This window comes from Dysidea avara, chromosome 2, assembly GCF_963678975.1.
Source record: "Dysidea avara chromosome 2, odDysAvar1.4, whole genome shotgun sequence".
Classification (NCBI taxonomy): Eukaryota; Metazoa; Porifera; class Demospongiae; order Dictyoceratida; family Dysideidae; genus Dysidea; species Dysidea avara.
This window is the reverse complement of record NC_089273.1, coordinates 5,830,272-5,902,360: the sequence shown is the minus strand read 5'-3', so window position 1 is coordinate 5,902,360 and position 72,089 is coordinate 5,830,272. Positions and strand designations below refer to the sequence as shown.

General features: G+C 37.3%; 3 protein-coding genes and 1 long non-coding RNA gene across 9 annotated transcripts in view; 2 read left to right on the top strand and 2 right to left on the bottom strand.

Moving 5' to 3' along the window:
- Positions 1 to 3,324, top strand: part of LOC136247730 (uncharacterized) — a 10,943-nt gene extending 7,619 nt beyond the window's left edge. Inside the window, exons 5-6 of the mRNA XM_066039556.1 lie at positions 1 to 2,191; positions 3,091 to 3,324. The exon at positions 1 to 2,191 is cut by the window's left edge and continues 4,443 nt beyond it. Coding sequence (XP_065895628.1) covers positions 1 to 2,191; positions 3,091 to 3,163 — 2,264 coding nt within the window. The 3' untranslated portion in view covers positions 3,164 to 3,324. The remainder of the gene's footprint in view (positions 2,192 to 3,090) is intronic.
- Positions 3,325 to 28,732: 25,408 nt separating this feature from the next.
- On the bottom strand, positions 28,733 to 30,645 carry LOC136242741 (uncharacterized). Of its 3 annotated transcripts, none has more exons than XR_010694637.1 (9): positions 30,078 to 30,645; positions 29,850 to 30,027; positions 29,740 to 29,800; positions 29,504 to 29,688; positions 29,313 to 29,443; positions 29,170 to 29,262; positions 29,031 to 29,118; positions 28,909 to 28,977; positions 28,733 to 28,857 (listed from the first exon to the last, which is right to left on the bottom strand). It is a non-coding gene; the product is annotated as an uncharacterized lncRNA (long non-coding RNA). The 3 variants fall into 3 exon arrangements; XR_010694636.1 differs by having other exon boundaries at positions 29,744 to 29,800; XR_010694633.1 differs by having other exon boundaries at positions 29,504 to 29,612; positions 29,744 to 29,800.
- Positions 30,646 to 32,790: 2,145 nt separating this feature from the next.
- LOC136246495 (uncharacterized) lies at positions 32,791 to 70,028 on the bottom strand. Of its 4 annotated transcripts, XM_066037977.1 has the most exons (14): positions 69,950 to 70,028; positions 68,081 to 68,131; positions 60,157 to 60,237; positions 59,742 to 59,771; positions 59,566 to 59,604; positions 58,763 to 58,903; positions 57,319 to 57,411; positions 49,048 to 49,134; positions 48,114 to 48,144; positions 47,644 to 47,756; positions 43,992 to 44,079; positions 40,627 to 40,674; positions 39,995 to 40,113; positions 32,791 to 33,357 (listed from the first exon to the last, which is right to left on the bottom strand). In XM_066037977.1, exons 3-14 carry the CDS (start codon positions 60,220 to 60,222, stop codon positions 32,890 to 32,892), a joined length of 1,323 nt encoding a protein of 440 aa, XP_065894049.1. In that variant the 5' UTR covers positions 60,223 to 60,237; positions 68,081 to 68,131; positions 69,950 to 70,028; the 3' UTR covers positions 32,791 to 32,889. The 4 variants fall into 4 exon arrangements, with proteins under 4 accessions (XP_065894049.1, XP_065894046.1, XP_065894047.1 ...); XM_066037974.1 differs by lacking the exons at positions 68,081 to 68,131; positions 69,950 to 70,028 and adding an exon at positions 63,551 to 63,668; XM_066037975.1 differs by lacking the exons at positions 68,081 to 68,131; positions 69,950 to 70,028 and adding an exon at positions 63,551 to 63,668 and having other exon boundaries at positions 47,644 to 47,753.
- On the top strand, positions 64,070 to 65,727 carry LOC136247728 (fibrinogen C domain-containing protein 1-B-like). Its single transcript, XM_066039555.1, has 2 exons — positions 64,070 to 64,098; positions 64,947 to 65,727. The coding sequence occupies exons 1-2, from the start codon at positions 64,070 to 64,072 to the stop codon at positions 65,725 to 65,727; spliced, it is 810 nt and encodes a 269-aa protein (XP_065895627.1).
- Positions 70,029 to 72,089: the final 2,061 nt, after the last annotated feature.

Sequence of the window (72,089 nt, the reverse complement as noted above, 5' to 3'; positions counted from 1 at the left end):
CTCTAACATTTTCTGAAAAATTAATGTTTATCAGTAACACAGCCAGGGGTAATGGAGGTGCCATACATCTCAGCAACAATTACACTGCAATATTTAGCAATGATTCAAATATTAGTTTCTTTTATAATACTGCTAATCGATATGGTGGGGCCATATATAGTGAACTATTACAAAGTGATGAAAATAAATTAATATTTAACACAGAAAAAATTGATTTTAACAGCAGCAATGCCTTAACAGGAGCTGATGTGTACATTGATATACCAACATCATGTAATGAGACCTGTTTGAACAACAGCATCGTTGGCATTAACAAAAGATCATTATTAAACAGCTCATTAAATGATCACATCACTACTCCCCCCAGTAAACTAGAGTTTTATGGTATCACATGTGTTGATAACCACACCAACACAAGCTGCTATATCTATATGATGAAGAATATAATGGTTGGTCATGAAATCATAATTGATGCTTGTGTAAAAGATTTTTATGATCGGCCTGCTGATGCTACACAATTTGTAGTTAGTGGAAATAATCACAATCATAGTATTAATGGATCACAAGTGCTGGTATCTTGTACAACATTTCAGGGAATCAGTGTAATAGGAAAGAGAATTTCTAATGCAACTAATTTTTCAATTAACATTACTTCAAATCATGGCAGTAAATCTAATTTACAAACAATATCTGTTGAACTAATAACTGAACTATCACCATGTCACCCTGGTTTCCACTATGATAATACTACACAAGCATGTGTATGCTACAGTGATAGTGATATTGTGTCTTGTTCTGGTAGTACATCATCTATCAAAAGAGGTTACTGGTTTGGTGAAGTTGATGATAAAGCTACAGTGGCAAGCTGCCCAAATAGTTACTGTAATTTCTCTTGTTGTGAAACAGCTAATGGATTTTTTAAACTTTCACCAGACAGAGTAAATCAGTGCACTTCACAGCGATCTGGTACAGCTTGTGGTAATTGTAAGGAAGGCTATACTCTTTCATTTGATTCTATAAAATGCGTAAGTGTTGACACATGTACAACGGAACAAACAGTACTTGTGGTAACATTATCAATCCTTTACTGGGTGGTGATAGTTATATTAGTGTTCATTGTGACATACTATCACATTGGGATTGGTTATTTGTATGCTATTACATACTATTACAGTATGGTGGATATTTTGCTGAGTGAACGCTTGTACTCATCACAAGGATTATTTACATTTGTTAGCATTATGTCCAGTATTGCAAAAGTGACACCACAATTTTTGGGACAGCTCTGTTTAGTAACTAATATGAGTGGAATTGACCAACAGTTTATTCATTATGCTCATCCACTAGCTGTTGCTATTATCATAGTAGTAATCTGCCTATCAGCAAGAATATCATACAAGTTTTCATCATTTGTGAGTAGAGGAATTATCCACGTTATCTCTTTTCTTCTACTGCTGTCCTATACTTCTGTGGCAACAACTTCGTTACTGCTATTGAGATCACTGACATTTGACAATGTGGAAAAGATTTACACTTACCTATCACCTGACATAGAGTATTTTCATGGTCGTCATCTACCATACATTATCATAGCAATGGTATGTTCACTGATCATTGTGATGGGTCTTCCCCTTCTACTGCTGCTAGAACCATTCCTTAACCACAAGATAAACTTTACTAGGATAAAACCATTTTTGGATCAGTTTCAAGGATGCTACAAAGACAAGTATCGTAGTTTTGCAGCTTATTACATGACATGTCGACTGGTGATTATTCTGATAATTATTGCTAATCCATCCAACAATAACACCACCCAGTATTCATTGATCATTGCTAACTCCACACTAGCCTTGATACATTTGATACTAAAGCCATATGGATCAAATATTCTTAATTTGTTTGATGGCTTTGTGTTGCAGCTGATGATTGTGGTTTCAATGGTACCACTTATTGACAGCTATGATCCTGATTTATTGCTATCATTTATGTTTGTATTAGTTATACTACCCTTAATACCATTTCTGCTAATGGAAATTTACCTTTACAAAAGGACAATTAAGAAAATCACTAAATATTTTGTACCATCTAAACCTGACACTACCAATGTCAACAATGAGATACCAATGAGAGAAGAGTTTGTTGATAGTGTTATTGATGATAGCAGAAGGGTGAATGCTACTATATGTGAAATGTAAGTATACCACATTATGTGCAAGATGTAATATACTTGATACTTTGTACACAGTACAGTAGTCGTCAGATAAAACCATGGTTAACTATAAGTGTATCATTACACAGTCAACCCAAGTGTAGGCTGTGATTGTAAACTCTTTTACATCTGCAATTTTCTCAAGAAATTAATAGTTACCCTTTTAGCTCTGACTGTTCTGCTATAAAGATTTCTTGTTTCCTCTCACTGTACCATCCCTGAGAAACTAACTATAATTTTCCAGTAAAACTTGCAGCAGATAGAACAAAATGCTGACATAATAGGTGCAACTTTTGTAAAGTGGATATAGGGGGTCATATACTTTGCACATAAAATATTGAGATGCTATATATAATAGAATGGCCACACATGATAATAATACGTCAGCAAAATTTAGTGTTCTGTTATGTTGAGAAAAAGTATAGAGTGAGATACACTAATAGAACAGTCTCAAATCGTAACTATGTAGTTTGGTAAATAGATAAATTAATGTTCAGCAAAATATCACTCATATGACATAAGAGATGGAAAATAAAACCTGCTGGAAGGAAAACTGCATAGGTGGGAAAAATCTAAATACTAAAACCAACATGAGCATCAAATTACCAATAGGTAAAATTACACTGCACTGTAACCTTTCATGTACTTATAATTTTGCTACTAAACTTTGATAATAATTTTGATGGTTATGCTGCAAGCCTACATAATAGTACAACTATCAGACAATGTTCTCAGAACCTCAGGAAACCCCATCAATATTTTAGTGTATTTTAGTGTATTACTAGTACTGTTTCTGAATATTGTTGCTATACCCATCACGTTTTATAATGTGGTTGTTGTCATGGCACGTGTTATGCTCTCTTTGCTCTTACATTTAACAGAGAATCAGATACCAATAATTACACTCACTATCGTGAATCCTTCATGGAAGTGATGGATGAGATTGAAGATTGACTGTATGCTATGAGATGTGAACAATGACAAGTGTAGATTGTATGTATATAGTGTGTCACACATACAAGTATCCCCCTATTGTATATTGTGGAACTTTCAGTTTTAGATGAAATAGCTGTAGTGCATAATAGTATTATACACATCTGGATGTTTTGCTTAATGCTATCATAATGTATAAATTTTACATATGACACATTATTATAAGTAATGTTGTTAGAATTAAACTTTGTATTGTTAAGCAGGAATATGTATACAGGAACTGAAATATACAATCATGAGCAAATTTATCCTATTCATCTAACTTATCATGTTAGGAAAGAATTATTGCAGCTATAGTAACTACAATGTAGTTTTGTTGTGTGACAAAATACCAAACTTCAGCCCATCTATTTCTGAGCAACAGCATGACCATCTAGAGTATAAAAAGCTGCCTCTACAATTTCCCACCATTTTGGGTAGGTATTTTTCTATTTGTGTTGCTGGATAACGAGTCCTCACAAGGGGTGGGTGGCACAGAAAATGTACTGAGAAATAGTATGCAGCTGCAGTCTTTCACAGAGTAATTTTCTATACTACGAAAGACCCTATAAGAATATGTATGGGATTCTGAGACAAGCTACAGTAATATAATTGCAAGCTACTTCATAGGACATTAATAAAGAAGAAAACACTGAGAAATAATTTTTGTAAATGATGGGATTATTCCAAAAGAATATTTCACAATGTATTTCACTTTACAAACAGTGATAGCTAACAATAAAATTAGTATACTTTATAGAATTTGTCGTGTGCGGTAAAACACTGTGAAGAATTGCATAAATATAGTATGTGCATGTGTTTAGTTGCAGCCTTGTGTATAGTGTAGTTTTCAATATGCTGAGGAAGACATCACAGTTCTTTGTTTGTGGTTCCAGAGATGAGCTGAGATAAACTGACACTTTAGCGAGTTGTATACGTAATTGTTGCCTGTGTGAGTACAAGTAGTTGAAAATTTTCACAGTGAATGCAGAAAGTCATCCCTACATAACTTTGGTCAATCATTTTTGCATGTACTATTGCTATTGTGTGTTATATGTAGTTCATTATGAAAATTCTTGATGATTATATTGCTATAAGGATCGGCTAACAAAAGAATTGACAGTTGGTCATAAGTGCTGATGGAGACCCATAACGATATTATAATGGAATTTACATTGACTTATATTAGTGAATGCTATACCTGCCATTGATTGGAAACAGACGACGGTTGTAAGACTACAGGTGAGGTAATAATACCTCAGTTATGGTTGTCAAATTTTACAATTTCAGGCTATAATGCTTAAGAATCCACTTCCTCTGGTAAGCAAGTATGTCAGTTTACATACTGTGTATGCATGGTGTGTTATTGTAGTAAAAACAGATGTTCGATATGATGTGCAATCCTGGATTCAAGTGAAGAACACTTCAATCTGCAGTATATAGATGATTTGAAGTTACTAAAATGTGCAGATGTTCCATAAAATTAAAGATTCAAACAATAGCCTCCATCAATTTATACTCAAATGAAAATTATTACCACTAGAATAAGGAATCTAGAATGATGAAAAGGTTTCAGCAAAATCAACTGTCTATACTTTGTGAGTTAATATAAACCGCTGGTGATAATTGTATTCCAGAGAACCTACATGCTATATAAAGCAATAATACCATACCTGTTTCACTGCCCATACAAAAGTCTCAATAGTAGCAGTGAAATTTATCCCGTATTTCACTGGTAGCAGTGAAAAAGTTGTAATTGCAATTTCATTGGCTAGAATTTATGTTAAAAATTAGTGTTGACACATGTTTAGTACATAGTGACAAATTGCGTACATAGCAACGCTAATGCACAGCATGCGTATATGCAGCGAGTATGGTATTAACTGGGAATAGCATGGGTAGCAGTGAAATTTGGGATAAATACCACTCTTGTTGTATTGGAAATGGTAAATTTCATTCGGCTTCGCCTCGTGAAATTTATCCCCATTTCCAATACAACACTCGTGGTATTTATCCCACATTTCACTGCTACCCATGCTATTACTAGTATGAATACCACAAGTGAGACTGTATTGCTGATGATTATATTGTAAGCCTTATTTATGATGCACACTGCTTAAAGGTTCTTAGTTTACTAATTTGTTAAGATGCCTTACTGTAGTTATACTGATAGTAAAGTGTCAGTAAACTTAAGTATATGGAACATAATTATTTTACTAAGTTTTAAACTCTCAGTAAAACATCAGTGAATGCGGGTTTACTGAAAAACTACTAAAATAACAAACAATTAACTGTTCCATATACTGGGGATATACCACTGTAGTAAACTAAGATACTTCAAGCAGTGGCAGATACATAAAATTAATAACATATGATATATGCATATGATATATGCTGAAAATATACAATGAACAAATTTCTTCAGCATATGATATCTAATCAAAAACAGCCAAGCTGTAAAAAAAGGTGCGGCCCCCAAAAAGGCCATGGTGAAAAAAGATGTGAAATCCAAGGTGGTGGCCAAGAAATGGCTGTGATGGTAGGTTAATGGTTACATTTTAATAACAACAATTCAGGTGAATTTGGTGCTAAGACAAAGCGGCACAAAATTCACCTGAATTGTCGTTATTAAAATGTAACCATTAACCTACCATCACAGCCATTTCTTGGCCGCCACCTTGGATTTCACATCTTTTTTCACCATGGCCTTTTTGGGGGCCGCACCTTTTTTTACAGCTTGGCTGTTTTTGATTAGATATCACTTCTTTTTGTATTTGTATACTGCAAAGCCGGCCTATGGCTGGCTTTGGGGCTTTTTTAACCATGTGTTTTTTTCTTTAACACAGGAAGAAGAAAAGAACTTAAAGAAGAATTTTAGTACTTCAATTATTTTTGATCTTATTAGTGATTATACAAATTATATACATATATTTATTACATGCCCATTATTCCCCACAGGATTTTTTTGCAGCTGATCTCTCTACTGGGTGACTTGAAATGTAGCTGAACTATATACAGGATGGTTTCTTTGTAGCTGAACTCTCTACAAGGTAACCTCTTCTAGCTGATCTCTCTACAGGGTATTTTGTTTCTAGCTGAACTCTCTACAGGTGATTTGTTTGCAGCTAAACTCTCTACATGGTGGTGTCTTTGTAGCCGAACTCTCTGCATGATGGTTTCTTTGTAGCTGAACTCTCTATAAGGTGACTCCGTCTAGCTGAACTCTCTACAGGGTGATTTTTTGTAGCTGAATTCTCTGCAGGGTGATTTGTTTGCAGCTGAACTCTCTACATGATGGTTTCTTTGTAACTGAACTCTCTACAAGGTGACTTCTTCTAGCTGATCTTTCTACAGGGTGAATTGTTGTAGCTGAACTATCTACAAGGTAACTTCTTCTAGCTGATCTTTATACAAGGTGATTTGTTTGTAGTTGAATTCTGTACAGGTGGTTTCTTTGTAGCTGAACTCTGTACATGATGGTTTCTTTGTAGCTAAACTCTTTACAAGGTGACTTCTTCTAGCTGAACTCTCTACGGGGTAATTTCTTTGTAGCTGAACTCTCTATATGATGGTTTCTTTGTAACTGAACTCTCTACAAGGTAACTTCTTCTAGCTGATCTTTCTACTGGGTGATTTGTTTGCAGCTGAACTCTCTACATGGTGGTTTCTTTGTTGCTGAACTCTCTACAAGGTGAATTCTTCTACCTGATCTCTCTACAGGGTGATTTGTTTGTAACTGAACTCTGTACAAGTGCGCTTTTGTGGGTGATCTCACTGCAGGTTGATTTGTTTGTAGCTGAACTCACTAAAGGGTGATTTTGCTTGTAGCTGAACTCCTTGCATTGTATCTAGTTTCTAGCTGATCTCTCTACAGGGTGATTTGTTTGTAGCTGATCTCTCTACAAGTTGATTTGTGTGTAGCTGATCTCTCTGCAGGTTGATTAATTTGCAGCCGATCTCTCTACAAGGTAATTTGTTTGTAGCTGAACTGTCTATAAAGTGATTTATTTGTAGCTGATCTCTCTGCAGGTTGATTTGTTTTAGCTGAACTCTCTACAGGGTGATATACTTGTAGCTGAACTCCTTACATTGTGTCTAGTTTCTAGCTGATCTCTCTACAGGGTGATTTGTTTGTAGCTGATCTCTCTACAAGTTGATTTGTCTGTAGCTGATCTTTCAACTGGTTGATTTGTTTGTAGCCGATCTCTCTACAGGGTAATTTGTTTGTAGCTGAACTCTGTACAAGGTGCTTTTTTGTAGGTGATCTCACTGCAGGTTGATTTGTTTGTAGCTGAACTTACTAAAGGGTGATTTGCTTGTAACTGAACTCCTTACATTGTGCCCAGTTTCTAGCTGATCTCTCTACAGAGTGATTTGTTTGTAGCTGAACTCTCTATAAGGTGATTTGTTTGCAGCTGAATTCTCTACATGGTGGTTTCTTTGTTGCTGAACTCTCTATAGGGTGTTTTGCTTGTAGCTGAACTCTCTGCAGGGTGATTTGTTTCTAGCTTATCTCTCTACAGGTTGATTTGTGTGTAACTGATCTCTCTACAAGCTGATTTGTTTGTAGCTGAATTCTCTGCAAAGTGTTTTGTTTGTAGCTGACTTCTCTTCAGGGTGATTGTTTATAGTTGATCTCTCTACAGGGTGATTTTTTTGTAGCTGACCTCTCTTCAGGGTGATAGCTGATCTCTCTACAGGGTGATCTTTGTAGCTGACCTCTCTTCAGGGTGATTTGTTTCTAGCTGATTGCTCTGCAGGTTGATTTGCTTGTAGATGAACTCTCTACAGGGTAACTTGCTTGTAGCTGAACTCCTTACTTTGTGTCTAGTTTGTAGCTGATCTCTCTACAGGGTGATTTGTTTGTAGCTGATCTCTATACAAGTTGATTGTGTGTAGCTGATCTCTCTGCAGGGTGATTTGTTTGTAGCCGATCTCTCTACAAGGTAATTTGTTTGTAGCTGAACTATGATTTGTATGTAGCTAATCTCTCTGCAGATTGATTTGTTTTAGCTGAACTCTGATTTGTCTTTAGCTTATCTCTGTACAGGTTGATTTGTGTGTAACTGATCTCTCTACAAGCTGATTTGTTTGTAGCTGATCACTCTGCAGGTTGATTTGTTTCTAGATGATCTCTCTACAGGTTGATTTGTTTGTTGTTGATCGCTCTAAAGTTTAATTTGTTTGTAGCTGAACTCTCTGCAAAATGTTTTGTTTGTAGTTGATCTCTCTACAAGGTGATTTTTTGTAGCTGACCTCTCTTCAGGGTGATTTGTTTCTAGCTGATATCTCTACAGGGTGATTTTTTATAGCTGACCTCTCTTCAGGGTGATTTGTTTCTAGCTAATCGCTCTACAGGTTGGTTTGTTTGTAGCTGAACTCTCTACACGGTGATTTGCTTGTAGATGAACTCTTTACATTGTGTCTAGTTTCTAGCTGATCTCTCTACAGGGTGATTTGTTTGTAGCTGATCTCTCTACAAGTTGAATTGTGTGTAGCTGATCTCTCTGCAGGTTGATTTGTTTGTAGCCGATCTCTCTACAAGGTAATTTATTTGTAGCTGAACTGTCTAAAAGGTGATTTGTTTGTAGCTGATCTCTCTGCAGGTTGATTTGTTTTAGCTGAACTCTCTACAGGGTGATTTATTTGTAGCTGAACTCCTTACATTGTGTCTAGTTTCTAGCTGATCTCTCTACAGGGTGATTTGTTTGTAATTGATCTCTCTACAAGTTGATTTGTGTGTAGCTGATCTCTCTGCAGGTTGATTTGTTTGTAGCCGAACTCTCTACAGGCTGATTTGTTTGTAGCCGATCTCTCTACAGGATAATTTGTTTGTAGCTGAACTCTCTACAAGTTGATTTGTGTGTAGCTGATCTCTATGCAGGTTGATTTGTTTGTAGCCGATCTCTCTACAGGGCAATTTGTTTGTAGCTGATCTCTCTACAGGGTGATTTATTTGTAGCTGACCTCTCTTCAGGGTGATTTGTTTGTAGCTGATCTCTCTACAGGGTGATTTTTTTGTAGCTGACCTCTCTTCAGGGTGATTTGTTTCTAGCTGATTGCTCTGCAGGTTGATTTGCTTGTAGATGAACTCTCTACAGGGTAACTCTCTACAGGGTTTTTTAATTGTACTGAACTCTTTACATTGTGTGTAGTTTCTAGCTGATCTCTCTACAGGGTGATTTGTTTGTAGCTGATCTCTCTACAAGTTGATTTGTGTGTAGCTGATCTCTCTGCAGGTTGATTTGTTTGTAGCCGATCTCTCTACAGGTAATCTGTTTGTAGCTGAACTCTCTATAAGGTGATTTGTTTGTAGCTGATCTCTCTGCAGGTTGATTTGTTTTTGCTGAACTCTCTACAGGGTGATTGCTTGTAGCTGAACTCCTTACATTGTGTCTAGTTTCTAGCTGATGTCTCTACAGGGTGATTTTTTGTAGCTGAACTCTCTTCAGGGTGATTTGTTTCTAGCTGATCTCTCTACAGGTAGATTTGTGTTGATTTGTTCATTGCTGATCGCTCTAAAGGTTGATTTGTTGCAGTTGAACACCCTGCAAAGTGTTTTGTTTGTAGCTGATCGCTCTAAAGGGTAATTTGTTTGTAGCTGAACTCTCTCCACAGTGGCTTGTGTGTAGCTGAATTCTGTGTAACTGAATTCTCTAGAGAGTGACTTAATTGTAGCTGAATTCTCTACACAGTGTATGACTTGTTTATAGCTGAACTTTCATCAGTGTGACTTGTAATGTTATGAATCTCTATAGTGATATATTTGCTTAACTCTCCTCATGGTGACTGTCTTCTTGCTGAACTGTCTATAAGATTAACTATTTGCAGCTGAACTCCCTACAGAATAACTTGTGATGTAATAAAATTCTATAATGGAGTAAATAAATTAGCCGAATGCTCTATTAGGGTGACTGTTCTATTAGAGTATCTCGATCTCGCATTTGCTACACGGAGTTGGCTTTCGAATCATAACTCAGTGGTTTGTAATCCGATTCTTCTGTACTACTGCAAGGACTTTCTATGAACATTATTCCAGCTATACACCGATTTTCAGCTCATTGCTCTAAGCGGTTTGCCTAGTAGGCGTGAAAACTAATACTTTTTTATTCATAAAAATCGATCGCGTAATTGTGACACAGGTTGGGTTTTGTGTCATATCTCCGTGGTCTTTATCTCGATTCCTTTCAAACCACCAAAAGGCACTCCTACGATGGTTACTCCATCTACATAGCAATTTTCAACTCATTCCATGAAGCGGTTTACCCTGTAGGCGTGACAACAAATCGATCTTGTTTTACGCGAATAATCGGTCATAACTCCTGAACCATTCATTGGATTTGTACCAAATTTGATGCTAGGATTCGCCTTTGGACTCCCTTTCTGTGTGCCAAATTTCAAGGCGATCGGAGTACGCGTTTGCTTGTTATAGCAATTTTTGCAAGTGTGCGAAAAGACGAAGTAGAAAAAAAAATGGAGAAAAAAAAACGAAACTTTGGCAGCTCGTATCTCGGAAATGGCTTGAGCGATTTCCTTCAAATTTGGAATGTAGACTCCCTTGGCTGGCGGGCAACTGTGTAGCAAATTTGGTTCCAATCAGATAAGTGATCACCGAGATACAAAGGTGTGAAAATGACGTTTTCGTTCTTCCTGACAATATACTCACGGGTGTGGCGCGCCGGCTTCTTGGGCCGCACGACACACTACCGTGTGTCTTGATTTCTGTAGATAACAATTGTCAACAGCAGCTATATGATGTGCCCACTCCCAATGTTCTAACTCCTGTTAGGCTGACACACAATGAACAGTTCATAGTTTAGCACATACTATAAGGAGTGTATAACACTGCATGGGAACGATGATCATAACAAACATTTCTACTACAACTAACTTCCTAACCTAACCTCTCCTAACTAATCCTAATCCGACATGATCGTGTTTTTGTTGCTCATCCAACATGTGAGATAACATGTCCCAGGAAAAAAGACCTGCAAGAATCTTGCTAATCTTGCATCAAATTCGTGCACAAATCTTTCTAATAAAAAGGTTTGTTACTTCCACGATTTTTGTCCAATCTTGCAAGATTAAACGTACTTTGCAAGATCTTGTACAGGTTTGTTAAATCTAGCTTTTTAAATTTTTTTTTTACCTGGGGTGTTTCTATAATAATGTCCACAACTATTTAAAATATCCATAAATAGAGTTGTTATGTAGCTAGCTACCCTGCATCGCCACTGTTATATTGTTATGAAAGGCTATGTGACACTACATGATGTCAGAAGCTGAGGATCAACAATGTTAATCCACCTTTAAACTGGCCAACTCTAGAGCTCATAAAGATATCAAGCCAAGTTAAATATGCGGTTTTAAAAAATCATCAAAAATCTTCAAGTATCTCTGTACCACATGACCATCTTACCCAGTCATCTTCAACCACCCACAGTCACAGCATGAGATATTTACACAGCTGGCGGCAAGAACAAACACGTATCTGCACTCCTTCCCATCCACCCGGCATCAAAATGCGTAATTGTCACAGCTGATCCGTGACTGAATCGTTATCGTCGTGGCATTCGTGCTTTATAGCTCTCAGTAAAGCTGCAAATTAATTCACCGGCCTTGACAAGGCAAAACAATTGGTTGGGCCTTGAAACAAGAAGCTGTACGATAGCGCGAGGACAACGGGCAATCCTGAATGCAAACCAGACAGGAAAACCCCCGTTGAAGGGTTTACGCCTGGGAAGCCACTCAAGTGTCATCCCGTAAGCCGAAACAATTAAAAGCACCAAGCCTCAACCAGTCATCCATGGTCAAATGTGCTCCTACTGTGGAAAAGTGCCGAATCCTAAACAATCCTGTCCATCCAGGGATGTGATCTGTCACAAATACAAGAAGAAGTGTCACTATTTTCACTACCAGCAGACAGTTTGTCACAGCAAAGCAGTTGTTACCATTTCCAAATAGCAATGAGATGATAATGCATGTCTTTATTCATGAGACAAAGGCATTTTATGGACTGCTAGTATCAAAATAAATGGCCAAGAAGACAGTGTTTAAGACTGATACTGAAGCCAAGCTTGAGGATACTGCAGTGTCAACGAAGACATTCAGCAAAATCCTAACAAACATTAAGCTACAACTACCCCAGACAGCCAACCAATTGCATGACTCCATTGGTACTTCATACCTGACTTTCAACAGAAGGGCAATGCTTCAATGATGAACGGTAAAGGAACTATAACTGTCAACATCATGTGAACAGCTAAGTTGTGTCCAATGCTGGCACTACAAGATCTTATGTTGTATCTACACCTTTTAGACTAATGTGCAGAAACTGACAGTACCCTAACCACTATGTAAACTAATGACAATGCTCCAGATATTCCTGACGGTACCGTTCCATGACATCAACATCGCCTCAACTGACATTAGACCTCCTAACAGACTGAGGTATGACTAAGGGATGTGGAAAAGACTGGCTGGTCTAGCAACAATTATTAATTGATTAAGCTAATTGTAATTTGTTTGTTGGTGATCTGTGCATCATACTCTTTTCAGACTTAGTAACATAATAATTGGTATGATATAAAGCACACACTTTTTCTAACCTACGTAAAACACATACTGTTTATCAATAATTGGGTTGCAATACACAAATTGTTTTAGGGCTATCTTGAACAGTTTCTTTTGTAATAATAATACTTACTAACACACGTATTATGCAGTCTTGTTGTACCCTGTAATCATTGTTAGGGACCCGCCGATTATGCTCATAATTTGTGACTGGGCCTGCGAAAATAGGGCATGTGGGCACATGGTTTTAACCTACCTTTTCAAAACTTCATCACTCATAACTTTTTGTACCATTGTGCTATGGCTATACAATTCTTAGCTCTTTTTATCCATTTAATTGGCTTTATGATGCAAGTTACAGAATGCACATATTCTGTTCCAGTACTGAGATATGACCTGTAGAGTGACAGGGTGTAGTTTGTGCCCACATGCCCTATTTTCGCAGGCCTGGTCACATTTACCTATTATGCTATGCTGCACTGCTCAAAAATTCACCTATTATGCTTAAATTAATGCTCAATATTTACCTATTATGCTCGATTATGCTCAATGTTCATGCCTTAGTTCATATGCTTTGCTACTAGTTTAACACTGTATAGAAAAAAAATGAGTGGCTGGAGCATAAATAATAAATTCTTGCTGCATGTAAGAGAAAAGATCGATATACTCTATATAAAACAGTCAGTTTGGTGATTGTTCTATTAGAGTTACTGACTGCTCTATTAGAGTATATCGATCTTATTTTGCAATTGTCATTTTTCCAGCAAGAATTTATACTATCGTACAAATATTTAACCTATTATGCTGGCATTATGCTCAATGCTTTTAGGTACCTATTATGCTCAAAATTATGCCAGCATAATCGGCGGGTCCCTAGTCATTGTCATTATTATTATATATATCTAATCAAAAACAGCCAAGCTGTAAAAAAAGGTGCGGCCCCCAAAAAGGCCATGGTGAAAAAAGATGTGAAATCCAAGGTGGCGGCCAAGAAATGGCTGTGATGGTAGGTTAATGGTTACATTTTAATAACAACAATTCAGGTGAATTTGGTGCCAAGACCAAGCGGCACAAAATTCACCTGAATTGTCGTTATTAAAATGTAACCATTAACCTACCATCACAGCCATTTCTTGGCCACCACCTTGGATTTCACATCTTTTTTCACCATGGCCTTTTTGGGGGCCGCACCTTTTTTTACAGCTTGGCTGTTTTTGATTAGATATCACTTCTTTTTGTATTTGTATACTGCAAAGCCGGCCTATGGCTGGCTTTGGGGCTTTTTTAACCCATGTGTTTTTTTCTTTAACACAGGAAGAAGAAAAGAACTTAAAGAAGAATTTTAGTACTTCAATTATTTTTGATTTTATTAGTAATTATACAAATTATATACATATATTTATTACATGCCCATTATTCCCCACAGGATTTTTTTGCAGCTGATCTCTCTACTGGGTGACTTGAAATGTAGCTGAACTATATACAGGATGGTTTCTTTGTAGCTGAACTCTCTACAAGGTAACCTCTTCTAGCTGATCTCTCTACAGGGTATTTTGTTTCTAGCTGAACTCTCTACAGGTGATTTGTTTGCAGCTAAACTCTCTACATGGTGGTGTCTTTGTAGCCGAACTCTCTACATGATGGTTTCTTTGTAGCTGAACTCTCTGCAGGGTGATTTGTTGTAGCTGAACTATCTACAAGGTAACTTCTTCTAGCTGATCTCTATACAGGGTGATTTGTTTGTAGTTGAATTCTGTACAGGTGGTTTCTTTGTAGCTGAACTCTGTACATGATGGTTTCTTTGTAGCTAAACTCTTTACAAGGTTACTTCTTCTAGCTGAACTCTCTACGGGGTAATTTCTTTGTAGCTGAACTCTCTATATGATGGTTTCTTTGTAACTGAACTCTCTACAAGGTAACTTCTTCTAGCTGATCTTTCTACTGGGTGATTTGTTTGCAGCTGAACTCTCTACATGGTGGTTTCTTTGTTGCTGAACTCTCTACAAGGTGAATTCTTCTACCTGATCTCTCTACAGGGTGATTTGTTTGTAACTGAACTCTGTACAAGTGCGCTTTTGTGGGTGATCTCACTGCAGGTTGATTTGTTTGTAGCTGAACTCACTAAAGGGTGATTTTGCTTGTAGCTGAACTCCTTGCATTGTATCTAGTTTCTAGCTGATCTCTCTACAGGGTGATTTGTTTGTAGCTGATCTCTCTACAAGTTGATTTGTGTGTAGCTGATCTCTCTGCAGGTTTATTAATTTGCAGCCGATCTCTCTACAAGGTAATTTGTTTGTAGCTGAACTGTCTATAAAGTGATTTATTTGTAGCTGATCTCTCTGCAGGTTGATTTGTTTTAGCTAAACTCTCTACAGGGTGATATACTTGTAGCTGAACTCCTTACATTGTGTCTAGTTTTTAGCTGATCTCTCTACAGGGTGATTTGTTTGTAGCTGATCTCTCTACAGGGTAATTTGTTTGTAGCTGAACTCTGTAAAAGGTGCTTTTTGTAGGTGATCTCACTGCAGGTTGATTTGTTTGTAGCTGAACTTATTAAAGGGTGATTTGCTTGTAGCTGAACTCCTTACTTTGTGTCCAGTTTCTAGCTGATCTCTCTACAAAGTGATTTGTTTGTAGCTGAACTCTCTACATGGTGGTTTCTTTGTTGCTGAACTCTCTACAGGGTGTTTTGCTTGTAGCTGAACTCTCTGCAGGGTGATTTGTTTCTAGCTTATCTCTCTACAGTTTGATTTGTGTGTAACTGATCTCTCTACAAGCTGATTTGTTTGTAGCTGAATTCTCTGCAAAGTGTTTTGTTTGTAGCTGACCTCTCTTCAGGGTGATTGTTTATAGTTGATCTCTCTACAGGGTGATTTTTTTGTAGCTGACCTCTCTTCAGGGTGATTTGTTTCTAGCTGATCTCTTTACAGGGTGATTTTTTTGTAGCTGACCTCTCTTCAGGGTGATTTGTTTCTAGCTGATTGCTCTGCAGGTTGATTTGCTTGTAGATGAACTCTCTACAGGGTAACTTGCTTGTAGCTGAACTCCTTACTTTGTGTCTAGTTTGTAGCTGATCTCTCTACAGGGTGATTTGTTTGTAGCTGATCTCTATACAAGTTGATTGTGTGTAGCTGATCTCTCTGCAGGGTGATTTGTTTGTAGCCGATCTCTCTACAAGGTAATTTGTTTGTAGCTGAACTATGATTTGTATGTAGCTAATCTCTCTGCAGATTGATTTGTTTTAGCTGAACTCTGATTTGTTTTTAGCTTATCTCTGTACAGGTTGATTTGTGTGTAACTGATCTTTCTACAAGCGGATTTGTTTGTAGCTGATCACTCTGCAGGTTGATTTGTTTCTAGATGATCTCTCTACAGGTTGATTTGTTTGTTGCTGATCGCTCTAAAGGTTGATTTGTTTGTAGCTGAACTCTCTGCAAAATGTTTTGTTTGTAGTTGATCTCTCTACAAGGTGATTTTTTGTAGCTGACCTCTCTTCAGGGTTATTTTATTTCTAGCTGATATCTCTACAGGGTGATTTTATTATAGCTGACCTCTCTTCAGGGTGATTTGTTTCTAGCTAATCGCTCTACAGGTTGGTTTGTTTGTAGCTGAACTCTCTACACGGTGATTTGCTTGTAGCTGAACTCCTTACATTGTGTCTAGTTTCTAGCTGATCTCTCTACAGGGTGATTTGTTTGTAGCTGATCTCTCTACAAGTTGAATTGTGTGTAGCTGATCTCTCTGCAGGTTGATTTGTTTGTAGCCGATCTCTCTACAAGGTAATTTATTTGTAGCTGAACTATCTAAAAGGTGATTTGTTTGTAGCTAATCTCTCTGCAGGTTGATTTGTTTTAGCTGAACTCTCTACAGGGTGATTTATTTGTAGCTGAACTCCTTACATTGTGTCTAGTTTCTAGCTGATCTCTCTACAGGGTGATTTGTTTGTAGCTGATCTCTCTACAAGTTGAATTGTGTGTAGCTGATCTCTCTGCAGGTTGATTTCTTTGTAGCCGATCTCTCTACAAGGTAATTTATTTGTAGCTGAACTGTCTAAAAGGTGATTTATTTGTAGCTGATCTCTCTGCAGGTTGATTTGTTTTAGCTGAACTCTCTACAGGGTGATTTATTTGTACTGAACTCCTTACATTGTGTCTAGTTTCTAGCTGATGTCTCTACAGGGTGATTTTTTGTAGCTGAACTCTCTTCAGGGTGATTTGTTTCTAGCTGATCTCTCTACAGGTAGATTTGTGTTGATTTGTTCATTGCTGATCGCTCTAAAGGTTGATTTGTTGCAGTTGAACACCCTGCAAAGTGTTTTGTTTGTAGCTGATCACTCTAAAGGGTAATTTGTTTGTAGCTGAACTCTCTCCACAGTGACTTGTGTGTAGCTGAATTCTGTGTAACTGAATTCTCTAGAGAGTGACTTAATTGTAGCTGAATTCTCTACACAGTGCATGACTTGTTTATAGCTGAACTTTCTTCAGTGTGACTTGTAATGTTCTGAATCTCTATACAGATATATTTGCTTAACTCTCCTCATGGTGACTGTCTTCTTGCTGAACTGTCTATAAGATTAACTGTTTGCAGCTGAACTCCCTACAGAATAACTTGTGATGTAATAAAATTTTATAATGGAGTAAATAAATTAGCCGAATGCTCTATTAGGGTGACTGTTCTTTTAGAGTATCTCGATCTCGCATTTGTTACACGGAGTTGGCTTTCGAATCATAACTCAGTGGTTTGCAATCCGATTCTTCTGTACTACTGCAAGGACTTTCTATGAAGATTATTCCAGCTATACACCGATTTTCAGCTCATTGCTCTAAGCGGTTTGCCTAGTAGGCGTGAAAACTAATACTTTTTTATTCATAAAAATCGATCGCGTAATTGTGACACAGGTTGGGTTTTGTGTCATATCTCCGTGGTCTTTATCTCGATTCCTTTCAAACCACCAAAAGGCACTCCTACGATGGTTATTCCATCTACATAGCAATTTTCAACTCATTCCATGAAGCGGTTTACCCTGTAGGCGTGACAACAAATCGATCTTGTTTTACGCGAATAATCGGTCATAACTCCTGAACCATTCATCGGATTTGTACCAAATGTGATGCTAGGATTCGCCTTAGGACTCCCTTTCTGTGTACCAAATTTCAAGGCGATCGGAGTACGCGTTTGCTTGTTATAGCAATTTTTGCAAGTGTGCGAAAATACAAAGAAGAAAAAAAAAACCAAGAAAAAAAACGAAACTTTGGCAGCTCGTATCTCGGAAATGGCTGGAGCGATTTCCTTCAAATTTGGAATGTAGACTCCCTTGGCTGGCGGGCAACTGTGTAGCAAATTTGGTTCCAATCAGATAAGTGATCACCGAGATACAAAGTTGTGAAAATGACGTTTTCGTTCTTCTTGTCAATATACTCACGGTGTGGCGCGCCGGCTTCTTGGGCCGCACGACACACTACCGTGTGTCTTGATATGCTGAAGATTATAAGAGCAGGACTGCTGTTTGTAACCATCATGATTATATATAGGTGGAAAATTCTAAGGATGATCTACACAATAATTCATGATTTACTAAGCAGACAGAAGATTAATTTTGTTAAAATTTGTTGATGATATATCCAAAATGTCAAATATTCCACTGAATATATGTACTAAAACAATAAACATGTTCCAAATTAAATAAGTAGCCAAAATTTTAAGTTGTGGCAAGCTTTCTTCAAAACACAACAAAATTTTACGTGATTTATGTACCAAAATTTACCCTTGTGTAGGAAGCATGGTTCCTACACTTGTAGGACTAAATTAAAAAGTTTTGTAGGAAATGTTCCCACACCGTTAAATTTAGTGGATTCCTACACATGGCACAATGTGTAGGACATTTTAAGAATAAATCCTACAAATGTAGGAATTGTTCCTACATTCGTGGTATGTTTGTAGGAACAATTCCTACACTTCTCAGAACTATTCCTACACCACAAGAAGATGTCTTACACTTTGCTCAATGTGTAGGAATCTTAATTTCTTACAAAATTCAACAGTGAGGGAATATTTCCTACAAAATTCTGCAAAATTTCTCAATAAAGCTCTGCACAGGTTCCTACACAAGTGTAAAATTCCTTCCTGCACTTTGCCCCAAATTATATATGTCTTACATAATTTGGAATATGCTGTATTGGCATCCACCTCCACCATACACTATCTAGGGAACCCCATGTTAACTATATTTGTAGCAAGGAAAATCATCTCGGAACTCAGAAATTATAATGCTCCAATTCAAATCGACACATCATAAATGGCCTATTATGGCCTCCAAAACAGAGCCACAGAGGAACTATAGTTACACTCACCTTACTTTTCAAGGTTATCAAGGACTTACTATATAGTAATACCTCTGTTAACTGTTGCCAACTCCATTGTCATACACTCATGCTCAACATCCTTAAGTACAATGATGTATAAGTATAATGTATAAGCAGTCCTTCTTACCCACAACAATGGAACTACCTACCAGTTTCAGAATTGGACACAATTGATCTTGGAACATTTTAATTAACATAATGTATTATGTGATTGTACTGCATATTAGCATGTTGCCCCAGTTATCTTTATCAATTAGTATACGTAATAGGATGGATGGCTGTGGTATTTGGGATTAATAGTTCTCATATTGTAAACAGGGAGGAAATAGTGCTTGGCTTCGTCTCGCACTATTTTACTCCTCTCTGTTTACAATGCTCGCACTATTAATCCCAAATACCACATCCATCCGTCCTATTGCAAATTAATCCAACAACCATAGCAACTGTTGCTAGGCAATAGAAATTCAAAAATAACCACTGCAAAACATCAATCACACTTAGAAACCATTGCCTAGCAACCGTTGCTATGGTCTGCCACCTTAGCAACGTTACCTAGCAACTGTTGCTAAGCAATCATAATGGTACTATGCCATGGGACATCTATCACTATGGTAACGCTAGTTGTCAAGTTGGACATTTACTTCTAATAGGAACACACCACACTATTTTAGCCAATCAAATTAGTATTGTAGATTTTTGTCAAAGTACCTTGACAAATAAGTGCAATACTAATTCTATTGGCTAATTGCTTGACATATTTCAATACAATACGTCATTAACGTCAAGCTGCTATTGAGAGTATTACACTGTAACACATTCACTTGTTGGATTAACAACAGTAAATCAGGAATTTGCCCACAGCCCAGCTCTAATATATCAAATACTCACTCTCCAGCAATTAAATCTTACCATTTAGGCTTGTAATACACCTAAAGTATTTAGAATACTCTGAATGTGCTGATTGTGCTTCACATACTGTACTAGTAATATTAATTTTAGTACTTTTCTTATCCCCCACTAGAGCTATTATTAAACCAGGCACATACTCACAAGTACCTGGACTGAAGCTACAATTGTCATGTTCCAGAGTGAATTTCCCCTCCCCCCTCCTTGATCTGCCTCTACAATAAACTGTGAGATTAATTTCCTATTGTGCTCCCTAATTTAGAGGAGTGGAAAGCGAGAGAGAATGTGTACCAATCAAGTCTGCAATTTTTATTGTCCAGGGTAGACAACACAATATTAATACATCACATACAAACTAGACAACACATTAATAGATCACACACAAACTAGACAACACAATATTAATACACACACAAACTAGACAACACAATATTAATACATCACACACAAAATAGACAACACAATATTAATACATCACACACAAACTAGACAACACAATATTGTTAAGTGACAGGATTCAGCATGGCACGAAGGATACACACTAACATCCACAGTAGACAAACTCAGCAGTTTACTCTTATTACAGCCCCCTCCATGCATGCGCACCATACCATAACACTCCCCCCCTACAAAACTACCCCTACACACAACAAAGGTATGCGCACACACATGTGGGTATAAAAATTAAAGTTGCCTAAAAATTACATGATAAAAGACCTAAATACACCAGCAAGGTATGGAAAAGGTTAACAACTAAGTGAAATGCACAAGTCAATCAGTCACCGGTATTTGTGATGCTTATGTCAGGGTGGTGACCATGGATAAGACCTCCTTCGAGAGTATCTGTGATTTCATCCTCCTCTGTCATAACAATTCCGATCATGAATACGGTAGTCATATCGATCATAACCACATATGCTATTCTTGTCCTTGTGTCCTCTAGACCATTCCACAACTATCCTAGTACCCATGATCTCTCTGCCATTCTCCAGACGTATTGCATCCTCAGCATCTCTTCTGTTTTCAAATTCAACAAAACCATAAGCTAGTCGTATTCCTTGTTTCACTTCACAACGTGTCAGTTTTCCATAGGGAAAGAAAATGTCTTCCAAGTCCCTACTGCAAATGTGTTTGGGTAACCGCCCTACGAAAAGTTGGTTGTCCACCATTTTCTTTCCTGGCAAACATCTAACGTGCCCGATCTGCTCTCTAATGAGATCCTGCTGTGAATTACTGTTACTGACCCTATACACCTTCGTTGGGACTTGCTCTGCTGCAATAGTTGGCGACACTGAGTTTTGTGGCACATTGGAAATACATGCCACTTGATCTCCAGCTAAGTCATTACCAAGTATGAGACTCACACCCTGGACTGGTAAGGAAGGTCTCACTCTGACAACTACAGCTCCAGTCACTAGACCACACTTCAAGTGAACCTTATGAAGTGGTACACGAAAAGTTCCTAACTCTGCTCCTTGTAGTAACACAGTCATTCCCGTGTCCGAATGGGAACTGAAGGGAAGGGCACTCTCCAATATCAGAGACTGCCTCGCACCAGTATCTCTGAGAATGGTGATCGGAGATTCCACTTGTGATCCAACAAGAGAGACACTACCACATGAAATAAATGGAGTGTATTCATCTGACAACTTACTTGTCTTCTTATGGTCTGTCTGAAAACTTGGGGAAACAATGAGATCAGGCTTTTCAGACCTCTTGTTCTTTCTTGGTAAGGTTTGACACTCTGACATTATGTGACCCTTCTTCCTGCAATAAAAGCATGTTGGTCCAGCAGGTAGGTGGTTGCTACTGTAGTTCCCTGATGGGCCTCCACCCGTAAAGTTACTGGTGATAAGAGCACCCGGCTGACCACCTTTAGCTAATTCAAGTGTTATATCTGTTGAGTTACCATCACAGGGATGGGGTTCTCCAAAGGAAGTGGTATGTGTCAAGGAGTAGTCCTCAGCATAAACTGCTGCTTCATGTAAATTGTCTACCTTCTGTTCATCCAGATAGGTCCGAATATCACTAGGAAGGCAGTTTTTGAACTCCTCCATCATCAACAGTTGTCTGAGCTGGTTAAAGTCTCCATCAACTCCTTTAGAGGTACACCAGCGGTCAAACAAAGTTTCCTTTGCCTGTGCAAACTCCACAAAAGTCTGAGTATCTGTCTTCTGGGTGGCTCGGAACCTCTGTCGGTAGGCCTCAGGAACAAGCTCATAGGCCTTGAGAATAGAGCGTTTCACTGTGTCATAGTCAGAACTCTGTTCTATCGATAGGGCTGAATAGGTTTCACGGGCTTTACCTAACAGAGAGCTCTGAAGGAGTAGTGTCCAAACTTGTTTAGGCCATGACAGACTTGACGCAACTTTCTCAAAGTGCAAGAAATACTTATCCATCTCTGTCTCCTGGAAGGGTGGAACAAACCGTACTTGCTTAGTCACATCAAATTCAGCCTGTCGACTGGTACGAGGTACAAGTGGAGCTGTAAAAGCAGCTGCAATTTCGAGTTCCTTAAGTTTCAACTGCAGAGCAAGCTCCTGCTCTCGTAATTCCATCTCTTTCATCTTCAACTGGGCTTCACGCTCCTTCTCCTTGTCTTGCAGTTCTAGCCTCTTCAGTTCGATAGTATCAGTGGTTGATGGTATTTCATCTTCAGACACGATCTCTTCCTCAACTAAATACTCTATGATCAATATTCGAATTTCACCCTTTTTCATAGCTTGAGTGGCTTCCAACTTGTAGTGTTGAGCAAGGGAGAGCAGCTCCACCTACTTTAAAGGATTTAAGGACAATAGACTGGGCGATTTTACAAAAGAGTCTACTGAGAACGACATAATTATCCACTCCACAACAACGTAATAGGAACGATGAGAGTAACGACGATGAGAATGATTTGTCTGACTACAAATTTGTAATTCCAAATAATGCACACTGGCGCCGATAACAACAAATCCTGCCTAGTCGAGACACATGAACAACAACACCAACTGTACAACTATTCACACTTGTTGAGGTACCACTCGCCCGGTACTAAGGATTAAAAACTTGTGGTTAGAATCGAACAGGGTGAACACGAGGGAGCAGTGAAAGTAGAAAACAAATGTCTCCGCGACCAAAATCTTTAAACAACTTGTCTTCTGGTGCTCCCGGACAAGCCCCCAATTTGTTACGTGACAGGGTTCGGCGTGGCACGAAGGATACACACTAACATCCACAGTAGACAAACTTAGCGGTTTACTCTTATTACAGCCCCCTCCACGCATGCGCACCATACCATAACAATATATGTACCACTCTGCGTGGGCAGTTCAAAGGCACCGCCAGTGCCATAATTTGTATATTGCACTGCTACAGACTGCAGCGAGTGCATTATAACTTATAACGCACTGGTTGCAGTTTTGTAGACCACAACGAGTGCATTATAAGTTATAATGCACCGACCGCAATGCAATATACAGATATTGCACTGGCTGCGGTTTTGTGCAGCATAGCACAAGTGCCGGTGGCAAAGACCACTACGACACCTCACCTAATAGGTGGAAAGACACTTCACAGATCACTCGAATTCTTTTATAACCTGACATGTAAAGGTCGATTGTGGGCCATAACATCACCAATACGTATAATGTTTTCAAGCATGCAGCCAATGGCGATTGAAAAAGCCAACGCGGGTGGCCACAACTCTAGTCTACATATATAAACGTACTTAAACACCTTACTAGTCTGGTGCCATCTTAGCCCAGATTAAACTGTAGTCCACTTCGACAATGACTCAATAAAACAAATATATTCTAAATAATACTAACCTTTATGTTCGACTGTGGGAACCAGTTTTGTCATGCCACCAGATTCGAGTTTATCCAGTGTAAATAGTAAGAATTAGACTAGTATCGTTTAGTAGTTAGGTTTTGTTTACTTAAACCGTCTATTTAGCTGCTTTTTTTCGCTCGAGAGAATCACTATGGTGATTAGTCTGGTGCTTAGTCTATATAGCACGCTGGTATGCTGAGCACTACGTGATGAGAGTCGAACAGCAAATGCAGGTTAGTGATATAATTTATCCCATAGCGTACTAGCTTTCAATATCTCAGGTGGCTGCAGTACTGCAGGAGGAACGTCATCGCAACATTTGGCTTGGTTACCCACAATCGATGTTAGAAACCTGGCCTTTATAAGTGTTACAGCTGTCTTGTGAGACTCTCCCCACCTATTAGGTGAGTGGTACATAACAGTTATACAACGTGCACTCGTGCTCTGCCTGTATAAACGCACTTGCCTTCGGGCCTAACGGCCCTCAGGCTCGTGCGTTTATATCAGGCAGAGCACTCGTGGCCGTTGTATAACTATATATAATACATCACACACAAACTAGGCACTCAGTTAAGACCATCATTTTGGTTAATAGGAAATTAATCTATCTAATTGTGCGACCTTTAACACAAACTACAATTGTAAAGTTTAACATATATACCAGGGGCGGATCCAGGAGCTGGAAAGGGGAGGGGCACAAACAGGTTAAGTTGTAGGTGGTTGTAGGTGGTTTGGGAGAACCAGATTCTCTTGTTAGTTGCTGCATTTTTGAAGCAGCAAATAACCACCTCTTAGCAGTGTCACACTGTTGGTTTTTGCCATTTGGCCTTTGCAGATGGTTGTGAAGTCTTAAAAGTTGCTTAAAGGCCCTGAATTTCTTTTTAAATAGCAACACGTTAATTATTTTTAGAGGCGCTTAGTACGCACGAAGGTACTGGGTGACAATTTCGCAGCTAGTTTCACTTTGGTTCGCTTAGGTTTGGTGAATTTGTAATAAATGCTAGTAAAATGTGCATATCTTCATGAGTTTTATAAACTGATCTTGGCCTGACAAAGTTTGGTGTTTCAATCAGACATATGGCTGCATGGCTCCTCCACAAAGTGGGGGGGGGGGGGGGGGGGGGGGGCATTTGCCCCAAATGCCCCATCCCGGATCCGCCATTGTATACAGCCTGGCCTTACTGGCTGCATTTAACATAAGTGGATACAGTAAGACAAACATACACACATATATTGGAAAAGAATTTCACAATGTACAGTATATGCCAGCTGATTACAGTTGAATTTTATATTTATATTAGTAGACTAAAATACTCTTTCCATGCTAGCACTAGCTATAATAACAATAATCTTTGCCTGCAATAATGACATTCCCGATACCCATAGACTTGGCAGCTACAGACTGTGCGTAGGTGGAATTATCAAATTCAAAAAAAATAGGAATTGTCAAGTTTGTGTTAACATTCTGCAGTTAGTGTTAAATCATCCACACAGGATTTGATATAATGATTTTATTATAATGGAAAAAACAAGAAGTTTTAACACATGCATTTCAAGGTATTCAGGTGTGTAGCCAGGATTTATTGAAGGGGGTTCCAGCAGCAACATTAGGTTACCAGAAGTAGGGGTCTGGGGGCACCGCTAAAAGACGTACAATTTTTACCAAACCAAAACTCAGCAGATTGCTATATTTTCTGCAAAAAAATAGTACATTAATTATAATGCATATACATAAGTGCCTCTGGTACTATATAAAGCTACCTAGTGGAAACATACAGCATAACACAGAGAGACCCATAATCTATAGCCATCAATAATATTGATGTGACAAAAAAAATAGGATGCTGGCGGAGATGAGAAACTAACTATTAAGTTCAGCTTAATATGACATAACTGTATTGATACATCTGTAGCCAACTACCATTGACCACTGTAAGGAGGATACTGATTCAAAAGATTCAAAACTTACTTTACTTCTTGTTTTTCCATCTACCTACTGCAATAACATTTTACTACTGTTAGCTACAGTACCACTCATTCAACACATGTGCATTTATAATCTGACTTGAGTGTGCAATGTATATAACAAACAATTCTTGGGTCCGAATTCTGAAAACCTATACAAACATTTTGAAGGCATCAACCTATTATGCTGGAATAATTATTGAGCATGATAGAAGCATCAAGCGTACTGCTAGCATATAATACATAGAATAATTATGTCATGTTGTGGCCATAAAAATGCTTGTTAAAGGAAAAAAGTCGAACATTCTCTTATACATGTACAGCAGATAGGAGACTCAGGACATAATACAATTATATGCATCTTTACAGCTTATACATGGATAACAATAATCTTTGCTTTTAGTCACAAATTGAAAGTTATCATTTTCTCATCAGAAAGTGTGTGCAAAATTAAACTTGTCTAGCACAACATGGGCAGTCGCCACTTAGACTTATATAACATTGGACACAGACCAACAACATAGTTGTAATTCTGGACACAATGGATTGAATATTTGAGCACAATAGCTGAATGTAAGACCACATAAACTTAATTATTAGTTTCTCATCCCCACCCGCATGACCATTTTTCTGACCTCATCAAGGATTTTTTACACCACCAGTGGCTGAGTGTAGCTATCCAGCACCTTCTAAAGTTGGTACCTTGTTAGAGCAGTCTAAGAAAATTGCATTCTGAGTCATTTTAACTAGCTAATTCAGCTACCTAGTCAGTAAATAATAAAATAAAAATCTGCCCTCCCGCACTGCTATTTTGAGTACAGGAAGATGAGAAACTATTATTAAGTTTATGTGGCCTAATAGGTAAATTTAAAGCATAACAATATGCTGGTGCAGAAAAGTATATGTACAGCTACTGGTAGGCTTCCTATATAGATGAATACAATCACCTCTATTATCCAGCGATGTTTTCTTCACCCTCTAGTGATAATTTCTGATGGCTGTTGTGACTGGAATCCAGCTAAACACATTATGCATGTGACAAAAATTTGAGGTCTACCTTATATAAATACATTAAGGCCACCCATCATGACCCAATTAAGTGGGTAGTTTCAATGCAGCACTTTGCATCCAGCCAACAAAAGATGACATGTAAAAATGTATGGCTGGGAAAGATTAAGGGTTAACAGCTGTAACTAGGGCACATGCAGGAATAATGGCCAGTCTGAAATATGAAATTAAATCTTGTGAAAATGTATTATATCACTAGTAATTATGCCGGAATAATTTTCAGCATAATGCTAAAAATCATTATTCTAGCATTATGCCAGCATTTTGAAAGAATTATTGAAGACTTCATGACAATACGCTACGATCAATATACTCTAATAGAACAGTCACCGGATCGAGATACTCTAATAGAACATTCACCTACATACTCTAATAAAGCAGTCAACCCTATTTTTGCACACTTTTCCATTAAAACAATCCTGTATCTAGTTTCTTGCAAGAATAACTTATAAATTTTTGAATAAACTGTCAATTTTACATTTCTATTTTGATTTATTGGGAATAATTTTGAGAATAATGCATGAGTTTAGGAGCATAATGCAAACTTTTGCTAGGAAATTCTGAAGAATAATACAAAGAATCATGAGCATAATTACCTCAGCCCTATATATCACACTATTAATTTTGTTGTTTCAACACTAATTTGATCAGAAAGCCGCCATTATTGGCAATGACCAGAGTTGTATGAGCCATAGTCTAAATTGGTTATCGCCGAAATCCTTTGAGAAATGAGGCATAATGCTTGAGCATAATAGTAGGTAAAATTTTTGAGAACTGCAGCATATATAGCATAATAGGTAAAACTTTGAGCATAATACCCCTGTAGGTGGGTCCCTAAAAATCTGTTGTGGTGTACAGTAAAAGTCATTTTAATTTATAATTTATAAGTAGATTACTGTAATATTATTTGCTTTGCTTTGGTGAAAAATATCATATTTCATATGATTTACTTGTATGACTGCTCTATTAAAGTAGTTTGATTTAAGTTAAAAAATCATGTAAGAAATTTTCATATGAATTTTGCATATGAAAAATTCGAGAAAAATTATTAATTTTTACAATGAACAAAGCAAATGAACAAAGCAAATCAGTGAAATTGCATATATTTGATCACACCCATGTTCTCAATTGTACAACGTAGAGAATTAGCATAGGTAATAACACACATTTGAGTGCAATATATTGTTAGAGAATAGTTGCACTAAAAAATTGCATGAGGCAAAGCTGAGTGTAATTTTGGCTGTTACAATTATTCCATAATTATACAAAAATATCACACAGTGACCAACACAAAATGACATTTACCTTGACAAAAGTTACCTACCACTGTGTTGTAATGCTATGGGCAGCTATCACTATGGCAACACATTGTGATTCTGTCAGATTAACAGCGCAATTTTTAGAAACTATCAGTGCAATTTGGGATTAATTGCACTCCTACTATATTGGGACTAAATTTATAGCAAAGCAAAGTTCTGAAGCTTTAATGAGGATAAGTTTAATTCAGGAATTGCCAGGAAATGTAAGTCATTGCACTGAGATAGTGTAAAATAATTGCACAGTATAAATACATTTAGGGTTATTTTGTCTTACTCTGAAACTGCTATAATAAACTGGCACTGTGAAAAAAGCTCAGAATAATAAGGTCTATAACAGTCTTATTATGTTAGTATCATGATTGGAATGAAATAGTACAGCATATATTAATAGCTTATTGAATACATTTAAGACAGTCATATATTAGAGATTAAATCACTAGTATAGTGCGGTGTATTATCAGACTAAGCCTATTTCAACCATAAATTGGCTACTATACTACTGTACTTCTTTACTTTCCATAACCTTAATTAAATAACTTCGATAATTATATTTGTAATGAATTTAATTCTGTAAATAGGTTAAAACCACAATAGGCACAGCTAGTAAATCAATGTCTCCTTGGCCATGACAGTATCAAATCAATTTCGTCATTTATCAGTCTTTATCCAACTGCAGCAGGTAAGACAGTAAATACAATTCACAAATTCCATTATAAATTACCTGTATTATCATCACTATGTAGAACTCTGTGACCATCTGTTAGTCGTCTGGTAGAACTGTCCCACAGCTCTAATACAAAGATGGTAAATATAATGTGTATTCTGGACAATCGTTGGACTTACAGTTTGTAACAATAAAAATCTCATAAAACCGAGACCTTGTCTGGAAACCTAGTATTACCATGTAGAACGGCGGCTAGGTCCCACAACTCTATTAAAGATGGTAAATATAAAGCGAATACTGAACAATCATTGTACTTACAGTTTGTAACAATCTTTTAAAACTGAGACCGAGTCTGAGACCGACAATCCATGTACAACTAAGACAAGTCTGATAAGACCAGGTCTCACGACCCTAAATGGAGACAAACGTAAATCATATTCTGGATTATTTGGTGTACTTACAGGTGTTATCAGTGAGTCTAACCAGACATAAAACAGCCACTTCGTATGTGACTTTGTTGGGCTAACGTGTTACATAAGCTCACAAGAAGCATCTGATACACTGATAACCAAGTCCAAGAATCTTGTAATCACTAAGTACAACCAAAACAAGACTAAATATAGTATAATGTGCATACTCTCAGTGAACTTACTTTTGTTAGCAATACGAGCATGGTCAGTGAAATAAGGACAAACAAGACGGAACAGGTTCTTGAAAACACTCAACTTATTTACAGTGCCAGACGAGGTAGCAGCCGTCAGCTGTTGATAAAAAGTAGTGAAAAACATAAAGAAATGAGACCGGTTCCCAGATGAAATGAGACCAGTTTCCACAAACCTAAATGAAGGTAAATATAAATTGTATACTGGACACTCTCAGTGTACTTACTTACAGATGTTAGCAATAAGAAGAATCTCCTAGAACTGAGACCAAGTCTGTAATTCCTACCCTATTGAAAAGAAAATGAATAAAAACGCAATCAGGCTTAATGCACTTACAGCTGTAAGTAATTAGAAGATGACGTTGAATAACTCTGTGAAAAAAGAACAAAACTGTCCACATATGGTCGCTACCAGATTCTTTAAAGGAAGCAGCTGCCATTGAAGGAAACTAACACTGCAGATGTTGTACACTGACAGCCTGTAGAACTAAGAGGTTCGACAAGAAACTGTATCTCTGAAGAGATAATATACAAAATCAAAAGAGCAGACCATGCATACTCTTACCGTTGATGGCTGATGAACTGTGTCCACTCGTCATCCGCCATAAGCTGAGATAACAGTATATAAAACATGTAATACGTACACAGCAACACCAAAGTTGGATCATTTTCTTTATTATTAATTACTAGGCAGGCAGCACAGATGGTTTGCCTAGGATGTAAATCACAGAACACGTTACAATCAATAAGTTAAAGTATGTATGCTACAATGTGTATGTTACAGTTACTAATAATAAACAGTGCATGCATTTGCAGGCCATTGTCATACAATACACAATAAACAACTTAATACGGCTAAACCTATCGTACAAGCTATCATTTTAGTCTAATACAGAGCTGTTTTTAATTGCTTCCATCGAAGGAATTGTCCACTTAGCCGCGCCACTTCACCACTACAGCCAGCAGGGATGTACAGTTGTGGTCCATAACTATCATCGTGGCTCATCGGACGATGGCGCCGATCGCGCACACTCTCTCCGCGAGATACACCGTCCGAGCGACACCACCATATCAATCACATTTACAACCTACGATACAACAATGGCGACAAAGATGGCGACTTAATTGCATCTAATACGCATGCGCACACCATTGACCCTTTCAATTTTAAACAAGCATTACTACGAACTTTTGCAGATGTGCTAACTGTGCAAGAAAATCTGGATTTGTATGACTCTTAGATTGAATAATAAAAATAATAATTTTTCTGGTATTATATGCTTTGCCATATGAAAATGTGTGCGTATGATATTATCACAACAAACTGAAGCTAGTTAGCTAGCTATAGTGATTAACAGAAGTGTAGCTACTTATTGTAAAATCATCATGACTTTGTTTGGTATAGTAAAAAAAATCTTAGGTCACATGAGATGGTGAAGCTAAAAATGAGACAATAATGAGATGGTGAAGCTAAAAAGTTATCACATTTAGTTAAGTAAACAAAGCCATACAAAGAATGTGTATTAAACTAAAGTATAATCTGTTTCCCATAATATAAGATGGGGTTTATACTAAAGTATAAGATAGTTAGTATAATGCTGAGATTATTTGTATAGTTTAAGCCATTAGATATACCATTTTATATTCCTCTTTTTTTACAGTGTGGGCCTGCAAAAACAGGGCGTGTGGGCACAAACTACACTTCATAATGTAACAGGTCATATCTCCACATTGGAGTAAACTATTATTTGCATTCTGTAACTTGTGGTTCAATTTAATTTTCTAAAAAAAATTAATTATGGAGTTATCAGTGGTGAAAGTTTGGAAAAGTAGGCTATTTTTTTGTGCCCACATGCTTTCGCAGACCCAGTCACATATCATACCAAACATAATGAAATTGCTGATGTCTCAAAATTACCTATATACCAACATGGTTACGTAATTATCAAGAAACAATATAATATTTTTTGGAGAACTGCAACTGTTCACAGCAAGTGGTAGTAGAGGGTCAAGCAAGGTCTTCTACATCAGGTGTTCCCTAAGAAACCGTCCTTTCCATATAATTATTTCTGTGCTATACATACATAAATGACCACCCAGACAAAGTATTTAAAATCAAAAGTGAGACTGTATGCAGATGATGTTGTATTGTACACTACAGTCAATTCTTACACTGACTGTTCAGCCTTACTGTACCATGTAATTTAGACTTGCTTCAAAGATGGGCTGAAGATTGGCAGCTGCAATTTATTAACAATGCTATTTCTAAGAATATTGAAAGAGACACACTATGGTCCCTATCCTGGCTACCTATACTATCAGTTAAATGCTTCATACAAGAAGTACCCTATAAGTATCTAGGTGTTACCATCACTTCTCTGCTGACTTGGAGTGACCATACTAACTATACAAGCAATTAGGCACCAGCCTATTATGCTTTTAATTTTGCCTATTATTCTATGCTGCAGTGCTAACTTTATTTGCCTATTATGCTCAACATTTTTTGCCACAGTTCCCATGTTTTGTTACTTTCTAATGGATAATGATAAACTTTGGCTTATGAACAACTGGCTAAATGTAAAAAGTACTCATTGTGCATTAAGAATTTGGCTGCATTGTAAACTATAATAACAGTCATGTTAAATAACTACTTAATGGCATTGACTGCTCTGTTATTGTAAGTCAACCTTTTTCTGTGGCATGCATTTTTGCATACAGTATGACAATTATTCTGCCTATTGTGCTAGCATTATGCTTGATGTTTTTGGGCACCTATTATGTTCAAAATTATGCCAGCATAATAGGCTGGTGCCTACAAGCAATTACAAAGAAGGTAACACTAGTTGGGATTTTACTGATAGAGCCACACATGCCAGTCATCCTGACTTAATCCTAGTCTGGTGTTGAAGAAGATAGACATGCTTTTTTTGAGACTTTTCCTGCCCTTTCATCTATAATATTGTTCATAAAAATTGAAAAGGTTGACAAGTACCAAGACTTGCTCATTGAGATTCAGAGACTCTGGCATGTTAAAGTAGAAATTATCCCAATTGTTATCAGTGCCCTTGGTACTTTGAGCCCAAATTTTGATGACTGGCTGACAAGATTGTGCATTAATCTGAAACACTTTGTGTTTTGCAGAAATCAGTTTTGTTGCAAACTGTTGGACTGTTGTGTCAAACATTGAATATTTGTCTATGAACCTTTGTTAGGTGCTGATAACTGCTGTAGTTAGCTTTGTTCCAGAATTTTCTTTATAATTGTGTTTACTGTGAATATCAATAAATAATAATAAACATTGATGCAGTTTAGTATAACAAGCATTTGCATATGTACAATAAAACACTTTTGTATATTATTGCATAGTGGGGTAAACACTAAACAATCCAAGTGTTAGTACCAATGTCACACTGATCATCATCATCTTCACTATAAATTGTTTTACAAGTATCCTCATTGAAAGCATCTGATCTTGTTTTAAACCATCTATGGTTTTGTTGAGTTGTTTGTCCTGTTGATGATGCAGTGGCTGGTGATGTGGTTATTTTGTCTTGATCTTCAGTAGTACTAGTAAACTGGCTTGGTGGCGGTAATACTATGCTGGGTTCTCTTGGTCTCATCTCTGATAGTAAATCATCTGTTAACTGTTGATCAGCTAGTCTGCCTCCTAACTCAGAAATCTGATCCTCTCCTAAATTATTAGTGTGTTCTTTACTAGAAGAATTGTTAGTGTTTTGTGGGAGTGTTTGTGATGGATCATTAGTAGAAGTGAAAGGATTACCGATCATCGGTGGAGCTGATACTTTTCTTTTCTTGACTAACTTCTTGCGTTGTAAAGCACTACCCTGCAACAGTAAAATACAATGTGCAATTGTCACCAACCATGTATGAGAAGCAATCACTACAAAGTTATAAACAAGCTGATTTGTACTGCTTTTAAAAAACCAGTAGCCCATGATGCAGTTCTAGCTAAGTAGGCAATTAATCAGCCATTACAAAAAAGTTCCCATTTTGCAAACATTTAGTTCCTGGGAATTGGCATTGAAACAGCAGTGACAGAACGACGTGGAATGCCATCTAAGCTGCAGTGATACACTGTGACTGTTACAAATACACTGTACACGTGAGTATTGGTTTTTACTTCATTATATTTGTTACTGTGCAAAAATGTATCGTAGCTATTATCTATTATCAATTAAATTTAAATTTAATTTCTGTTCTTTCCACTTTTAAGGTCTCTTCAATAAAGATGTCTTCATAAGTAAGTCTAAGGAGGTAGTCAGTGATCAAGACACACGATAGTGTGTCGTGCGGCCCAAGAAGCCGGCGCGCCACACCGTGAGTATATTAACAGGAAGAAAGAAAACGCAATTTTCACACCTATGTAGCTCTGTGATCCCTTATCCGATTGGAACCAAATTTTCTGGAGACGTGCCGCCCAGTTAGGGTAGTCTACATTCCAAATTTGAAGAAAATCGCTCCAGCCATTTCCGAGATACGAGCGAACAAAATTTCGTTTTAATTTCTTCGTTTTTTTCTTCTTCTTCTTCTTCTTCTTCATCTTCTTCATTTCGCACACTTCGCAAAATTCGCCATAAAACACGAATGCGTGCTCGGATTTGGCTGAAATTTGGCACACTTAAAGGGCTCATTAAGGCGGATCTCCGTACCAACTTTGGTAGGAATCCGATGAACATTCACGGAGTTATGACCGATTATTTGCGTAAAATAAGGTCGAAGGTCTGTCACGCCTACAGGGTAAACGCCTTGGAGGAATCAGTTGAAAATTGATATGTAGATGGAGCAACCATCGTAGGAGTGCCTTTTTGTGGTTTGAAAGGAATCGGGATAAAGACCATGGAGATATGATACGAAACCCAACCTGTGTCAAAATTACGCGATCAATTTTTATGAATAAAAAAACTATTAGTTTTCGTATCTACCAGGCAAACCGCTTAGAGGAACGAGCTGAAAATCAGTATGTAGCTGGAATAATCATCATAGAAAGTCCTTGCAGTAGTACAGAAGAATCGGATTACAAATCACTGAGTTATGATTCGAAAGGCAACTAGGTGCAGCAAATGCGAGATCGAGATACTCTAATAGAACAGTCACCCTAATAAAGCATTCAGCTGCATTTATAATTTACTCAGCTATATTACATTGTAAGTTATTCTGTAGGGAATTCAGCTACAAACAAGTCACCCTGTAGTCAGATCAGCTAGAAGAAGGTACCTAATAGAGAGTTCAGCTACAAATAAGCCATCATGTAGAGAGTTCAGCTCAAATAAATCACCCTGTAGAGAATTCAGCTACAAAGAAATTGCCCTGTAGAGAGATCAGCTAGAAGAAGTTACCTTGTAGAGAGTTCAGTTACAAAGAAACAATCATGCAAAGAGTTTAGCTACAAACAAATCACCTAGTAAAAAGTGCCGCTATGAACAGATCACACTGTAGAGAGTTCAGTTAGAAACAAGTCATCCTATAGAGAGATCAGCTAGAAGAAGTCGCCTTGTAGAGAGTTCAGTTACAAAGAAACAATCATGCAAAGAGTTTAGCTGCAAACAAATCACCCAGTAGAAAGTTCCGCTATTAACAGATCACACTGTAGAGAGTTCAGTTAGAAACAAGTCATCCTGTAGATAGATCAGCTAGAAGAAGTCACTTTGTAGAGAGTTCAGCTACAAAGAAACCACCATGTAAAAGAGTTCAGCTGCAAACAAATCACCTGTAGAGAATTCAACTACAAACAAATCACCCTGTAGAAAGATCAGCTACAAACAAGTCACCCTGTAGAGAGATCAGCTAGAAACAAGTCATCCTGTAGAGAGTTCAGCTAGAAGAAGTTACATTGTACAGAGTTCAGCTACAAAGAAACTACCATGTAGAGAGTTCAGCTGCAAATAAATCGCCCTGTAGAAAGATCAGCTAGAAGAAGTTACCTTGTAGAGAGTTCAGCTACAAACAAATCACCCTGTAGAGAGTTCAGCTACAAAGAAACCACCATGTAAAAGAGTTCAGCTGCAAACAAATCACCTGTAGAGAATTCAACTACAAACAAATCACCCTGTAGAAAGATCAGCTACAAACAAGTCACCCTGTAGAGAGATCAGCTAGAAACAAGTCATCCTGTAGAGAGTTCAGCTAGAAGAAGTTACATTGTACAGAGTTCAGCTACAAAGAAACTACCATGTAGAGAGTTCAGCTGCAAATAAATCGCCCTGTAGAAAGATCAGCTAGAAGAAGTTACCTTGTAGAGAGTTCAGCTACAAACAAATCACCCTGTAGAGAGTTCAGCTACAAAGAAACTACCATGTAGAGAGTTCAGCTGCAAATAAATCGCCCTGTAGAAAGATCAGCTAGAAGAAGTTACCTTGTAGAGAGTTCAGCTACAAACAAATCACCCTGTAGAGAGTTCAGCTACAAACAAGTCACCATGTAGAGAGTTCAGCTAGAAGAAGTTACATCGTAGAGAGTTCAGCTACAAAGAAACTACCATGTAGAGAGTTCAGCTGCAAACAAATCGCCCTGTAGAGAATTCAGCTACAAACATATCACCCTGTAGAAAGATCAGCTAGAAGAAGTTACCTTGTAGAGAGTTCAGCCACAAACAAATCACCCTGTAGAGAGTTCAGCTACAAACAAGTCACCCTGTAGAGAGATCAGCTAGAAACAAGTCATCCTGTAGAGAGTTCAGCTAGAAGAAGTTACATTGTAGAGAGTTCAGCTACAAAGAAACTACCATGTAGAGAGTTCAGCTGCAAGCAAATCGCCCTGTAGAGAATTCAGCTACAAACAAATCACCCTGTAGAAAGATCAGCTAGAAGAAGTTACCTTGTAGAGAGTTCAGCTACAAACAAATCACCCTGTAGAGAGTTCAGCTACAAAGAAACTACCATATAGAGAGTTCAGCTGCAAACAAATTGCCCTGTAGAGAATTCAGCTACAAACAAATTACCCTGTAGAAAGGTCAGCTAGAAGAAGTTACCTTGTAGAGAGTTCAGCTACAAACAAATCACCCAGTAGAGAGTTCAGCTACAAACAAGTCACCCTGTATAGAGATCAGCTAGAAACAAGTCATCCTGTAGAGAGTTCAGCTAGAAGAAGTTGCATTGTAGAGAGTTCAGCTACAAAGAAGCTACCATGTAGAGAGTTCAGCTGCAAACAAATTGCCCTGTAGAGAATTCAGCTACAAAGAAATCACCCTGTAGAAAGGTCAGCTAGAAGAAGTTACCTTGTAGAGAGTTCAGCTACAAACAAATCACCCTGTATAGAGTTCAGCTACAAACAAGTCACCCTGTATAGAGATAAGCTAGAAACAAGTCATCCTGTAGAGAGTTCAGCTAGAAGAAGTTACCTTGTAGAGAGTTCAGCTACAAACAAATTAACCTTGTAGAGAGTTCAGCTACAAACAAGTCACCCTGTAGAGAGATCAGCTAGAAACAAGTCATCCTGTAGAGAGTTCAGCTAGAAGAAGTTACATTGTAGAGAGTTCAGCTACAAAGAAACTACCATGTAGAGAATACAGCTACAAACAAATCACCCTGTAGAAAGGTCAGCTAGAAGAAGTTACCTTGTAGAGAGTTCAGCTACAAACAAATCACCCTGTAGAGAGTTCAGCTAGAAACAAGTCACCCTGTAGAGAGATCAGCTAGAAACAAGCCACCCGTAGAGAGTTCAGCTAGAAGAAGTTACATTGTAGAGAGTTCAGCTACAAACAAGTCACCATGTAGAGAGTTCAGCTAGAAGAAGTTACCTTGTAGAGAGTTCAGCTACAAACAAATCACCCTGTAGAGAGTTCAGCTACAAACAAGTCACCCTGTAGAGAGATCAGCTAGAAACAAGTCATCCTGTAGAGAGTTCAGCTAGAAGAAGTTACCTTGTAGAGAGTTCAGCTACAAACAAATCACCCTGTAGAGAGTTCAGCTAGAAACAAGTCACCCTGTAGAGAGATCAGCTAGAAACAAGCCACCCGTAGAGAGTTCAGCTAGAAGAAGTTACATTGTAGAGAGTTCGGCTACAAAGAAGCTACCATGTAGAGAGTTCAGCTGCAAACAAATCGCCCTGTAGAGAATTCAGCTACAAACAAATCACCCTGTAGAAAGGTCAGCTAGAAGAAGTTACCTTGTAGAGAGTTCAGCTGCGAACAAATCGCCCTGTAGAGAATTCAGCTACAAACAAATTACCCTGTAAAAAGATCAGCTAGAAGAAGTTACCTTGTAGAGAGTTCAGCTACAAACAAATCACCCTGTAGAGAGTTCAGCTAGAAACAAGTCACCCTGTAGAGAGATCAACTAGAAACAAGCCACCCGTAGAGAGTTCAGCTAGAATAAGTTACATTGTAGAGAGTTCGGCTACAAAGAAACTACCATGTAGAGAGTTCAGCTGCAAACAAATTGCCCTGTAGAGAATTCAGCTACAAACAAATCACCCTGTAGAAAGATCAGCTAGAAGAAGTTACCTTGTAGAGAGTTCAGCTACAAACAAATCACCCTGTAGAGAATTCAGCTACAAACAAGTCACCCTGTAGAGAGATCAGCTAGAAACAAGTCATCCTGTAGAGAGTTCAGCTAGAAGAAGTTACATTGTAGAGAGTTCAGCAGTTTAGCTGCAAACAAATCGCCCTGTAGAAAATTCAGTTACAAACAAATCACCCTGTAGAAAGATCAGCTGGAAGAAGTTACCTTGTAGAGAGTTCAGCTACAAACAAATCACCTTGTAGAGAGTTCAGCTACAAACAAGTCACCCTGTAGAGAGATCAGCTAGAAACAAGCTACCCGTAGAGAGTTTAGCTAGAAGAAGTTACATTGTAGAGAGTTTAGCTGCAAACAAATCGCCCTGTAGAGAATTCAGCTACAAACAAATCACCCTGTAGAAAGATCAGCTAGAAGAAGTTACCTTGTAGAGAGTTCAGCTACAAACAAATCATCCTGTAGAGAGTTCAGCTACAAACAAGTCATCCGGTAGAGGGATCAGCTAGAAGGATCACCTTGCAGAGAGGTCAGCTACAAAGAAATCACCCTGCTTCATCTTTTCTTCTTCCTGTAGTAAAGAAAAAAATGACAGGTTAAAAAGCCCTAAAGCCGGCCATAGGCTGGCTTTGGGGTATACAAATGCAAAAAGAAGTGAAATCTAATCCAAAACAGCCAAGCTGTAAAAAAAGAGTGCGGCCCTGAGAAAGGCTATGGTGAAAAAAGATGTGAAATCCAAGGTGGCGGCCAAGAAATGGCTGTGATGGTAGGTTAATGGTAAAAATTTTAATAACAACAATTCAGTGAATTTGGTGCCGCTTGGTCTTGGCACAAAATTCACTTGAATTGTCGTTATTAAAATTTTTACCATTAACCTACCATCACAGCCATTTCTTGGCCGCCACCTTGGATTTCACATCTTTTTTCACCATAGCCTTTCTCAGGGCCGCACTCTTTTTTTACAGCTTGGCTGTTTTGGATTAGATTGGTTTATCAAGTCAGAAGAGCAGCAGGGATCACTACCTTGGCTAGTCTCTTGCGCAGACCACTTTATTTTCGTTTGTGTGAGGGTGGAGAAAAAGGGTCTAGTGGATCTCTAAAAGACTTTTTGAGCAGCCGGATCTACAACTTTGAGGATCGTTGATTAGTGAATAGCAAAGCAGTCTTAACGAAGCAAGAATGGAAAATACGGTGCATGCACTCTTGGATGCAGACTCATTGCAGAGTTTAAATTAAAGGTTTGTCAAGTAAATGTGAGCTATTTTCCCATTCTCATATCTTTAATGCTCCATTACCACTAATCAATGATCCCCAAAAGATGTAAATCCGGCTGCACAAAAATGCTATTGGAGATTCACTGGTCTCTTTTCCCCCATGCAAAAGTTAAAAAAACAGTCTGGCATGAGGCTATACTACACAAGTTGTAACGACGCATCAAAGTTTAGCAACTTGTGCAACTAGATACTTGATCGCACAAGAAGCAGCTGTGACCACTGTAAGTATTCGGTCTTTCTCCTTATACCATTTTAGCTCGGATTTCGAATATTGGATAGGTTAAACTGATACCCACCATGAGTAAACATTAAGTAGTGCTTTTTTACAATAAAAGGGATGGTCAGGTCTAATAATTGGAATCATACTTATAAATTTCTCCTTACATGCTTCTGCTGTTCCTTCAAACTATTCAAAATCCAACTGAGAGATGGAGGCACCACACGTGTAGTCAGCGAGATGGTTAGTACACGTACAGTGTCAGCGATTGGTTGGCCCACGTTTTATCTATTGTCCTGGACACTTCTCTGGCTAGACTAGCATTCATTTGAATGTGGCTTTCATACAACGTATGAGGCTGTACAGTGTAATGAATTTCATAATTTTCTTTATTTCAGTGCTTCATAGTTTAAGGTACGTACGTAGTTCTACAAGACTGTAACTATTTTATTATTATCAAATAAAACAAAAACATGCAAACTCAATAGCAAAATATACACTATGCAGTATGTTTACAAACCTGTGCTTTTCTTGAATACTCTTCATTCACATCTTTATCTGATATCTTCTCTTCAGTTACTCCACCAAGTCCTCTATCTATTGATTCAAGTACACTCTGACTTCTTCCAGTGGCTGCAACTACAATAAAAATACTATATTACTGCATTTGTATATTCAATAGCAGCAGTACACTGACACCTCTCATCTGTATAATAAGACCACCTCATTATAGTGATCATGTCAAGTAGGTCCTAAACATACACAGCTAAGGTGTACTTCATGATCTCATTGTAAGACCACCTCATTACAGTGATCATGTCATATTGACAAGTAGTAATGAATATTGTATGCATCAATTCCCCTAGTCTGGATCTGAATTGTTTGAATCCCTCCTTTTGCAAGCTCTTGTATTCACTCCTTTGACAGAATTGCCAACAGTGTTTCACAATGAAAATGGAAGCAAAAAATATGTACACTAAGCCAACTTATTGGCCAACAATGGCCAGGGCTTTTGACAATTAGTACAGCAAACTACATGCACTGGAGGTAGCATCTTGTAATACCAGACAACTCTGACCACAAAATCAAGTATGCATAAACTGAATTGTTATAACTACAAACGTACAGTAAACCATATCAAGATTCACTTACATCTTTTCTTTTTCAATTCCTTTTGAGAGACTGGAGGTTCTTTGTCTTCTATAGACAATATATACACAACAATGAACAGTTTCTTGTTTTTTTTTTTTATGTCACTGAAAACTGAACAGGGTATGAACAGACAAGTATATACCCAGAGAACTTAAGGAGCTTTGAGAATTAGATTGTAACAATGATTGTAATGCTTCAGCCTCAAGGATTGTAAAGAATAAGGATCCCTGAGGATTGTAAGATTTTCTGGAGCTTTGAAATTTACAACACTGTACATACAATTCACACATACGTATTACTAAGAATGAGCACACCCTAAAATAAGTTACAATTCTTTAAATTTGAATAGTGTAAAGAGGTAAAAATGTTAGTTTCAGCACTCTGTCTAAGTGGCGGGAGAGTTGGAGTTGTTTACATCATCAGGTGTACAAGTAATTTATGGAAGTTCTTATTATCTATATAAACAAGTACACAAAAAAAATTTGGAATTTTCAACTAGAGTAAAAAGTACTGGAGTAGTGCACGACAGCGTTGAAACTGGTTCACTACTGCTGACCCGGATGAGCAATCCGGGTCAGACCAGGATTTGACCCGGATTAATTAAAGCCGAGGCGTACGATAAGGGCTATGTTTCGGCTAGTCTCAAGCGAGCAAGACTACGTTTTGAGCGTTCGATTTGTGTTGAGTAAATCCAGACATTGGAATTGCAACTTCAGCCTAGTTGTAGGTTGAAGACCAAAAAAAAAAAAAAAAAAGAAAAAAAAAAAAAAAGAGGTCATCACCTACTGACAATAGCTACCCCTCACCATAGATACCCTCAGTTTCATGCTACATACTGCATTTACTAATAAATGGGCGTGGCTGAGCATATGTTTGTAATGTGATAAGTGGGTGTGGCTCACGAAAGAGCTACGCGATAGCGTTTATAAGTTTCCACATCGTCAAATGAACAATTTTGTTTCTCAAGTGATCCAATCCGGATCAGACCCGGATAATTTGTAAACCGGGTCGGACCCGGATGACCTGGTTGACCCGACCCGGTTTCAACGCTGGTGCACGATATTAAATCACAGTAAAACAATAAGACGTGTTATATCCCTGGGTGCTGTACGTCCCAGTTATATTGTATCAATTATCATCTGAAAAGTGAAGCATCCATTACACTTTGTTTTCGGCTATGCTCAACCCCAACACACAGCAGTATGAATCAATAACTGTTCAATAGGCAACCCTACAATCAAAATAGCCACTATGAAAAATACGGATGATTTCTGTTACAAAGGGAAGCCATGACATGCTACCACCAAATTGACACTTTTCACTGTCAACAAAGATGAATGGGACACAAAGGAGGACACTGGTAAGTCCATGAAGAATGTATTGTATGTACTGTGATATGCCAAAAGGCACCTCTCAGGCTGAAACAATGCCAAACAGTGAAAAAATCAAGCCCGTAGCCTTAGCTGTTATCGAGTTACGCTTGTCTGAAGGTATCAGGCAGTCAGTCAGTAGAAAATTTTGCTTAAAATATATATTTTTTAAATCCCGTAGCAACTTGCTGAAAACATTTCAAGTCAATCTAAAAGCTTGTTTGAGCTTAGTTTTACCTAACCAATGCTGCCTCAATGTCATCAGGGTAAATTAAGGCTGGTTGTTGGGTCATGTTATTTCGTGGGACACGCCTACTCCTTTCTGGTCCCTACTATACACTATGATAAACCTATCATCCTTATGTTTATCTCGATAATCTGATATAACTAGATAATCGCACAGCTCTATTAGGGTTAGACTACTCTGATAAAACATTCAGTCCTTATTATAGTTCATGACTAGGAGTATTACCATTTACTGGACTGGAAAACTACACTGAACTACTGGACTGACATATTTTTGGTTTTTACATGTTACATGGTCTGATTTGTTACGTCTTGTTAGCTAAAGGCCTTTATGTAACCTTTATCACATTACTAATGTTGAATATAAGCAGTGGAATAAGCAAAATCTCCTCTACAGCTCTACAATACATATATACCCCTTACCCTGTGTATAGTCATTTTGCAGGGCTGTGATAGCAATGATGATAGGGAGTGGCAATTCTAAAATGTTCTAACAAATAGCACATGCAAGTACGCAGCTACGGTAGGCAGAAAGAACTTTATTGTGGTGTGACAATTTTGTATATAAAAGAAGTTTAATGAAGATGCGTAGATTAATCAGCTTTATCTCAGATTGTACTGTATCCCAACGGTCGTTGTTATGTTGTTCAAGTATATCATTAGCAATTTGACAACTATCACATAGGGTTGAGCAATATAACGACATATCATTGCTGAGACGATAACTGTATCAAGGCTACTTTTACACATCGTGATATATCAAGTTTATGATATACTGTGATACAATTTGTTACAAAATAAAATGGCATTAACGATACTGTCTTATAAATGCAGCAAATCACATTTAGCATGAAGCTATTACGCAGTGTTTATTGCTTAGGGGTTGTTTATGGGATGGGTATAACAAATAGCTACAACACATATCAAAACTTGTACATATGAAATGAACATAACATGATTTTTCTAATGAGCATACAATATCATGATAATATCGATTATCGCAATGAATGCTTTCATGATATATCGTGGTGTACTTTTTTCATTATCGCCCAACCCTACTATCACAGCCCTTCAGTATTACTACACACAAGGATAAGGAATATATACATACGTAAGTACTGTAGAGCAGTAGTGAAATCACTAGAAGGCAGTTTTTTCCTTATTCCAATGCTCACATTCAGCATTTAGTAATGGCTAAAGGTTCCACGAAAGCATTTAGCTAGCAAGACTTAACAAATCCAACCATACAATGTAAAAATATGTCAGTCCAGTAATCCAGTCCAGTGAATAGTAACACCCAATGACTAGCAAGTGTAATCTTAGTTTCAAGTAAGCCCACAGTTGGCTATGTCCATATGGCAAAAAAACAAACAAAAAAAAAACAAAAAACAAAAACAGAATAATACATATCAATTATTTGGTACTTAGTTCTGTCAGTTATGTAAATGGATTACAGACTAGACACTCTATTGTATACACTACACAAGTATATGTACTAGTATCATCCATATTGTATTAGTACATACACACTCATGCACACTACTCCACGCCACGCATGCACACACACACTACACTACACACACAAAACACAGTACACAGACACACAGACACAGACACACAGACACACAGACACACACACACACACACACACACACACACACACACACACACACACACACACACACACACACACACACACACACACCACCTACAAACACTACAAACACACATACACACACGCATGCGTACCTGCTGGTAATTGACGTGGTTCAAAGTTAATAGGCGCATGTGAATATGTTTTAGATGTCCGCCTCGGTGGAGCTTTCTTTTGTTTCTTCTAAGGAGAGAAACACACGTTGTAACAGTTGATAATACCACTTAGACTAAGTCTACTGTAATGCATTAATCAGAGTAGAAGCCCAGAAATGTTGTACGTACTTATTCACATAAACCACTAGAAGAAATACTAGACCTCCTTGCAACAATTGCTATTGACATTAATAGACTATATAATAAAAGTACAGGAATTTTAAGTTCAATATTAGGGATCTAAGAAATAAAAAGTAGTGAAACAAGGAAGATCACATACACCTGAAGATATACCACTGGGCATTTATTTTAGTTCATACTTCAATCTGTATGTGTTGCTAAGCAAATAAATGTAACCTGAACAAACCACAATTTATGTACAGAAGTATCTTCTTATTGGTTCTATAGCCTATCGTGCTTTCTTACAAAAAGTCTCTTTTGAAAGCCTTTATTCTGCTCTTCATTTTCTTCATGAGGGACTTGCCCTTTTCGACTTGAAGAGATACGCAGAACTTTTCTGGTATCCTACAAGACTGGTGCTGTCATTTTGTTGGTTGCTACAACACTAGTACAGCCCACTGGGAAGGCTATTCACACCATAATATTATTCAGAAACGAGATTCACCTTATGTATCTCGAAGCATTGAAGTATACCTCATATCAAAGATTATCAGCCTGAGAGTTTAGTACACAGTGTGGAGAGCGTTTACACTACCATAATTCGCTTTATTTTCGTACAAAAAAAAATTGTTATAAAAATTGTCGTGCAAAAATATTTTTGTATGATTTATGTAAATAAAGGGTAATTCGATCTGGAGAAACTTTCGTACAAATTTTGCATACGAAAATTATTTTACAACGAAAAACAAGCAAATTACGGTATGTAAGTTTATACAGCACAAGTGCGGATGTGAAGAAATGCTTTTAGGAAAAAAAGTATTTCAGAAAACCAGGCATGCCCATAACTGCCCGAAGGGTAAACAAAATCTCTAGTGATAAACAAAATCTCTAGTTCACAAAGCATTCTAGGTGACAACTAAACTTTTTGAGGGTGTATGTCAGTTAATTAGTTTTTTAGCCAGACTGATGCAATGGACCTTATCCACATTGAAGTCACCACATAAAAATGGCAGTGATAGTGTTCGGACTTTGTATAGGGTTGTATTAGGAGAGTTAGTGTTTAGTTATGATAACATTTACATACTGCAGCAAGGGACAAGGTGAGGCATACATACTTACGTACTTACAAGACAAATGTGTGTGGTTTTATACCTATATCAAAACTTAGGTCTACAGTAGCTTTGTCTGGTGGGATTATTTTGTATTGCCACATCACACTGACTAGCTATTACCTTTATAATGGTTGCATGTCCTGAAAGCCGCAAACAAAGTTCAATTTGGTTACTACGAATGAAAACGTGATAAAGTCCCCACACTAACATGTCAATTAATTATGAAGTCAGTATGGATAAGGTCCATTATTAACTGACTAACACTTACATATAGGTATCTTGTTTTAATGCCTCTAAGACAAACGCCTGATTGGAAATGAATGTGGAACACTCTGTCCATGCTTGAATTTAATAGAAACAGTAAAGGGCAAGTAGGCATTAATTGAAAATTATGTTGATAACCAACACTAGCACAATTTGTGTTGTGCCAAAGTTGATGCCCATGTGAAATTGGAAGAAGTAGATCCCTTATCACTGTGAATTAGTAACAATGAATATACACAATAAATTAATAATTTGTAGCTGATTGCTCGAGCTCCTTGAGCTCACTCACTCAAGTTGCTGGGATACTTGTAGTATTTTTCTTATCGGAATTTGAGGGTGGTATGAGCAGTGTCTTTCACCCTCATGCAGGTGCAGCATTGCATTAAATTAGTACTGTAAGAATTTTAAGTTTGATTAAGATCAAAGAAATTTTTAAAAATTGAAACAAAGGGAGGTTGCCATTTATACTATGGACATTAAATCCCTAATTCAGTCATGGGTAGTGCAACATAATTTAAACTTTACAAAATATGTTAAATTACAACATTTACAAAACATATAGCCTAACCAGACAAGTAATGGCATGGTTAATTAATATGTGATTGTCTAGAACAAACTGTATGGCACCTGGTTTTTAGAAGTAGCACAACATCAACTTGTTTTCCTTGTATACGTTATTACGACTGGTGAAACCTGTCATACCACATTAATGCTGTCAGGCTTATTGTTTTCATCTGAACGTGAACTTCAACTAAATAGCAAAGTGGCCATCATGGTTATGTATGTTTAGCCCATTACACACCATCACAAACAAAGAACACTATGAAAATGACCTCTGCAATTACATAATCCAGTCACAACAGAAACCTCAGACAATACCTGTTACAAATTTAGGGCAGCCATCATGCTCTATTGTAAATTGACATGTTGCACTGTCAACAAAGATATGTAAATGGGAGGACGCAGGTAAGTCCATGAAACATGCATCGTACATATTGCAATATGCCAAAAGGCACCTGTCAGGCTAAAGTGAATAAAATAAAGTCTGTAGCCCTAATAGCTATTGAGTCTGAAGACATCAGTCAGTCAGTCAGGCAGTCAGTAGAATTCCATTAAATACATACGTGTACAGAAAATAGTAAATTTTGCAGCAACCTATTGGACGCATTTCTGGTTGTACTAAAGACACTGGCTTGAGGCAAGGTGTTATGAGGCTGATATCTGGTCAATATATATATTTTTTTGTGAGAAGTTCAAACCTCCATGATCCTTTATACAATGATAAGTACTGTAAACTTTGTCCTCCAATCAATTATACCTTAAATTTTACAAATTATCTAGCCTTTTGTAATTGCTAACATTATATTTGTTATGATTTTTTACTTCCAAATATGCCACATAAAATGCAATAAATGTACCAAAATAATGACAAAATGCACGACAACAGTAGAATTCAAACTGAAATTTGATTGGCTGAAAATGTAGTGTCTATCCCATTGAGCCACATGTATGCTCCATATAGACGATGTTCTGTGGTAATACAAAACCAGCAGTCATGCACCTATAACACTTGCAATACATAATATGTATTTATGTAACTAGATAGTAACAGGTAGTGTAATGGGCTTGTTTATATACCAGTACCTCCTTTCTATGATGTAAGTAGCGGTTTAGGAATTGTAGTATAGACTTCAAAAAAAAAAAAGGTACGACGCATGTAACTTAATAATGAAGGAAGGGCTTAAACATTTACAGATTTTTTTATTATTATTTAATGTTTTTTTTTTTCCTTTTTGCAATTTCGTAAATACTCCAACCATTGCGTATAAAGCATTCTACTGTAAACTTAGGTTTGCACAAACATATGGGATTCTTGGAGATCCGGTCACATTTGTTCAAATAAAAACAACACCCGTATAGAGCTACTCTAATAGAGTACACATGTACTCTCACAGAACAACAGTTGACCAAAATAAAAGTCCTTTCTTACAAAAGGTGGTATGAACACATCACTACTCAAGATGTGCATGGATCCATATCAAACTAAAGCACAGCTGCTATCCCAATAAATACACTAACTAGCACAACTACACTACCAGTTGCTCCATGTAATGTAATTCCATTCCTGCTTGTTCTGAAAAAAATTGCTTGGCATCAGTTGTAGTGTTACTAGTTTGTTGACTGACATCATCAGGACCTCGACCTGCTGCTGTACAATAAAATATAAAGAACAATTATGTTAGTACATAGCTTGGATGAATGAATTACTGAACAGACATACAGTACACATACACATAAATACTTTACCCATAGTAGCTACATCATAATGTACATATAGTAGGATCCCACAATTAGGACACTTTTAAACACAGACACGTGATAAATCAGGACACATGTCCATGGTCCCAATTGTATTAGTGTGTACAGACTGCACATATTTAGAATACTTCTGTAACGAGGGTACTTTAGCATGGCCCCAAAAGCATCTAAAACACAAGGGGATTTATTATGTACATACACACACACATACGTACGTCTGTACAGTGCACGTAGCAAACATACATACCATGGATTCCAGCAAACAATAGTAGTTTAGTCTGTAAATACCAAAAAAAGCAATCATTTACAAACATACAAATGCTGCAAATGTTACCTCCATTCATTATTCAGTCATATATGCACATATGTATAAGCTCACTGATTCTACTATATCATACAGTGTAGAAATATCAAACAGTATGGTAGTACTATGGGATAACCCCAAATGACATGTGCCACTAAAATGCCACCTTTAAATCATCTTAGAGACATCTTACGCTACTAAAATCACCTTAACAGAATAATATTAGTCCATCTAACATCAAATACAGCATTAAAACTGAGACAACACTTACAGGTGGCTCAGAGCTCAATATAACTGATAGTGTTTGATATGTAATTTTGATAGACCAAGACAAAAGTGATAGGTCATTAATTTTTAGTTGGTTAGTCACGCTGCATGGTGGATCTACACTGGTATACGTAAGTGACTGCTCACTGTATGAAGCACACTCTGTGAAATGTAAAGTATGAAATATTTTGCTGAAATCTGTAAATGTTTATTAAAAATTTCAACACTGCAAGCATCAATATAAAGTCTGTAATTATAGTTCATAGCTCTTCAAAGGAAATTTATTGCCTGAGATTGAATTCGGTGGCAATTATGAATGAATGGACTTGTAGACAAACACAGTAAATTGTGTAGCTTATGTGGTTCTAAATGTTTTAAGGAGGGGACCCCTCCTAATCTGGACATTCCAAAGTATTCCTTAGCACATAAACTGACCATGACAACTTGTAGTGCCAAAGTATCCTTAAATATAAAGATTTCACTGTACACGTATGTAAGTATAAGCTAAGACCAAAATTTCTTATGTAATTTCATAAATGTATCACTGGAGAAATTTAAAGTTGGCATTTCTATACAGGTGGCCACTAAGACAGGTTCAACTGTATCTTACCCTATCTGTTAATCCCATGTGTATTTTCCTCTCTATGATTTTATCAACTTGTTTCACCCAGTCCAACTTTTCATCCAGCGTATTTGCCTACAGAAAATATGTTACCATACTAATACATCTTGTATGTATACTAGACTGGGAAAAGGCAGTGTGGTACTAGCAAAGCTGTTTAACGTTGATGATGTCACTGGATAATGTGTCCCAAGAGTAATGGAAAAGCTCAGAACACAGAATACGACTGTACTTCATGGACACTACTGGACGACGAGTACGGTAGTTAATGGATGCTAAAGGTGGAGTGTGCATCTACAAAATTTAAATCACCCATTTAGTGGTCACAAATAATTGACAATAATCGGTACATTTAAATCCACTCTTTAAACACGGTTGTAAAACAGTGATTATTCCTTCACGCAGCACACATGTTTGTGTAATTGACATTATATTAGTATTAAGCTAAGTGAGTTACTATTGATACACAACAAAATGCGTTACACCAAGACACCAGTCACTGAATTACAGTGATTCCCTCTAATAGCGCTTAAACAATAGTGTGAAATATATGGGAGCCAATTATCAGGTATTTAATATTTATAGTGTTTTAGAAAATCTCTAATCAATTGATTGGTTATTCAGTGCAAGCAAACAGTACTAGGTAAAGGGTGTTAATGGACTATGTTACTGAAACTTACTGTAGCCACAACAACAGGCAATAATGGTACACATCAAGATGCCACATAAATGCTAACATGTTCTTCACCTTGTGACCTTCTCTTAAACAGTGAATTCAATAAGTGGATTTGTTAATGATATGTCCTCATTCCATTACATTTATGCCAGCCATGATTCACTGCTACAGTTATTCCGCCAAATATACTTACTCACAACCACAAGTTCCTCTTTAGCAAATTAGCATATAAAACATTGAAATCACTCAAGTTAAATGGCTCCACACTGCTCGCTTAAATTTACAAAAATGTTGGGCATTACAGCACTATCACCTTTGCTGTATTTCATTCCTTCCAATAGGCAAATAAAAATGTACATACATTGTTCATACATATGTATAAACACACATGCATATATGTGAAATACTGAGCAAAAACTGGTTGTTTTGGCACATTCCTTGAATTCCATCTTATTGCTTATCTATAGTAACAAAGTAGTGGAAAGCCAAAGTTTATGATAAATGATCTTGGAGTTATTATAGCACTAGACATTGGGAACAGTAATAATTAGTTTGATTTGTACAGCAACAATGTAGCAAATAAATAAATCTTAAATAATTTATCATAACTCATGACTAAAATAGGCTATGAAGCTCACCATGAACTGACAAATCCATTAGGGGTATAGTGCTTTCCCTGCACTCCTCCATATGGACAAAGAACAAGGCTGTTTCAACTTAGCAACTACAATAATAAACTTTACTTTAATTCTACTGCATCGCAAATCAGCACCCATAACTCACATGCCATTTGCTGTACAAAGATGGAACAAAGATTTTCTTACTCTCAATGAACAGGCAAGTCCATTGGTATATTTTATTGATTTGAGCTTTGTTTCAGTGCATAGCAAAGCAAATAAAACGTGCATAATTTTTTTAATGCAACATGTGTATTTTTTATCCAGTATACTGTACTTTATCATGTTCCCATGGTAAAATAGATTTTAGTGAAAATGACCAGTTTTCTCTCAGTGGATACAAAACATTTGAGTTTATACAAGTACACGAAAAAATTTGGAATTTTCAACTAGAGTAGGGACCATAGCACATCGATAAAAAGTAATGAAAAAAGTTGGAGTAGTCCATGATATTAAATCACAGCAAAACAATAAGAAGTGTTATAGTTTGTTTACTTTTTATGTAAATAATTTTATTATGATTGGTGAATCCCACGCATACCGCATCTGAAATGGTGCCGCACACTCCAGCTGTATCAATTATCGTCTGAAAAGTGAAGTATCCATTACGTTTCATTGTCAGCTATGTTCAACCCGTTACACAGCATTTCGAACCAAGAGCTATTCCGGAAGCACCTCTACAAACTACGCATACCAAAAGAAATGGTGCCGCGCCTCAATTTCATTAATTGTGACCGGATCTGCGAAAACCCGATATAATGGCTCAAGCCTAAATTTTCAGTATAAGCCATTGATTTGCAATGGGTAAAATATTTGCATAATCAAAAAAAATTCGTAAAAGTTTTAAACGCTTTGTTCTTTGTGAAGGAAGGGTCCTATGATACAAACCTGGATATCATCTTATTCGCCTACTCAAGAGGAGTTCAAAAAGTTTTGTTTTGTTGCAGTAAACTAAAGGATATGTAAGTTATGGGCATTTGTTTACGTCACATCGAAATGATTGTACGCGATCGATTTTTCTTCACTGATTTCATCTCTGTATGCAGTGACGAATGGTAATAGAAGAACAAACTTACCCAGTAATGGACTCCCCTATTCATGGCGAACATAATGGTGCAAGTTGCAACTCTGTACTGCATTGTATTTGTAAGTTACAGCTGTTTTTGTAAGCGCATGTAATTTATTTTCCCAATACTTGCTGTACAAATCAATCTTTCTGTTGTTGCTACTTTGTAGGGCTGTAACTCCAAAAGTTGTTGCCATATGAAGCTGAAACTTGGCCAGAGCATACACTTGGCTAAGTAGATTATAAATATTCAATAATAAAGAATTTGAAAAATGCACCATTATGTCGGGTTTTCGCAGATCCGGTCACAATTATCATCTGAAAAGTGAAGTATCCATTACGCTTTGCTGTCGGCTATGTTCAACCCGTTACACAGTAATACGAATCAAGAACTGTTTGAAAAGCACCTCTGCAATCAATATAGTTACTATAAAAAATACGGACGATTTCCATTTCGAAGGGAAGCCATCACGTGCTTGCGCCAAATCGACACCTTTCCTTGTCGGCAAAGATGAATGGGACACAAAGGAGGACACTGGTAAGTCCATGAAGAATGCATTGAACGTACTGCGGTATCCTAAATCGCACCCGTCGGGCCGAAGCAACGTTGAACAGTGAAAAAATCAAGCCCGTAGCGTTAGCCATGATCGAGTTACGCTTGTTTGAAGGCATCAGTCAGTCAGTTACTTACTTACTTACTCAGTAGAAAATTCCGTTGAATAAAAAAAAAATTAAAATTCCGTAGCAACTTGTTGAGAATATTTCGGGTCGATCTGAAAGCTTGTTTGGGCTTAGTTTTACCTCACCAATACTGCCTCATCATCATCAGGGAAAATTGATGTTATTTCGTGGGCCACACCTACTCGTTTGTGGTCCCTACTATACAGTTACTATCGTACTGTATGATACTGTATACATTTTCCCTCTATATGTTCCAGATATTTCAGTTTCCTCTAAAAAGGAGGAAATTTTTTTAAAAAGCGAATATGATTACCGATGAACAAAAGCACAAATTTATTATCCTAGGTTTCATACAACCACCTGAAATATTCAGTTGTGGGATTTAGTCTAAGCATGTTATCAATATCATTTAAACATTAATAAAAGTATACGCTTTGCTAAGTAGCAAAACAGTCTATTGAACAAGGTGGGGTACTCAACAGTAAGAATATTTTGTGATTACTTTTGTTACTAAAAATTGCATGAAAAAGTTACACTTGGTTACTACCAACAGGTTTATTACTTCTGAAAGCTACTGGAGTGGGATAAGCACTGTTTAGAGTGAAACAAATTAGCCTATTAAGTCCTACACGGCCCTCTCTATGCCACAGCATGATTGTGTAAAGATTGATACAGAATATCTTTGTTATTACACAGCTTTCACACACATGCACACACACAACCACTAGAGTTAAGACACCATGCACACAACTGCCCAGTTTCTACTGTACTACCACAGGGAGCTTGTAACATGCAGGTCTTTGTGCAAACAAATTTATGCACAAAATAAAACCATGCGACACTTACTCTCATGAGGTCATGTTTTACCATAGCAATTTTAAGGCATGAATAACCATGTGATCAACAAAACTCAATGTGATAAATTATGCCACGAATTTTATTATTGCAGAGAATCCTAAACACAAAATTAAGGTTCTTGTAGTAAGAACCTGCTATATACAGTATATCTTGCATGGTTATGAATACCTCACAAGACTGTAAGCCCATATGTACATGAGCTTCAATGCATATGTAGAAGAGTACTCAGAACAGCATCAAGGTGTTAACTTATCCATTACAAAAAAAGCAGTAATTTATTTGTATACTAAAATGAAGAGTCAATAACTTACATATATGGGTAGCTTGTATACAATCACTGGATGGACTGGACTACTGGGCTCAGGTATTTTCCCTTTTCTACCAAATAATAGCTAGACAGTCAACATTCACCACTGAATTTAGTTGACCCCATGACCATATTTTGTATTTAGGATGCAGGGTTGGAACCAGGATTTGGGAAGGAGTGGGGAAGGGAGGGGTACACCAGGATATTAAACTTCTGGGGGAATGCAGAAGCTAAAGTTATTGCATATGTCTCCGGAATGAATATTTGATGTAGAGTGGTTTTATGCAAATAATACTGCTTTCGAAGATTCTCAATGTAGTCAGTAGTGTTAAGTGTAGTGACTGTTCTATTACAGTATTTTACTGACTGCTCTATTAGAGTATTTTGTATTTTTTTTGTTTGAGGAGGGAACCCCCCCCCCCCTTGAATCCGCCACTGGGAATGTGGGATACATGGTTACTACAACACTAAAATTAATACACATGTACTGTATGGTTTGTACTTCATAATAAGATGAGTGGTAGTCATACGATGGAAGTTATTCCAAGAGATTTGTTATGCAAATTGCACACAATCCTAAGATGAACAGGCTGTACCAAGTAGACAGGCTCACGTGCATATTTTACATTCAATGTAGCAATAGCTACAACCACTTGCACAAATATATGCTAAAAAAAACTGAGTCCAGTAGTCCAGTCCACTAGTCCATACAACTATTTAAACTATGGTACAGTTCATTTACAGGTTTACTAAATCACTTAGTCACCTGACATGCTCACCTACACATGTTCATTTAGTAACCCGCCCTCAAGCAATTTTGTACATGATAAATAATTATAACACAAAAGGCACACTGCATTACTTGATAATACTGTAATACTCTTCTTCTCCGTGTTCCACAAATAATTATGAACAAATAGTAGACTAAACAGCGTTATGTACTGTACGTTGCTCTAACTATTACTTTGGTTACTGGCCGAATAATTATTTTTGTGGGCGCTGTAAGGACTTCAGGAAGAAACTGTTCCATTGTTCTGCATTGTTCTTTCACTCCACACTCATGCTCTGGCTATAAAGGTATGTACTTTAAACCAGAGTTTAAATAAGTTGTGACACCGCGACCAACACAATTTAGTAACCCCTCTGGCCCTTAGTAGTGCCCTTGCTTCGCTCGGGACGCTACAGCCTCAGATTACTAAATCACTTAGTTCCCTTGGTCTTGGTGTATAACTATTATATGGGTAAGAGGCAAAAAAATTATTTATGTAACACTTTCACACCTCAAATCAAAGGAATTCCAGAGGATACAATTTGCCTTGTTTACAGGGAGACAACTAAATGTGCACCAATGAGATGTATCGTGGAAAGTAGTTGCACTTCAAAAGAGCAAGCCAATTTCATCAAAACAAGTATAGCCTTTATGTGGATGAGGTATGTATAGTGGTACCACCCTGTTTGTTTTATAAAGGCTCAGACTGAAATTGATTTTGGGAATAAATTAATGCTCACATGACTACTATTATGACGTGAAGTGGTGCCACAGGAACAAATCAGATGAAGGCATTTCAGTGCCCTTGTCATTCTATGAGTTGGGAAATGTTAGCAAAAGGTGAGAACTAGTCACGGACCACACCCAAATTACAGATAACCACTCTATAATGAAGCTTACCACTTTAAGTCTTTAGTATACATTGTAATTAGTCTTTAAACAATGCGATAGCATTAAAACACTTGTAAATTCCCTGAAATTTGTCCAACTCGACTTTTTCAGTCATATCTTTAGGAATTCCATTCATTATAACAATCATAGTTACAACGTTATGTGCTGCCTAGCCATAATCGAATGTTTCAGGCATGCATTTATATAAAAAGAATCCAGCGGTTGCACTCATGGGTGATCACTCACCAGTACAGGCTATTAGCCTGAAACAAAAGTGTTACATATCAAAACATACGGTAGTGTGTCGTGCAGCCCAAGAAGCCGGCGCACAGCACTCGTGAGTATATTGACAGGAAGAAAGAAAATGCAATTTTCGCACCTCCGTAGCTCTGTGCTGCCTTGATGAAACAAGACGATTTTTGCTATGGACATTCCCTCCAACTTCAGTACTCCACATTCCACAATTTAGCGAAATTACTTCAAGCGTTCCCGAGATATGCGACTTCAAAAATTGGCTTACTTTCTTCGTCTTTTTTCTCTTCTTATTTTTCTTCGTGTTTTCGCACACTCACAAAAACCACTATAAAACGCGAACGCAATATTCGATTGCCTTGAAATATGGCACACAGAAGGGTGGTATAAAGGTGCATCTCTGTACCAACTTTGGCTGGAATATGATAAACAGGCAAAGAGGTATGAGCGATTATCCACGAAAAATAACACCAACATGTTGTCATGCCTACAGGGTAAACCGCTTACGGGAAGAAGCTGAAAATCGGTGGGTGAATAGGTTAACTATTGAACCTCAAACCTTTTGTGGTTTGAAAGAAATCGAGCTAAAAACCAGGAAGATACAATGAAAAAAACCAACAGTGTGCAACAATTACGCAATCAAGATTAACTTTTTAAAAAATGACTACCTTCCACGACCACCAGAAAAACTGCTTGGGATAATACTTTGAAATTCGCTGTACAGGTGTAGAAATCATCTTAGAGAGGATCTTCAATGGTGTAGAAGAATCAGCCTTAAAGCCATGGAGTTATAACACAAAATCCAACTTGGTGTAGCAAGTGCAAGATCGAGATACTCTAATAGAGCAGTCACCCTAATAGAGCAGTCACCCTGAAAAGAATTCAAAAGATCAGCTAGAAACAAGTAACCTGTATAGAGATAAGCTACAAACAATTCACCATGTAGAGATATCAGCTAGAAAAAGTTACCTCGTAGGGAGTTTAACTACGTAGTTCAGCTAGAAGAAGTCACCTTGTAGAGAGTTCAGCTACAAAGAAACCGCCATGTAGAGAGTTCAGCTACAAACAAATCGCCCTGTAGAGAGATCAGCTAGAAGAAATTAACCTGTACAGAGTTCAGCTACAAAGAAACCATCATGTAGAGAGTTCAGCTACAAACAAATTACCCTGTAGAAAGATCAGCTAGAAGAAGTCACCTTGTAGAGAGTTCAGCTACTAACTAGCGACCCTGTAGAGACATCAGCTAGAAGAAGTTACCTTGCAGAGAGTTCAGCTACAAACAAATCATCCTGTAGAGAGATCAGCTAGAAGGACTCACCTTGTAGAATATTCAGTTGCAAAGAAACCATGCACCATGTAGAGTTCTGATCTAAAAAACCAAAAATATGTCAGTCCAGTAGTTCAGTGTAGTTTTCCAGTCCAGTAAATGGTAATCTAATCCAAAACAGCCAAGCTGTAAAAAAAAAAGAGTGCGGCCCTGAGAAAGGCTATGGTGAAAAAAGGTGTGAAATCAAAGGTAGCGGCCAAGAAATGGCTGTGATGGTAGGTTAATGGTAAAAATTTTAATAACGACAATTCAGGTGAATTTTGTACCAAGACCAAGCGGCATCAAAATTCACCTGAATTGTTGTCATTAAACATTTTTACGATTAACCTACCATCACAGCCATTTCTTGGCCGCTACCTTTGATTTCATATCTTTTTTCACCATAGCCTTTTTGAGGGCCACAGTATTTTTTTACAGCTTGGCTGTTTTGGATTAAATTAGTTGTAACATGGACACTTGGGATTTGCCTGATATACACATTATGCCGGCAGCCTTCGGACTTTGGGCATATATATCAGGAAAATTCCTCATGCTCATTTTACAGCTATTACATACACTGCAATAAACAGAGATTTGTTCAATTACTCTAATAGAGTTGACAAAATACTTTAACAGAACGGTCAATTTAATGTTAGATAATTGACTCTCACTCTACTCCAACTCAAACAGTGTTTAAACATCAAAAAAACTTATTATCACTTATCATGATGACGTATTGTGCCACTAGTAATATGTAAATGTTATGGGTCACTTACAATGAATACAAAGGCTTTATCTCTGGACACATCATACAGCTCAAAACAGAGAGGAAATCTTGCAATCCTTCCATCTGTTTGAAGATCGTCCACCTATTAGAAGTTTAAATAAACAATTTGGTGCTATGTATTATATTTTATTGTAATTTCATAATTACAGTTGCTAAGGAAAGGTACCTTCAACCACAAATTCTCAAAGACCTTCTCAGCTCAAAATATTGTACATGTATTATGCACGTTACATGCAACCTACAGTTAGAATCTTCTGAACATGTTATTGGTATTAACAAGAGTATATAATGGGGGAGCAGATGCAGATACGGGGGGTCAAGGGAAATTTTTTTAGTATACCAAGATCGAGATACTCTAATAGAGCAGTCACAGTATTAGAGCAGTGTGTAGTGAGCTACATATTTAAAGATTTTTATGTACTTTATCAGCGATAAATGCATAATTGGTGAGGTGGGCAGCTATTGCGTTGGCTGTGACCTTTTTTTTGGTCTCACCTTACCAAATCAGAGTGCCTCAGTTCATTATGACCCCCTTTTCCATAAGTCTGGGGAGGGAGAGTGTTGAACTGCGCTATATACTGTGAAAAATGAGCCCGTGAAATCATTTAAATGACTTGATTTGTGTTGATTGGTGAGTAACTATAACTATCGTATGACTATAAGCATGGTGGGCATGCAGACAAGTTACATGCATGTATTGTTACTATGGTTATCTAATGGTTACCACCTTGCTACGTACGTACGTATTGTTGACTATGTAATGTACTTGGGAACACCTACAGCATGTAGAAACAACAGTTTTGACTAGCCAAACTACTTCTCACTGTTTTATTCTGTATTTATAATCTAACAACCAAACCTTGGTTTTCATTATGGGATTCTACATGCAGCACACATGTATACTACAACATGTACATATGCACTATATATCATGTACGATCGTCATTGCATACATGGTACATGTGTGTCCCCCTCACTGTAACATACATGTTACATGATAAGCACATGCACTTCACTTACACATAACACTCATGTTACAGTAAACATGCATGGAAGTCACATGGTACATGCATGGAAGTCACATGGTACATACATGCAACATGCACAATATTTCAAGCTGGGTTAGAACTACTTCCTGAACTGTTATATATGTATAGTTTGTCTATTTTATTTCTTTACGAAAACTCTCTTAACAAAGCCTTGAGTGATGCCCTTAATTTTTATACACATATGAGAGAGATACGCTCCATTTGGATTCAAAGGTTAATGCAATTCTCCTGCTCTACATTGCACCTACTGTCTAAATTGTATTCTAAAAATACTGCTGTCCACACCCAAATACTAAAAATTCACAATCACTTTAACCCAACTTGTAACCTGATACATACACACAATATTACGTACAGTCAACACAACATTATATACACACTCACAATAATGTGGTTCTGGTACACATATTGATCTTCTTTCTTCTTTGTGATCATCAATATTCCTTCAAACAACAACAAGTGTCTCTCTGTGGCCAAGTGGATTGCAGCAGTTGAGGTCTTGCTACCAAGAAACTTGAATGTTCCCTAACACAAAAAAAAACAACACAAATCTTTGTACACTGGGGACCTGTAAGAAAGCTAAAATGTTGGGATAACAGTGAGTAAGAATCTTAATTGACAACAATACTTTGTTGAAACTCTCAGTTGAAAGGTCATCTTTCTGTAAAAGCCAATTTTACATAACTCTTTAAGTGAAGAATTTATACAGTAATGCATTGATTTAAAGAAGCCATCCGGCTAAACTCTCAGCCCAAAGAGGTGACCAGTTAGCCAGGTTTAACTGTATGACACAGTACAAGCAGCCAACATTTTCTGAAGTACTCACTGGAAGTGTCTTCTGGTACTGTATAATACGACAGTCTTGGCATATTGTCTATCAAATCTACCTGGTACATACACTGCATGCGTATGTAAGAGTTTACCTGGTGATACTTTTCAAACTTGTATATGTACACACACACACACACACACACACACACACACACACACACACACACACACACACACACACACAAACACACACACACACACACACACACACACACTGTGGAATACATACGTACTTTCTGCTGGAATTTTTACCAAAAAGACAACAATAAACTCCTCCCCAACAAGGAGAGAGAGAACCACCAATACAGTATATACAGGGTATAGGTATATGCTACACATTTACTAACAAGCCGTACCTGTTCCACAAGATCTCCATAAGTCAGTAGATCATTACCCTGTAATAAGTGGATAATATATACTTATAATATGATGAACAAGAAAAAGTGCAAAAAGTTATTAAAGTAAAAGTCCACTCATAATGTTCGTACACAACTAAACAAATAAACAGGCTACACCAAAATGAATTACATACCTCCCATCCTATTAATTGTGATTGTATTTCCTGTGAAGTAAACAACAAACAACTAAACACCAACAATAATGTACATACGCAACAACTTTGTGAAAGGCACTTTACCCACACATTTTACATGTCAGCAACCACAATGTACTAACAGTTGAGGTTTCTTATCATTCTCTTTATATCAAAGTGTAGTCAAAGACTGTGGCTTCACTTTAGGAAAATTTCATCTAAAGAACATTAAGGTCTCACAAAATTGATATTTATTTCATCCTTAGTACATAGAAGTTGTATGTATTTGGCACCTACATACAACATGGCCAACATTATTTCAGGTCCACAGTATTTGTACTAGTGCATTACAGTCAGTGGTGACTGCTACTAAACAAACTGTATAAATATGTGTATGTGTTGTGTACTCTTTTACCTGTACTAGTAGGCTGGTCTCATAACTTTTCTTCACTTCGTTGATGTGCTCAGCTACTTGTGTCATGGTACTAGAAGCTGCCTGTAAGGAAGTAGTAAAAGTTATGTAAGTACTAGGCTACAATACTGCTGTAGTTAATATAGTGGAACATTTTTTCTATAATGGAAATTTTGCGACTGAGAACATTTGACTTAGATTACAGTAGCTGTAAGCCTGCAACAAAATGAGGTTGTCCTCTTTCAGAGGTAAACTGAATGGAGACAGACCTGTTGGGACCAAGCAGTGGCAGAGAAAGTAGTTAATATGACGGGGGGCTGACCAGGGGCGGATCCAGACTTATGGTCAAAATGAACTGAGGCACTACATTGTCTCTGGTTTGGTAAGGTGAGACCAAAAAAAAACAAACAAAAAGGTCACAGCCAGCTGACAATAGCTGCCAACCTCACCAGCTACACATTTATAGCTGATAAAGTACATAAAATCCTTACATAGCTCACTTAACACTGCTCTAATACTGTGACTGCTTCACTAGAGTGACTGCTCTATTAGAGTATCTCGATCTTTATCATGGTTTTCAACCCCACTCCAAGAAGGATAATTTCGGCGTGATATTATTCTCTAAGCCCCCCCTCAGCAGATCAAGGGGGGGGGGGGGGGGGGGGGTCTGGCTCCCCTCCCCTTTCTGCCACCTATGGGACCAAGATGTATTGTTGTGTTTGTTTTAATTTAAATATGGTCAATAATTTGGAGTTGTTATGTATTTTACCAGAGTTCTTGGTGGATGAAAGCGGCCATTACCATGATCTATTAGGTTCTCCTTTTTGTTCAATACACTCCTATGGAACTACGTATATTCCATTCAATATACACAGCACCCTGGCATGCCACTTTTAAGCATCCATTGTATACTTCTGTTTGTGGTTCTGTGTCAATGTCCTATTTAATGCTCACCTAGCTATGGTTTATTCATCATTATTGTGTTCTATGCAGAGTTGTTACAAGGTAAACAAACCATAATTATTACATATGTGAAAACTGCAAAACAACATAATATTTATCTTTTCCATTATTTTTACAACTCCCTTCCAACACATGTCCTCTCACATATGCTAATTCTAGCACAAACTTTAATAGAGGCTCCAATCTACTGTTTCTAAACTGCTATAATTTACAAAACATACAATATAATCCTATATCAAATTACTCGCTATAGAACAAGCAATTTGATAATTGTGTAGTTGTTGTTTACACGACAGCAACCACAAGGCCATTATATAATGTTAAAGTGCTAATATCAGTCTGAGTGAAACAACACAAAATATCTAACAACTTATCAGTCTAGTATTGTTTATAATCACGTGGTAAACATTGCTAACCTGAACCAACCATCTCCTAAGTCTGGTTTTCAGACGTTTGAGCAAGTGTGCATGCGTGTGTACCCTGTATACGCAAGGCCACTGATTCGAGGCATTCAAAAGTAGCTACACACCACTGCAACATCTCCTTACTGTTTCTCTACATTAGTAGTGCCACTATTACTTTGAGAATTGTTCACAATGCTTAGTATCAGCAACCAAACGTGTGCGAAGATGTAACCTTACCAACAATAATGCATAAGGACTAGTTATCCCTGTTCCCATTCACTTAAGGGTGTGACCACTATAGGATAAGGTCAGGGGATACTAAAACACTTGACAGAATTACAAAGTGCACAGAAAGTGATGTTACAGGAATTATTATCCATACAGCCATATATGGCAGTTGTGGTGGTGAGTGGGTTATTTAGTTAATGAAACTTTTGCACATTAAAAATGTTTTTACTGCTGCTTAACCTCCATCACTTCCTTTCCATTCCTCAGTACAAATAAGATAGACAACACTGCAGTGATGACATGTTAGTGGCAGCTGTGTATAGGGGCTTAGCATTGACACTTATAATTTCTAATCGTTAAGCTCCTGTGTTGAATGGCCACGAAAGACTACACAGCTTGTTCGTTGAGCTTGCTCTTCGTCAACTGGAAAAAGATGCTCGCTGATTAACTATCACTGTCATATAGCAGTATTACAGGGTAAGGATTAAGTACTGTATTGAGCCTCATGCTGTATAGCAGCATAACTAAACAGCAGTAAAATAATTAAAAGGCAGTTTTTGTACATTTCACTGTCTGTATTCAGTGTTTAATAGTGGGCTGCAGGCTACCAAACGGCCATTAACTGGAGAGACTCAATATCCATTTCTAACACATAATTATGCTCATATGTGCTACTGTAAGTCTAGCATGACATTTAACCCTTACCGCCAAGCTCCAATTTACTGCTTTTAAACTGCTATGACTTACAAAACATACTGTACAATATAATTCTATATCAAACTACTTGCTATAGAACAAGGAATTAGAGTCAGTACTAGACTGGTTTCACTCAGGCTAATTTTTGCACTTTAACATTATAATGGCCTTGTGGTTGCCGTTGTGTAAACAACAACTACACACTTATAATAACATGGTAAACATCAGTAATCTGTTGACAGTTGAAGCGACTATCTCCATGTCTGGTTTTCAAATGTTTGAGCAAGTACACATGTACATATACACACAAAGCCATTACATACAAAAGTAACAACACGCCTATACGTAATCCGCCTTCTTACTGTTTCTCTTCATTAGTAGTGCTGCTGTGATGATGTAACCTTACCCGCAATGGTGCACAAGGAACCAGTTATCCCTGTTTTTGTTCATTTAAGAGCATGACCACTACAGAATAAGTGCAGGAGCTACTAAAACACTTGACAGAAACCACAGAGTGCTTACAGAGTGATGCTACAGGCAATACCACCATATGGCGGTTGTGGTGGTGAGTGGATAATACAAACCTTTGCACATTTAAAAAAAATATTTTTACTGCAATCTCACAAGTACTTAACCTCAATCACTTCCTTTCCATTCCCCAGTGTATATAAGGTAGACAAACAACAGTGATGAAATGCATGATCAGCATGAACAACACATGCTGAATGATTTAACCATGTCTACATCAGCAGATACATATGTAAGGACTTTAGCACATACCTATGTATTTCAAACTTCAGTAACTTAAAATTCTTCACTCTATTACATTTAAGCTTTAATAAACCCCTCAATGCCAGTTGAAGAATCTAGGGTACATAAATACTGTATGGTATTTATGAGATCAGTTGTAGTTCGTGCCAAAATGGTTTTTGCAGTCACATCAGTACAGAGAAAACAAGCCCACTTATTGGATATACACCTGTAGTGCACAAAAATTACAGCACAGTTGCTTTTTTCCTGCAACATTCAGTAAATCAGAAAATCAACAGCATCATTAGTTTCAAAGTCTTGCCCTATATGGGTTGAAGTTATACCACCAAATGTACTGTAGATTTTGTGCTGAGATCAGTACATTCATTGTAGAACTGGAAATGTCGTTGCAGTAAGTACCTACAGCTTGAGATTTGTTTTCTTTGATATACATACCAAACCATATATTCCTCAGCTGTGTTCACATGCTGAGCAAGTACTTATTTACCTGACTCAGCACATGTAGAGTAGTATAAAAGGAATACAGAAATGTGGTACATTTATTATTAGTATCAAGCAACACTTGATTTGAGGAGACAACACTTCACCTATGAGTCGATTGTATGCCATCATGATGATGTTCATCACAATCATTCTACTGTTAGTACTGGTGACAGTTGATGGTTGTCCTGTTGCTCCATTTGTTAATGAAAGTTGTTAGGAAGTCAAAGGAAATGAGTTCAAGTTTTCTACCTCCCTCAAGTCACATGTTTATAACATTACAAATTTTTGTGGAGATTGTGAACTGATAGCTGAAGGATACTGTGATGCTGTCACTGATGGAGGAGGATGGATGACCATCCAGAGAAGATAAGATGGAAGTGTTGACTTTAACAGAGACTGGGTAGATTATGAAGATGGATTTGGTAGTCTGACTGGAGAATTTTGGTATGGTCTTCGTGCCATCCATTGCCTTACTAATCAAGGACAGTGGGAGCTACGTATTGACTATACATTTACTAATGGAACAAAAGGTTATCTATCATACAGTAACTTTAGAGTAGGATCAGCCACTGAACAGTATCCATTAGGATTTGATTGAGTTACAACTGATCCATTTATTACCTACTCAATCAGTGGGATGAAGTTCACCACAAGGGACAGGGACAATGATCAGGCAGGAGGTACCTTCAATTGTACTGTATATTCTAATGGTGGTAATGTTATGGTACAGAACAAGCTCCATAATTGGTAATTTTGCATTGCACCAACAACAAAAACACTTCATACAGCTTGACCTGATAAGGAAATACAGAGTAGTATAAAGCCACTACTCTGATGTGCTATGAACAGTTTACAGTTGATCCAGCAGTGTTGTCAAGTCTACAATGATCAGTACTATCACTCTTTCAACACACGACACTACCATGTGTCTTGATTATTGGATACTGAGTGGATGTCTTGTATTGGAATGATTACCATATTAGTACATGAGATTCATCAGTCATGTACACATTACAGGAATGTGTAGGCTGATTGGTATATTATATATTCATAGATGTGCGATAGTAACCACATTACAATAACACTCTAGTAGTTACCTAATTAGGATAGGAGATTTTGTGATTACTACTGAAGTGCAGAACAAGCTCCATATTTGGTAATTTTACATTACAACAATGACATTATCACTTAACTTTATAAGGCAACATAGAGTAGTATAAAATTACTGCTCTGATATGCTATCAACAGATTACTGTTGACCAGTGTTGACAAGTTTACAATGATCAATACTATCACTATTTCAATACTAGTGGTTAGTGCTATAGGAATAGTACTGGTTGATGGAGAGTGTCAAACTAATAGTGGTCCCATTGAAAGTTGCTGTTGCCTTGGCTACAACAATACTCATTTCAATGCAAAGAGTCCAGGAGTCTACACTATTGGTAACTTTGGTGGAGTGAAGTGTTCCAATACTAGAGTATACTGTGATACTACCTCAGGAGGAGGAGGATGGTTAGTTGTTCAGAGAAGAAAAGATGGAAGTGTTGACTTTAACAGAGACTGGATAGATTATGAAGATGGATTTGGTAGTCTGACTGGAGAATTTTGGTTTGGATTACGTGGGATGCATACTTTAACTAATCAAGGACAGTGGGAGCTACGTATTGACTATACATTTACTAATGGAACAAAAGGTTATCTATCATACAGTAACTTTAGAGTAGGACCAGCCACTGAACAGTATCCATTAACCATATCAGGATTTGATGGAGTTACAACTGATCCATTTAGTACTTATGCAATTAATGGGATGAAGTACACCACAAGGGACAGGGACCACGATAACTGGGGTAATAATTGTGCGGTCCATGATGCTGGTGGTAATTCTGGTGGATGGTGGTACAGAGCCTGCTCCGACATATTTCTCAACCATCAGTACAATAAAGGTTATACAATATACCTCAATGGCCAGTGGCATCCTCTACCATTTATAGAAATCAAAATCAGACCAAAAAATTACATCATTTAACTTCATCAGTGATGATGTGTGTTATTTGACTGATTATCATGTAGGTATTAGTATTGTAATCATATAATAATCATATTGGTATGGTATTTTAGTTCAGTCGTACCACTTTGTATTAAAAGTGTTATTGTTGGAACATTAATTTTTGACTAATGTCACATATTGAATAATTGGAGGAGGGAAACCTCATTGCAAATTTAACAACATGTACGTACCTTTACTAGGGATCTGCAATACATATCAATACAGCCAGTAAGTATCATGATACGATACTGTACTAAGAAAATACTGATACCAAAGTTTTCCAGTAGAACAGTCAGTGATTGCTCTATTACTGTAACAGTGATCTAGATACTCAAATAGAAAGCCTCTCTCTTTACCTGTGCTATAAAATGCAACGTTATGGGAAGCCATATAAATACACATGTACAAGTGCTGCTTTTATGGCTAAAATATTCTTACCCAGGTCTTCTAATAACACTACTTGTTACACTTTTAACCTTTTCACCGCTTCAACCGGATTTATCCGGTTTGACACTATAAAACGTGCTTCGAGTACAATTCTAATGCGCTACCACTTCTATCATGCATTTTATAGTACAATGCGCTTACCCTGAAACGCGCACGCCAACAGAGGTACTGTTTCTGGGAAAACTGGACCTTTGCGCACTACTGCGGGTTTGTTATGTAATACCGCAAAGTTTTTATTTTTAGAAAAGACGACTGTCATGCATCCGCGAGTTGATAGTCACGTTTTGAAGTCCACTGGATTGTTATTGATAAGTAGGCTAAGACAGCCAAGGATCACCGTCGGCTGATTTTCAGAAGTGTGGTGTGATTCGCTCATGTGCGTATACTCATGCGTGATACAAGATTTGGTATAAATCTCAAAAAAACTAGCCGAAGAAACAATCGCTCAGTAAGGAGACTGTTTAGAATAGTTGTATGGACTGTAATACTTACCTGTAGCAACTTTATTTGTAACTAACTACTTATTTAAGCTGCTTTTACCATATTTTTCAGTTTTGTTGTCTTGTACTTACTTAGTGGTTTTATTTACGTAAACAAAAACAACCTAGTTGAGGTCCTTAGTCTATAGCGATTACTTAGAGGTATGGTAACTAAGTACTATAGTGTACAGTTAAGCTTGTATAGCACAATTTGTAGCAGACTGTATGGTCCAACGGAAAATTCAGTGGTGAAAGGGTTATAATTATTAAATTAAGTATAAAGAACGGCACCACTAAGCAGTAAACAATCTGTTATAGTGGTGTGCAATATCAGGATTTTCGTTTTGATACAATATCGGTACAATAATGGGGTAAATATCGAAATTTTGATTTGATTTTTGATAATTTTAAATTGTGTTGGTGGAGTAATTTTTGTATGGGCAGCCGACATTTATAAATATGCTTCAAATACAATTTACACACTAAAACTATCGCATAGAACTAATAATAAGCCTAGAAAACTGGTAGACAAGCTTTTAAAGTGGCTGGATTGTACAGAACCAACCTTCACTTCTAGCGTGATTGCACAATCACACACTAAATGCCGTAGATTTATCAAAATATTCTTCGATATTTCTATAATTATCGCAAAATATTTCCTTTTCGATAAATATTGAAATTTGCTAAAGAAGAATCGAAAATCGATACGATAACGATATCAACAAATTATTGTAATCTGCTGTATGTACTAGCCATGTAGACAACTCATCAAAATGCAGAGTAATCTGTACAAGCCTTTAAATGTTTGTGGAAACTAATTGCCTTTGTGGTGTAATAGAGGCAAGTAGGTAGAGATTAGCTTTTAACAGCAACTCTGTTTTTATGCTAAAAATCATACTAGCTATTTGTCACATCAGTATATGTGACCAGGACTGTGAAAACAGGGCATGTGGGCACAAACTACACCCTGTCATACTACAGGCCATATCTCAGTATTGGAACGGAATATTTGCTTTCTGTAACTTGCATTATAAACCCAATTAAAGGCTGACTAAGTGGTAAAAAGTTTATTGCCATAGCACATAGGTATTAAAAGTTATTAATCAAGGAAGTTTGAAAAAGTAGGCAAAAATCATGTGTCCACATGCCCTTTTTCACAGGCCTAGTCACATATTGTAGTTTATTAACATTCACTGAATAAAGACATTTGTATACACAGTGAATGTAGAATCAGTGTTGGCTCTTTAAGGATAAATAGGATATTGGTACACGTATTATGTAGTTAATATGCTAGTTATAATTAGCCATGACAACTTCATTATAGTATCGTGATACAGTATCGTATCAAACAGTTCATTGATGGTAATACGTGATACACAAAATGCATTGTATCGCAGAACACTAACCGTTATTTCTTCCTTGCCATCCTCCTCAGGTTTGACACATTTGTTTAGTTGCTATGACAAAAAGAAAAACGACATGCCTTAATAAAATAAACCTACCACCTGTATCAGCATGTTATATGGTTACCTATAGTACAATGTACAATACAATGCAAACACAAGCGAGAAACAATGCACTTTTGTGTAGACTGTAATGGCAGACTTCAGAAACACGAGCTATGCTAAGTACTTGCCGGCTATTTGGGCAATACAGAACAGCCTGCCTAGTGACTACCTGTCAAGGAGGGCCAACAGGCTAACTTTATAACTCCTCCAAGTGAGAGGTTTATCCCATTGTCTACCTGTCTAAATCAGCTACCTTCCTAGTAAGGCTGTGCATTCTCTCCATTGCTATCAGACTAATTGCTGGCACTCACAGTTGCCTAAATCCCATCACTTTTTTGTGGTTAGAAATAATTATAGGAGTACACTGAAGTATATGTAACCGTTTTTATCCACTAATGTATGTAATTCACTGTAGAAGTCATGCAAAGTGTTTTATATTGTGTTGTCTTAATATAAAACATAAAGTTGTCCTAAGGTTGTCTTAATGTTACTTTAGCAAAATCTACTCCATAATTGTAAGGCCGGTATACATAATACTTGTACATACATTACACTTTATACAGAATTATATTATAACAAAGCATACACACATACGAACATACACTGTATACACACATGCACACACACACTCACACTACATACCACACACATGCACGCACATAGTGGGCACAAATACACACAAACACACTACACAACACATACACTAGGGATGGAACAAAGCTCTGAAGGTTTTGTAACCTTCGAAGGCAGTTCTGTCCTTACAAAGCTTCGTAGACATGGATACTGGCATGTATAATCAGTAAAAAAGTCATGTGCTGCCTAGAAGCATGCAGCCAACACTGATAAATTTGTATTCTATTTCTAAGCAGATATACATGCTAGCTATAGCCTGTACATGCAACAGTAGTGTGAGACCATATGGGTGCACACTTATCAAATTATGATCACTAATAAGCAACATGATATAGCCAACAAAACTTTGGTACCTTTCTTGCAAGAAGCTTTGTACACTACATTTGGCCTTTGTTCCAGCTCTAACATATACAAAGCTAAGCTTACGGCAGCCATGGAAAACACAGATATTGCCACCCAGCAAACCAGCACTGGGATGCCAATGCACAACTCAGACACTTGAGTCTTGTGAAGGTAAATCCCAGAGTCACGCGTAGGAGGTCTCAGATAGAGAGGTCATGGAACCCAAAGTTCCACAACAATCCGAACACTGTTAAACAATACAAGGGCAGCTGGGAATTTGCTTCCCCAGTAAACATCAGGTATCCATTTGATGTTACAGCTCGGTGGGCTGCTTCCCCAAATGACACCAGGCCACTAGGTCCCCCATACAGCTGGGTAGCCTAGAACAGTGTGCACGTGTGTAGTGTGTGTGTGTGTGTGTGTGTGTGTGTGTGTGTGTGTGTGTGTGTGTAGTGTGTGTGTACGTGTGTGTAGCGCTTGTGTGTGTAGCGCTTGTGTGTGTAGTGTGTGTACATGTGTAGTCTGTGCGCGTGTACGTATAGTCTGCATGTGTGTGTCTGTGTACGGCAATGAGGCAGCATAGCCAAGTTGCTAAAATATCATCCAAGTGATTAAAAAGATTCTAGGTTCGATGCCTGGTTGTGCCAATTTGGTGTTGTTGTTTCCTTGAGTAAGAAACTTTACTACACACACCACACACACACACACACACACACACACACACACACACACACACACACACACACACACACACACACACACACACACACACACACTACACGCAGTACACACCTCCAATAACAAGTAATACTTCAACACTCTCTGTACTGGTTTAATCAAGTAAGCTCCTTATGGTAACATGTGACCCATCTTCATCTGACATGTTTGTAATGACATCATTATCACATGTTGACGACACACCACAAATTATTAATAACATACAGTACAATATCTGGATACTTGCATAATAAACTAGAACTAACCAAGCAACATTTCCTGATCAGTTGGGACCTTAACTAGGTAGGTGCACTCAAGTGCCCATTAAAAAACTGCTAATGGAACAGCCATCAATAATAATAAACAGGCCAGGATTATTACTATTAGGGGTGGGGTGATACAACTAAGATAATATTAATACCGATACCAGAATGTCCGATACTTTGTCCGATACTTTTTATCAAGTACTTTTTACGTAGAATCAGAAATTTTGATACTAGGTGATCACGAGATGTTCTGCTTACATTGTGCATGTGTTACAGATGCAAACACTAAAAAATGGAATGTTTCAGCCATTACTGTACTATAATGCAAGCTTTATTCAACCCACCAGTCATTGCACTGAGAAAGCTTCAGCACTGTGAGGTTCACTACTTGGCTAATAACCACAAAAATCACAAGTACTCAGTATCATTATCGATACTCATCAATACCATGACAAAAGTACTTGGATTCATATTGAAGCAAATTTTTCTGGTATCATCTACCCCTAATTACTATACAAATTAGTAGCTCAGACTCGCTTGTCAGTTGACTGGAGTCTTCCAAAAAATAAGTTGATGTTGTTTAATCATCTAAAAACCAGGTAAATGAATATGAATTGGCTACTGTATTTATAATACAGCTTGTGAAATATGATTGTGGGTTTGAGTTTACCAGAAAACCTACACTTACAATGTTACCATAGCAAGACTGTCTAGCTTTGTACATAAACGAAATTGTTTTTTATAATAGATTACCTTAGTAGACAGGTTTATGGTTATGTAATGTATGAGTCTCAATATCAGTACCTGGAGGAGGTTGAACACGCTCTAAGCGCCACTAAAATAAATTATTCAAAAATCATTTTATTGAGGAGGGTGATAAGCTGATCTCAGTATAATGCAGTTGATCATCATTGTTCTATTTATAGAATACGAATGTGACAAGTCTGGTGGAGTTGTATACAGGGTGTACATCAAATCACACCTTCTTAATTTCACTCAGAATTCAAGTGCTTTTACAAAATAAAGTACATTGTTGGCTACTAACTTTGATTTCACAACTTTCTTCACCCAGGCTTTTTAAGGCCGTACCATTTTTTCACAGCTTGGCTGTTTTTGTGTGGATTTCACATCTTTTTGTACTTTATAAGGCCCCAAAACCAGCCTATGGCTGACTTTGAGGTTTGTTTTTACTCACATTTCTTTTCTATGTAGATACAATGATTATTGCAGACATACTTATAAATGTATTTCATTGCATGATTTAATTCAATATTTGATAATATTATTGTAATACTCTAATAGAGTGCACATTTTTTTTGAGGACTTCTAATAGAACATACATAGAATGTTCTAGAACAATCTAGTACTTCTATTGGTAGATCTATGAAATTACAAATGTTTGATTATAAGCAGATTTCAACTAGCAATTTCATTTATAAAGCAGAAATTAAGTGAGGTGATCAGCCAAGATAGCAGTGGTTCAATGGTCAAGGATACAGGTGTTAGGTATGGAGGTCCCTGGTTCGAACTCTGGTAAGTTTTTTATTCGACATTTTTTGCACACCTTTTTAACCCCGCGGTGACTGCTCTATTAGAGTATCTCAATCCCATGATTTTACACTTGCTTGGTTTTTGCTTTATAACTTTGTCGCTGTAACTCTACTGTTATTCAAACTATCAAAAGACACTGCTACAATGATCAACCCATATACACACCAATTTTCAAGTTATTTCTTTCCCAGTTTATCCTGTAGCTGTGACAGAAGTTTGATCTTTTTTACGTGAATAAACACTCATAACTCCTTGAATATTCCTCAGATCCAAAACAAACTTGGTACGTGAATCCACCGTTACATGCTCTTCATTTTTGCCAAAGATCAAGGAAATCACGTTCCATGTTTGCATTTTATAGCAATTTTTGCAAAGTGTGCAAAAAAAAATCGAAGCCC

Bases quoted from the DNA above. Each gene is read 5' to 3' on its own strand.
- LOC136246495 (XM_066037974.1), bottom strand. From the start codon at position 63,658: ATGGTTTGGTATGTATATCAAAGAAAACAAATCTCAAGCTGTAGGTAC. The intron at 59,772-60,156 runs GTAAAAGAGTAC...TTTACTTCACAG, and splicing joins AGACCAGCCTACTAGTACAG to GAAATACAATCACAATTAAT. The intron at 40,114-40,626 runs GTAAGTGAATCT...TTTTTATTGTAG, and splicing joins GGAATTGAAAAAGAAAAGAT to TTGCAGCCACTGGAAGAAGT.
- LOC136247728 (XM_066039555.1), top strand. From the start codon at position 64,070: ATGGAAGTGTTGACTTTAACAGAGACTGG. The intron at 64,099-64,946 runs GTAGATTATGAA...TGCTATCAACAG, and splicing joins TTGACTTTAACAGAGACTGG to ATTACTGTTGACCAGTGTTG.